The sequence below is a fragment of the Prionailurus bengalensis genome, chromosome E4, assembly GCF_016509475.1.
Source record: "Prionailurus bengalensis isolate Pbe53 chromosome E4, Fcat_Pben_1.1_paternal_pri, whole genome shotgun sequence".
Classification (NCBI taxonomy): Eukaryota; Metazoa; Chordata; class Mammalia; order Carnivora; family Felidae; genus Prionailurus; species Prionailurus bengalensis.
In genome coordinates, this window is record NC_057360.1 from 65,817,095 (window position 1) to 65,878,042 (window position 60,948).

Sequence of the window (60,948 nt, forward strand, 5' to 3'; positions counted from 1 at the left end):
TTTCCCAGAGGGGACCCCGCCCTTTCTCACCCCAGTAGAAGACCATATCCTGGCCTTCTAGACTGCTGTGTCTCACTCGGCAAGACAGGCCAGCTGCCTCTCTGGCTTCCACGTCCAAGGACGTCTGAAGATACCATGTCCCGTCAGCATGGGGCAAGACCTCGCCTCGTCGGGTGCCCTGGTGCTCCTGCGCACCCCGCATCCACGTCACCCACACTGGCTTTGGGTAGAAACCAGAGACGTGGCACACGAGGAGCAGATGGCCAGGCCCCGGACTTGGGCCAGTGGACAGCCAGGCCTCTGGCCTCACTGCAGAGACAGGACAGGTATTCTCAGACTGAGAAGGTAAATCTTCACATCGCTTTAGATACACACGTCTTTCCACCTCTAGAAACCTGTCAACATCACCCCTCTCCCTCTTGGCCCCTTTTCACTCTGAATTTGAGGAAATGTTGCAAATTTATGAGTGCAAAATAGAGAATGCTTGGAGGGAGGGAGCAGGACTGACCTTGCCGCTGGAGATCTGCCTTCCCTGCGTCTAGAAGACCCAAGAGGAAACGGGGGCAGATGTCAATAATATGTGCTCGTATTCTTAAGTTGACCACATGGTACTGATTGAATAGTTTGGAGACCTGCTGAGCCCTCCTTCCTCCTTTCGGATATGGCCACCATGACGTGTTCTGGAAGCTCATGAGATCTGATCCTTCATATGCAATCTTCATGAAGCCTACTGATGGCTCCCCAACATGTAGCCCACAGCCTTTTGCCACCTGTACGTGAAAGGGATCTTGGAACAGAGGCTGTGTGTTATAGGAAAGGGGGATAGAAAGAAATGAAATGAGGTGAATATAAGTGAAAGGCAAAGAAAGCAGAGGGAGATATTGAGTGTATTGGAAAGAATGGAGCAAAGTTTGGTTTAGGTGGAGGCTCAGAAAATGGGTGGTCACTGGAGGCAGAGGAAGAGGTGAATGACTGAGGAAGGCACAAATGTGGGAGAAGATACTGGAAGGGTGTGGCAGAGAACAGGGAAGGTCTCCAATGGAGAGCTGGGATAAAATCATCTAGGGTGAGGGGAGAGCAGTGGGTACAGGAAACACATAGATTCACTGAGCGATCCGGATTGGGTGAAAAGCACATTTCAAGGATGAGTCACAGAGTGAGGGAGAGGTGGGTACCTGGCTGGAGGCCAGGAAATGGGGTGGTCATGGGAGATACCAATAGAGACATGACAGCACAGCCCGTGGTCAATGAGAGGATGGGAAGTAGCAGAAGACATGAAGGTTTTCAAGAATCGGGGTCTAGGTTCTGCCCCCTAAACACATGTGGAATTCAGTTTTACGATGGGGAGAGACATGAAGTTCAGAAGCCAGGGGATGCTCCTTCCTAGAGGAATAAGGAACTCAAGGAGATGCACATGCCTGCCACCTCCATCCCATGTGCCCTGATGGATCCAAACTCACATTCAAGTTGCCATTGACGAACATGGTTCTGAAATATCAAGGGGAAAATCATGGAGAATGTCTGTAATGTCCTTTCCTCTTCCCTCAGCTCCTTCTCACTGAAGTTGCCCTTGGACCAAGGCCGCTTGTACATGAAAATGCCTTTCTTGCTGTGCCAGCCATGAGTCTGCAGCCCATCCAGCCAAGCAGAGCCCAGATTTTGTGTCCACGAATGGTTGTAAAAGGATGCTGTCATGATGCTTCGAAAAGTGATTGGCTCCTGGAAGTCTGTACGAGAAGAACAGATAGACTGAGGAAGAGGAGGGCATTGGGAAGGAGAGAGAATGCAGAAAAAGGTCTCAGGGAGGGGCATCAAACTCTGGAGGAAAGGGAGCTGTAGTTCCCTCTGGAGACATGTGCTGCCCCAGAGCCCAGAGCTTCATACCCATGGTCCAGAAGAGTACAAGGCCCTGGGGTCAAGGATGCTCAGGAAGGAACTAGGCTGACATCCCACACTCCCCAGGTATGTGCTGGGGAACCCACACCCTGCATGCCCATATGCACAGACACAAATGCACGTATGTACACACACAAATACTCAGAATTACGCACACACGCATACAAAAACACAGATGTACAGACACACACATGTGCACACATGCAAACACAGAGAGACGCACACAGGCACTATCCACACATAGTCACATATATTTACACATACAGAACACAAGCACATGCACACCAATGCACACATGTGTGTGCGCACACACACAGACACATGCACACACACGTGCCCCCACAGGGCAGGCCCAGAGCCCTCACCGTCGTCACTGTCACCACCTGGGACAAGAACCGTGAGCAAGACCAGTTGCAACAACAGCATCTTATGTGCAGATGTTCTTTCTTTCTCTCGGAAAGTGGGTCTTTGGCGTCTGTTTCACAAACCTCCCCACACGCAGCCTCTCTCTTCTGACTTCCTTCTCAACACACACACACCTTCCTTGAGTCTCCACCCTCAACCCTGGACACCTACTCAGACTTTCACTTCCCCTCCGGGTCTGACCCTCCTCTCAGCTTCCAGCTTTTCCCTGTCACCTGCCTCCATTCTGCTCCCTGAGGCCCTAATTCAAGTGCTGGGGAGCAAGTCTTGCATGGCATGGAAAAGGGACCCTGCCACTCGTGCCTTTTCTCGTCATCCAGACAGTAACCCATGAAAACACACAGTTCCCCAGCACCCAGCCCTGCAGTCTGCTGTCACCCTGTCTCTCCAGTCCTTGGGACACTGCCCAAGAACTTCCTTCGTGTCTCACCCCCAACCCAGCTGATTAGTGTTAGTGGTCTTCTGTTGGGTTGGGTTTTTTTTTTTAATTCCAGTATAGTTAACATACAGTGTTATATTCGTTTTAGGTGTACAATAGAGTGATTCAGCACCTCTACACCTTACTCAGTGCTCATCAATATAAGGGTAATCCTAATCTCCTTCACCTACTTCACCCACCTGCCACCCACATCCTCCTTGGAAACCAGCAGTGTGTTCTCTATAGTTCAGGGCCCAGTTCTTTTTGTTCTTATCTCTTTTTTTGTTGTTTGTTTCTCTTGTTTCTTAAATTCCACGTATAAGTGGAATCATATGCTATTTGTCTTTCTCTGACTGACTTCTTTCACTTACCATCATATTTTCTAGATCTATCCATGCGGTTGCAAATGGAAGGATTTCGCTCCTTGTTACAGCTAGTGATATTCCACTGTATGTGTATACCACATCATATTTGTCCACTCATCTATCCACAGACACTAGGGCTGCTTCCATATCTTGGCTATTGTAAGTAATACTGCAATAAACATAAGGGTGCGTGTATGTTTTCAAATCGCTGTTTTTGTATTATTTGGGTACGTATACAGTAGTAGAATTAATGGATCATTTGGTAATTCTGCTTTGAGTTTTTTGAGGAACCTCAATACTGTTTTCCTTAGTGGCTGTACCAATTTGCACTCCCACCAGCAGGGTGCAACTTCCTTTTTCTCCACATCTTCCCCAACACTTGTTTCTTCTGTGTTTAAATTTAGCCACTCTGAATCAGGAGACTATAGATGCTGGAGAGGATGTGGAGAAACGGGAACCCTCTTGCACTGTTGGTGGGAATGCAAATTGGTGCGGCCGCTGTGGAAAACAGCGTGGAGGTTCCTCAGAAAATTAAAAATAGACCTACCCTATGACCCAGCAATAGCACTGCTAGGAATTTACCCAAGGGATACAGGAGTACTGATGCACAGGGGCACTTGTACCCCAATGTTTATAGCAGCACTCTCAACAATAACCAAATTATGGAAAGAGCCTAAATGTCCATCAACTGATGAATGGATAAAGAAATTGTGGTTTATATACACAATGGAGTACTACGTGGCAATGAGAAAGAATGAAATATGGCCCTTTGTAGCAACGTGGATGGAACTGGAGAGTGTGAAGCTAAGTGAAATAAGCCATACAGAGAAAGACAGATACCATATGGTTTCACTCTTATGTGGATCCTGAGAAACTTAAGAGAAACCCATGGGGGAGGGGAAGGAAAAAAAAAGAGGTTAGAGTGGGAGAGAGCCAAAGCATAAGAGACTCTTAAAAACTGAGAACAAACTGAGGGTTGATGGGGGGGTGGGAGGGAGGGGAGGGTGGGTGATGGGTATTGAGGAGGGTACCTTTTGGGATGAGCACTGGGTGTTGTATGGAAACCAATATGACAATAAACTTCATATATTGAAAAAATAAAAATTTTAAGAAAGAAAGAAAGAAAGAAAGAAAGAAAGAAAGAAAGAAAGAAAGAAAGAAAGAAAGAAATTTAGCCACTCTGGTGTGAGGTGATTTCTTGTTGTGGTTTTGCTTTGCATTTCCCTGACGATTAGTGATGTTGAGCATCTTTTCAGGGGTCTGTTGGCCATTTGGATGTCCTCTTGGGAGAAATGTCTATTCATGTCTTCTGCCCATTTTTTAATTGGATGATTTGTCTTTTTGGTGTTTTGTTGTACAAATTCTTTACATATTTTGGATACTAATCCTTTATCAGATATGTTATTTGGTAATATCTTCTCCCATTCCATAGGCTGCCTTTTAGTTTTGTTAATTGTTTCCTTCACTGTGCAGAAGCTTTTTATCTTGATGCAGTCTCAACAGCTTATCTTTTCCTTTTGTTTCCCTTGCCTCAGGAGACATATCTAGAAAAACGTTGCTGTGGCTGATGTCAGAGACATTACTGGGCATGCTCTTTTCTACGATGTATATGATTTCAGGTCTCACATTTAGGTCCTTAAGCTAGTTTAAGTTCATTTTCATGTATGGTGTAAGAAAGTGGTCTAGTTTCTATCTTTTACATGTAGCTGTCCAGTTTTCCCAATACCGTTTGTTGAAGAGACTTTCTTTTTCCTATTGCAAATTCTTGCCTCCTTTGTCAAAGATTAATTGACCATAAGACCATTGATTTATTTCTGGGCTCTCTACTCTCTTCCATTCACCTATGTGTCTACTTTTGTGCCAATACCATACTGTTTTGATTACCATAGCTTTGTTGTATAACTTGAAATATGGAATTGTGATACTCCAGCTTTGTTTTTCTTTTTCCAGATTTCTTCGGCCATTTGGAGTCTTTTGTGGTTGCATACAAATTTTACATTGTTGGCTTTAGTTCTGTGAAAAATTCTATTGGGATTTAGAGAAGTATTGCACTAAATCTATAGATTGCTTTGAGTAGTACACACATGTTCACATATTTGTTCTTCCAGTCCATGTGCATGGAATGCCTTTCCATTTCTTTGTGTCTCATTCAAATGTTTTCATCAGTGTGTTATAGTTTTCAGAGCACAGGTCTTTCGCCTCTTTGGTCGAGTGTATGCCTAGATATGTTATTATTTTTGGTGCAACTATAAATGGATGGTTTTCTTAATTTCTCTTTCTGCTGCCTCATTATTAGTGTATATAAATGCAAGGGATTTTTCTAAATTGAATCTGTATACTGTGACCATACTGAATTCATTTATTTTCTCTGGTAGTTTTGGAGGGATCTTCAGGATTTTTATATATAGTATTGTGTCATCTGCAAATACTGAATGTTTTTCTTCTTCTTGGTAAATCTGGATGTACTTTTTCTTGTCTGATTTCTGTGGCTGAGACTTCCAGTACTGTGTTGAATAAAAATGGTGATAGAGGATATCCTTGCCTTCTTCCTGAAGTGAAGGGAAATGGTCTCAATTTTCCACTATTAAGTATGATGTTTGCTGTGGGTTTTTTATATATGACCTTTATTGTGTCGAGCTGTGTTATATCTAACTCTATTTTGTTGAGGGACTTTATCATCAATGGATTTGTACTGTGTCAAACAAATTTTCTGCACCTATTGAAATGATCATACAGTTTTTATCCTGTCTCTTGTTATGTCATATATAATACTGATTGATTTGTAAATATTGAATGATACTGAATCTTGGGAATAAATTCCACATGATCGTTACAAATGAAATTTTTAATGTATTGCTGGATTCAATCTGTTACTATGATGTTGTGGATTTTTGTATCTTTATTCATCTGAAGTATTGGACTGCAGTTCTCTCTTTTATAGTGTTTTTATCTGCTTTTGGTATCAGGATAATTCTGGCTTCATAAAATGATTTTTAAGCTCTGCTTTCCACCCAATATTGTGGAATAGTTTGAGAAGAATAGGTATTATTTCTTCTTTAAATATCTGGTAGAATTCTCCTGTGAAGGTTTCTGGTCCTGGACTTTTGTTTGTTAGGAATTTTTTCCTCACTGATTCAATTTCATTGCTGATAAATGGTCTGCTCCAAGTTTCTATTTCATCTGACTTCATGTATGGGAGATTATGTGTTGTTAGGAATCTATCCATTTCTTGTAGGCTGTCCAATTTGATGGTGTATAATTTTTCATAATAGTCTCTTAAAACCCTTTTTATTTCTGTTGTGTCAGTTGTTATTTTTCCTCTTTAATTTCTGATTTTGTTTGAGTTCACTCTATTACTCGCTCCTTTTTTATGTACCTGGCAAAATGTTTATCAATTGTGTTGTTCTATTGAAAGAACCACCTCCTAGTTTCATTGATCTGTTCTTCTGTGTCCTTTTAAAAATTTTTCTATATAATTTAAATTGTTCTAATCTTTATTCTTTCCTTTCTTCTGCTGCCTCAGGGTTTTATTTCTTCTTCTTTTTCGAGCTCCTTTAGTTGTAAGGTTAGGTTGTTTCTAGAGATTTTTCTTGCTACTTTAGGTAGGCCTGTATTGCTATAAACCTTCCTCTTAAAACAGCCTTTGCTATATCCCAGAAATGTTGGACTATTGTGTTTTCATTTTCATTTGTCTCCATGAAATTTTATTTCCTCTTTGATTTCTTGGGCTGATCCATTAATTGCTTAGTGCCATGTTATTTACACTTCATGTATTTTATGCTTTTTCCAGATTTTTTTTTCTTGTGGTTAATTTCTAATTTCATAGTGTTGCTGTCAGAACAAGATGCTTGGTATGATTTTCATCTTCTTGAATTTATTGAGACTTGTTTCATTGTGTAATATATGGTCTGTTCTGGACGATGTTTCATGTGCACTTGAAGAGAATATGTATTCTGCTGTTTTAGGATGGAATGTTCTGAATATATCATTTAGACCTATCAGATTTGATATATCATTCAAAGCCATTGTTCCTAGTTCATTTTCTCTTTGTGTTTGCTATTAACTGCTTTATGTATTTGGGTGCTTTCATGTAGGGGGCAGAAATATTCACAACTGCTGTATTTCTTGTTCCATTATTCGATTTATTAGTACATAGTGTTCATCTTTGTCTCTTGGTACAGTTTTTCCTTTAAACACTATTTTGGCTTCCATTTCACATTCATTTGCTGGATAAATGTTTCTCCATCCCTTCCTTTTCAATGTACATGTGTACTTAGGTCTGAAATGAGTCTTTTGTAGTCAGTATAGAGATATGACTTGTTTTTTCATCCATCTCATCACACTATGTCTTTTGATTACAGCATTTAATCTACTTATATTCAATGTATTTATTGTTAGGCATATGCTTACTCCCATTTTGTTACTTGTTTCATTGTTGTTTAGGTATTTTCTGGTCCTTTCTCCTCTTGGTCTCTTTTTTTTGTGATTAGTTGTGTTCTTTAGTACTATACTTGGATTGTTTTCTCTTTATTTTTTGAGTACCTACTATTAATTTTTGATTTGTAGTTATCATTTAGGTTATATATATCATCTTCTGTATATAGCAGTCAATATTAACTTATTGGTCACTTAACTTTGAAATCATTCTTTATTCTCTCTCCCCACATTTTAGGGATATGGTGTCATATTTTACTTCCTTTATTTTGTGAGTCCTTTGACTCATTTTTATGTATATCCTTATTTTTACTACTTTTGTGCTTCCTTTCCTTTTGATCTTTCCTTTCCTTACTACTCACAGTTCCTTTCAGTATTTCTTGTATTGTGGATTAGTGGTCATGAATTCCCATAACTTTTGTTTGTCTGGGAAACTCATTAATTCTCCTTCAATTCAATTGCTGGGTACAGCATTCTTGTTTAGAGGTCTTTTTCCTTCTGCACTTTGAAGATATCATGGAACTCCCTTCTGGTCTGCAAAGTTTCTGATGAAAAATCAGCTGATAGCTTTATGGATTTCCTTTGTATGCAACTGTCTTCTTTTCTCTTGCTGGTTTTAAAATTCTCCCTTATCATGATTCTTTGTCATTTTCATTACTATGTCCTTTGGTGTGGACATAGTAATTTTGTAAGGCTCTGTCTGTGCTGTCTGATTCTTGATTTCTGTTTCCTTCAACAGATTTGGGAATTCTCCAGCTATTCGTTCTTCAAATAAATGTTTTGACCCTTTGCTCTCTTTTCTCCTTCTGTGATCCTGATAATGCAAATGTTACTATGCTTGCCTGGGCCTCTGAGTTCCATAAATCTAGTTTCATTCTATATTATTTTTTCTCTCCCCTGCTCAGCTTGATTGCTTTCCATTTACCTTATCTTCCAGGTTGCTGATCCATTCTTCTGCTTCGTATGGTCTACTCTTCATTCCATCCATGTATTTTTAATTTCATCTCTTGAGTTTTTCCTCTCTGATTCTTTCTTTTTTTTTTATCTTCTCTCCCTTTATTGAGGGTCTCACTGATGCCCTCCATTATTTACTCAAATCAGACGGTTTCCTTATGGTTTCCTTACTTTAAATTCCCTATCAGGTGGGAGTTAAGATGGCAGAGTACTAGGGGAAACTTTGCCTCATTGCTCAAACATAGGTAGATGAATATCAAAACATTTTGAGTACACAAGAAATGATCTGGGTACTGAGAGAGCAAAACTGAACAACAATAGCTCAAAAACAGCCACAATGTGGCAGGTAGGAGCTTTGGGGGAGAAAAGAACTGTGGACACTGCAAAGGGGAGGGAGCCCTGATCACAGAAAGATCAAAGAGGAGACGGAGAGAGAGAGAGAGAGAGAGAGAGAGAGAGAGAGAGAGTTGGAGGGAGAGAAAGGGTGGATGCACACAAAGGGTATTTTACATTAAGAAATTTTCACCAAAACCACTGTGTGGAAAAAGAAGACAGACTGACTACCACATTATTTATAAGCAATGAAACACAAAGACTGAAGTTTTGGAGGTCAGAACAATCACCAGTGTCCTGTTTGGTGGGCTTAAATGTGCTCTGGTGGGGAATAAAGGTAGAGACCCAGAAGCTGGCAGCATGGTCTGAGGATCTCCTGGGTCACATGGGGAGAAACTGTTCCCCTGCTTGGAGTTCATTTGGGAGAGGTGGCATGGCCTGTAGGGGACAAAAGACCTGGAAGATGCCAATGTGCTGCTCTATTCACTGGCATAAAATAGAGATGGCAGCTTAGGGTAGCAAACCTTGGTGCCAGGTTCTGGCTGAGCATTACCATATACTCCAAAACCTTGCATTGTCAGGCAACTGATATCTGGGATGAACTGTCAAGCAGCAAAAAGGCAGCAAAACACTTTCCCAGAGGGTTAGAATGAATCTGAACCATGTGGATCTTTAATATTTGGAGTTTTGAAACAGCTCTTCATCTGAGATAAAACCTAGGAGTACTGAGCCACCTGGCAGGCAGACAGCTTGGATGCAGGCAGAGTGAAGGCAGGGATCTGGAAGAAGCTCGTGACCCAAGATGGGTGATTATTTGCTCTTCTGTGCGGGCTTGCCAAGGAGCGGCAGGCTTGAGCTTCCCTTTCTGGGGACGAGAGAGCACGTTAATGCCATTCCCACCCTCCCCCAGCATGATTGACCTCAGTGAGCAAAATAGCACCATCAAGTGGAGGTTGGAGCCTCTTACACCAAGCCCCCTCCACTGCACCCTGCAGGTACATCTCCACTAGGGCAAGTCCTCCAGAGAATCAGCAAAACCGGTCCAATCCCGGAAGACCAGCACAAACTTGTCTCACATACCAAATCTACTGATCATAGAATGCTGCAAAGAACCAACTGGAGGAGGAGCCAAGATGGCAGAACAGCATGGAAGTTTTTTTGCATCTCACATCCATGAAATACAGCCAGATCAACACTAAACCATCCTGCACACCTAGAAAACTGATTTGAGGATCAACGCAACAATCTGCACCCTGCACCACAGAACTCATCAGGTTCACGGCGCGGAGAGGTGAACTTGGGGAGAGAGAAGCCGTGGAGGGCAGGGAGCTATTTTTCCTTGAGGAGAGAAGACGGAGATGGAGGGAGAGTTCGGGAAAAGCGCCCCACCAAAAGCAGCTGGAGGGAAAGTGGAAAAGTGGAAACAGTCGCAGGGACTGAACTAAAAAGGGAGAAAGGAGAAAGGAGAGGGTTTAAATTCCATTAACACTCTATAAACAGGGAGATCTCAGAGTCTGAAACTCTTCAGCTCAATACCTGGCAGTGCTCTGGTGGGAAGGGCAAATCTCCAGGAGCAGAGTGGGGCCTGGAAGGTTCTTGGGCCACATGGGGAGAAGTGGTTCCACTGCTGAAAGGACATTTGTTAGAGGTTGTGTGGCCACCCAGTCCCAGCAGACCCCAGAGAACAACCACATTCACTGGTGCTGGAACAAGGTCATTAAGGGTGAAGCCTGGTGCCAGATGTGTGTTGTGCTTTTCCATAATCTCTGAAATGCTGCTGCTGTACGATCGCGTGAACTTTTTCTGGGGTGGGCTGGTGCCCAGCTGCAGTCTCTGGACATCAACAGCAGCACCGTCCCACAAATGTTCCTGGGCATGGCCGGCACCCAGCCATTGCTTGGTGAGACCCTCCTGCAGACGATCTGAATGGGTCAAAGCTGCAGTTCCTCAGAAGTGAGGGGTGGGGAAACAGCCACATCTGAGATAAAACTCAGGAGAGAAGTGCCACCTGGTAAACTAATGGCTTGGTCACAGACAGTGTAAAAGTGGGGAGTGGATGGAAACCAGAGACAAAGGACAGGAGCAAGATTGCTAGTAGGGGAGAGCACTGGGTAGCTTTGTGACTCCATTTTCACCCCTTCTGCGCATGCACATACACACCTACAAGCACCACAACAATCCATCCCAGTAAGCTAAGCAGTGCCATCTAGTGAAAAACACAGCTGATACACTAGGCCCCACCCAAGTGGGCCAATGTTGCTCTTCAGGAACACCAGAAACCTCTCTGCTTGCTTAGTGTATGGACTCTAAAGTGCTTCATAGTTTGACTTCTAGGGGAAACCGATGTAATTTCAATCATATTTCAGTCTGTTCACTGGTCCATTTATTCAATTTTCTTTCTTTTGTATTCTTTTTCATTACGTTTCTTTTTCTTGAATACAGAAAGAGAAAAATCTATTTTTATTTTCAATTTTTATTAAAAATATTTTTCTTTACTTTTTCTACTATATTCTTTACTTGTTTGTAAAATTTTTATATTCCATCTTACTTCCATCATTTCATGTTATTCTGTTTCATTGTATTCATTTTCTCAAATTTTCAAAGGTTTGCCTTTTTCCCCTTTTTTCTCTAATCTATCAAACTAGTTTCATTAACCAGACCAAAACACACCTAGAATCTAGCATCATTTATTTGATTTGTGTGTGTGTGTTGTTTTTATTTTTTTTATTTTAATTTTTTTTACCTTACCAATTCCTTTCCTCCCTTCAAAATGATGAAACAAAGGAATTCACTCCAAAAGAAAGAACAGGAAGAAGTGACAGCCAGGGACTTAATCAACACAGATACAAGCAAGATGTCTGAACCTGAATTTAGAATCACGATAATAAGAATACTAGCTGGGGCTAAAAATAAATTAGAATCCCTCACTGTGGAGATAAAAGAAGTAAAAACTAGTCAGAATGAAATTAAAATGCTATAACTGAGCTGCAATCTCAAATGGATGCCACAGATGCAAGGATGGATGAGGCAGAACAGAGAATCAGTGATATAGAGGACAAACTTGTGGAGAATAATGAAGACAAAAAAAGAGGGAGATTAAGACAAAGGAGCATGATTTAATAATTAAAGAAATCAGTGACTCATTAAAAGGAGCAAAAGAATCATAGGGGTCCCAGAAGATAAAGAGAGGGAAAAGGGGTTAGAAGGGTTATGTGAGCAAATAAGAGTGGAAAACTTTCCTAACCTGGGGAAAGACACAGACATCAAAATCCAGGAAGAACAGAGGACCCCCATTAGATTCAACAAAAACCAACCATCAACAAAGAACATCATAGTCAAATTCACAAAATACTCAAGCAAGGAAAGAATCATGAAAGCAGCAAGGGAAAAAGGTCCTTAAACTACAAGGTAAGACAGATCAGGTTTGCAGCAGACCTATCCACAGAAACTTGGCAGGCCAGAAAGGAGTGGCAGGATATATTCAATGTGCCAAATCAGAAAAATATGCAGCCAAGAAATCTTTATCCAGAAAGGCTGTCATTCAAAATAGAAGGAGAGATTAAAAGTTTCCCAAGCAAAAATTAAAGGAGTTTGTGACCACTAAACCAGCCCTACAAGATATTTTAAGGGGGACTCTCTGAGAGGAGAAAAGACAGGGGGAATAAAAGACCAAAAGCAACAAAGACTAGAAGGGACAGAAAACACCACCAGAAACTCGAACTCTACAAGAAGAAACATAATGGCAATAAACTCATATCTTTCAGTACTCGCTCTAAACGTCATTGGACTAAATGCTCCAATAAAAAAAACATAGAGTAACAGAATGGATAAGAAAACATGATCCATCTATATGCTGTTTACAAGAGACCCACTTTAGACCTAAAGACACCTTCAGATTGAAAGTAAGGGGATGGAGAACCATCTATCCTGCTAATGATTGTCAAAAGAAAGCCAGAGTAGCCATACTTATATCAATCTAGACTTCAAAATAAAGACTGTAACAAGAGATGAAGAAGGGCATTATATCATAATTAAGGGGACTATCCTCCAGGAAGACCTAACAATTGTAAACATTTATGTACCAAATGAGTTAGCCCCCAAATATAGAAATCAATTAATTATAAACATAAAGAAACTCATTGATAATAATACCATAAAAGTAGGGGACTTCAACACCCCACTTAAAGCAATGGACAGATCATCTAAACAGAAAATCAACAAGGAAACAATGGCTTTGAATGACACACTGGACCAGATGGACATAACAGATATATTCAGAACATTTCATCCTAAAGCAACAGAATATGCATTCTTCTCCAGTGCACATGGAACATTCTCCAGAGTAGATCACATACTGGGACACAAATCAGCCCTCAACAAGTACAAAGAGATCAAGATTATACCATGCATATTTTCAGACCACAACACTATGAAACTCAAAATCAACCATAAGAAAACATTTGGAAAGATAGCAAATACTTGGAGACTAAAGAACATTCTACTGAAGAATGAATAGGCTAACCAAGAAGTTAAAGAGGAAATTAAAAAGGACATAGAAGCCAATGCAAATGATAACACCACAGCCCAAAACCTCTAGGACACAGCAAAGGCTGCCATAAGAGGGAAGTATATAGCAATCCAGGCCTTCATAAAGAAGGAAGAAAGGTCTCAGATACACAATCTAACCTTACACCTTTAAGAGCTGGAAAAAGAACAGCAAATAAAACCCAAAACCAGCAGAAGACAGGAAATAATAAAGATTAGAGCAGAAATCAACACTATCAAAACCAAAAAACAAACAAAAAAACACAAAAAACAAAACAACACAACAAGAACAACAACAACAACAAAACAGTAGAAGAGATCAATGAAACCAGAAGCTGGTTCTTTGAAAGAATTAACAGAATTGATAAACCACTGACCAGTTTGATCAAAAAGAAAAAGGAAAGGACCCAAATAAATAAAATCAAGAATGAAAGAGGAGAGATCACAACCAACACAGCAGAAATTAAAACAGTAATAAGAGAATATTTTGAGGAACTATATGCCAATAAAATGGGCAATCTGGAAGAAATAGACAAATTCCTAGAAATATATAAACTACCAAAACTGAAATAGGAAGAAATAGAAAATTTGAACAGACCCATAACCAGTAAGGAAATCAAATTAGTAATCCAAAATCTGCCAAAAAACAAGAGTCCAGGGCCAGATGGCTTTCCAGGGGAATTCTACCAAACATTTAAGGAAGAGTTAACACCTATTCTCTTGAAGCTGTTCCAAAAAATAGAAATGTAAGGAAAACTTCCAAACTCTTTCTATGAAGCCAGCATTACCTTAATTCCAAAACCAGACAGAGACCCCATGAAAAAGGAGAAATATACACCAATTTCCCCGATGAACATGGATACAAAAATCCTCAGCAAGATATTAGCCAATGGGATCCAACAATACATTAAAAAAAATTATTCACCACGACCAAGTGGGATTTATACCTGGGATGCAGGGCTGGTTCAATATCCACAAAACAATCAATGTGGTTTATCACATCAGTAAAAAGAACAAGAACTACATAATCCTCTCAATAGATGCAGAGAAAGCATTGGACAAAATACAGCATCCTTTCTTGATAAAAACTCTTAAGAAAGTAGGGATAGAAGGATCATACCTCGAGATCATAAAAGCCATATAGGAACGACCCATATATCATCCTCAATGGAGAAAAACTGAGAGCTTTCCCCCTAAGGTCAGGAACAAGACAGGTATGTTCACTCTCGCCACTGTTATTCAACATAGCATTGGAAGTCTTAGCCTCAGCAATCAGACAACACAAGGAAATAAAAGGCATCAAAATCGGCCAGGAGAACGGGGCGCCTGGGTGGCGCAGTCGGTTAAGCGTCTGACTTCAACCAGGTCACAATCTCGCGGTCCGTGAGTTCGAGCCCCGCGTCGGGCTCTGGGCTGATGGCTCGGAGCCTGGAGCCTGTTTCCGATTCTGTGTCTCCCTCTCTCTCTGCCCCTCCCCCGTTCATGCTCTGTCTCTCTCTGTCCCAAAAATAAATAAAAAACGTTGAAAAAAATTAAAAAAAATCGGCCAGGAGGAAGTAAAACTTTCACTCTTCACAGATGACATAATACTATACTCTATATGGAAAACCCAAAAGATTCCACCAAAAAACTGCTAGAACTGATCCATGAATTTAGCAAAGTGGCAATATATCAAATCAATGCACAGAAATCGGTTGCATTCTTATACAGCAATAATGAAGCAACAGAAAGAGAAATCAAGGAATCGATCCCATTTACAATTGCACCAGAAACCATAAAATACGTAGGAATGAATCTAACCAAAGAGGTGACAAATCTATGCACTGAAAACTATAGACAGCTTATGAAAGAAATTGAAGAAGACACAATAAAAAATGGGAAAAGATTCCATGCTCCTGGATAGGAAGAAAAAATATTATAAAAATGTAAATACTATCCAAAACAATCTACATATTCAATGCAATACCTATCAAAATAACACCAGCACTCTTCGCAGAGCTAGAACAAACAATTCTAAAATTCACATGGAACAAGAAAAGACCCCTAATAGCCAAAGCAATCTTGTAAAAGAAAACCAAAGCAGGAGGCATCACAATCCCAGACTTCAGGCTGTATTATAAAGCTGTAATATCAAGACTTTATGGTACTGACACAAGAACAGACACTCAGATCAATGGAACAGAACCCAGTACCCAGAAATGGACCCACAAACGTATGGCCAATTAATCTTTGACAAAGCAGGAAGGAATATTCAATGGAATAAAGACAGTCTCCTCAGCAAGAGGCTGAAGTGCTGGGAAGACTGTAGAGTGACATGCAGAAAAATGAACCTGAACCACTTTCTTACTCCACACAAAAATATAAACTCAAGATGGATGAAACACCTAAATGTAAAATAGAAAGCCATCAAAATACTAGAGAAGAAAGCAGGCAAAAACCTCTCTGACCTCGGCTGCAGCAACTTCTTACTCAACACGTCTCTGGAGGCAAGGGAAACAAAAGCAAAAATGAACTTTTGGGAGCTCATCAAAATAAAAAGCTTCTGCACAGCAAAGGAAACAATCAGCAAAACTAAAAGGCAACCGATGAAATGGGAGAAGATATTTGCAAATGACATATCAGATAAAGGGTTAGGATCCAAAATCAAAGAACTTATCAAACTCAACACCCAAACCAAATAATCCATTGAAGAAATGGGCAATAGACATGAATAGACACTTCTCCAAAGAAGACATCCAGATGGCCAACCGACACATGAAAATATGCTCGATATCACTCATCATCAGGGAAATACAAATCAAAACCACAGTGAGTTACCACCTCACACCAGTCAGAATGGCTAACATTAACAACTCAGGCAACAACAGATTTTGGCAAGGATGCAGAGAAAGAGGATCTCTTTTGCATTGTTGGTGGGAATGCAAGCTGGTGCAGCCACTCTGGAAAACAGTATGGAGGTTCTGCAAAAAATTAAAAATACAACTGCCCTACAACCCAGCAATTACACTAGTAGGCATTTATCCAAGGGATACAGGTGGGCTGTTTCGAAGGGGCACATGCACCACAATGTTTACAGGAGTGCTATCAACAACAGCCAAAGTACGGAAAGAGGCCAAATGTTCATTGATGGATGAATGAGTAAAGAAGATGTGGTGTATATATACAATGGAGTATTACTCAGCAATCAAAAAGAATGAAATCTTGCCATTCACAACTACGTGGATGGAACTAGGGGATATTATGCTAAGTGAAATTAGTCAGAGGAAGACAAATACCATATGACTTCACTCATATGAGGACTTTAAGAGACAAAACAGATGAACTGAAGGGAAGGGAAACAAAAATAATATAAAAACAGGGAAGGGGACAAAACGTAAGAGACTCTTAAATACAGAGAATAAAAAGAGTGTTGATGGGGGGGGTTGTGGATGGGGGGATGGGCAAAATGGACAAGGAACATTAAGGAATTTACTCCTGAAATCATTATTGCACCATGTGCTAACTAACTTGGACGTAAATTAAAAAAATAAATCAAATAAAAAATTTTTTTAATTAAAAAAAGTAAAATGTATTAAAATGAAAAATTAAAAAAAACTAGAGTAACTGAAATCTAACCATGGACATCTCCACTAGCACTGCCATTGAAATAGTCAATTATCCACAGAGGCTGTCTGTGCTAATGGACCCACCTAGTGACATGGATTTGTAACCCCCAGACCCACCAGCTCACTGCTATTCATAATGAATGGCAGGGTGAGTGCTCTGATATGTGTCACCCATCGCATGTGTCCTGTGAGGCTGAACAAGTTGCTGCTCTGCATTTCCATGGTAAGTCCCACACTGTAAACATGTGTCCTTTTCAGTGTCTATTTGGTGCCACATTTTCTGCATTTACATGCACTTTCCTGGCGATTTCAGTGTTTCAAAAGGCCCTGAAGCCCAGAGCTGCAGGGCTGACTGGTGTTCCTAAGCACAAGAAGGTGAGATGAGCCTCACTGACAAAACTCCTGTGCAGGTAGGTCCTGCTCAGGCTCGCGATGCAGAGTCCTGTGCCTTTGAGTTCAGTGGTAATGAATCAACAATGCAGTAAATCCAGGAAAAGGAAATTCTTGATGTCTATGTGGAGCCACCTAAGAAAATGTTAAAGGAACATCTAGGATGTTATGATGATGCCACGGAAAAGAGGGGGAAAGAGCTCAATATGAGGATTCATGAGATGATGATGATGATTTCTAGCTGTTTCTAAAGGCATCATGGGTAGCACAGTTGTGAAGTTGAAAGCCAAAGACACTGGGGATCAAAGTAACCAGGTCTGGAAATGTCACAGTTCTGAGCTGGTATTTCAGGATAGGGAAATGCAACATACAATAAATTATTTGGATGTGTGTGTGTGTGTGTGTGTGTGTGTGTGTAAAATAAGGTGTCTTTAATCAAAAACACACAGGAAACAAGGCTGTGTATTCATCAGTGGGCAAGTGTTGCAGGCAGAAGCTCCCATGATACCAACCCCCTATTAACTCCAGGAGCAACGGCTCACTGTGGCTGATTCCATGTCCTCAGGGACTGGGACACAGCAGCCACCAATGTGAGGATGCTCTGTATGCCCTCTCCCTGCCGGACCCCCGTTCATTCCTGAGCACAACACTCTTACTGGCTTTTCTGGACCCACTCATTTCCCTCCAGGGACTTACTCGCACTGCTACCTCTCAGGCACCACATTTGTGCACCTGTGGATCCCCTGCTGGTTTTGCTAAAATGCAAATTGTGATGCAGTGAACCTCAGCTGAGGCCAAGCCCCTATATTGCCAACAAGCCCCAGGGTGACATCTCTGCTGCTGTCCTGAGGGCCTCAAACAGCCAGGACCTGCATGTGCCCTCCTCCTTTTATCCACAACAGGTCCACTCCAACAGGTGTCTGTGTTTAAAGAATAAGACTGTTCACAAACAAAACTGTGTTTTCCTCAGAGGCTCACAGATGTTCCCAAGGAACAATGAGAGTGTCAAGTCTCCAGGCAAAGTGAGAGAAGACTTTTAACAAGAAGAACATCAAACGTCTCAACTACTACAAAAACGACAGGAAGCAAAAAGAAAAAACTATGAAATTGGCATAAATTCAACACAGACTTTTATTGAGGACATATGCCCTGCAGGTGAGTTTCCTTGCCAAGGATACAAATATTAGAAAGACACGGGCTTTGCACTCAAGAGACCTAGGAATTGGAAGGGAAAAAGGATGTAAGTGTGGGGCAAAAAGGATGGGAAGTGAGGTGCAGATTATCCACAGTGCAGGTTAGAGTGGCGGAAATTCACACAAGGCAGAGACCACTTCCTCTTGTGGATGAGGGAAGACTCCCTGGAGGAAGTGACACAGATGCCTGTGACCCATGGAGGTACTCGGACTTCATCTTACTCTGAGATAAATTAGAGATTTAAGCCCCAGCGTCACGTCAGAACAAGAAATCCTGCTAAATTACACTTAACTCATCTTGACAACCCATCATCGAGCAGAGAGAAAAGACAAAAGTTGCACACAGAGACTTGCAAATCCATCACCACTGAGCTGGGTTTAAGTATGTCCTGACTCCTGGGCTGCCGGGATCTTGCTCTAAAGGGAGACCAGTGAACCGATGTCTCCAGTGTGTTTTCCTGGGAAGATCAAATTGGAAATTGCTCTGCAGCGGGTGTAGGTGAGGACAGCAGGGAGAGGGGCACGGGGAGGTAGAGGGCTGAGGACAGAGAGGAAGGTAAGGAGACACATGGGAAAGAGCAGGAAGGTGGTTCCAGACTTACCGACGCTTCCAGAGCCAGAACACAAGACCTGCCAGAAGCACCAGGGGCACGATCACCGCCAGGAAGACCAAGCCCACCGAGTGGTGCTGCTCTGTGGGTTTGGTGCAGACGGTGTCAATTCCCATCCATCTTGGGTTCAACTGCACCTTCCTGGTCCTTTTTGCTCCTGTCACCCTCTGCCTCACCAGCCACCCTTCCTCCTTCTCGTTTCCCATCCCTGCTCAGAGATGGACACCTCACCAAACACTCTGCTTCCTCCCACAACTGTAGGATCCTCACCTTCAGCTCTCCATTTCTTGCGTTATTAATTTTATGTCCTTTATGATCTGCGGTCCCTAGAATCCCAAATGTTTCATCTCACTCTCCTAGTCTGCTTCAGGACCACCCACCCCTTTTCCCAGCTGGACCCCTACCCTTTCTCACCCCAGTAGAGGACCACGTCCTGGCCTCCTAGACTGCTGTGTCTCACTCGGCAAGACAGGCCAGCTGCCTCTCTGGCTTCCACATCCAAGGACGTCTCAAGATACCATGTCCCGTCAGCATGGGGCAAGATGTCACCTCGCCGGGTTCCCTGGTGCTCCTCCTCACCCCGCATCCACATCACCCATACTGGCTTGGGTAGAAGCCAGAGACGTGGCACACGAGGAGCAGATGGCCAGGCCCCGGACTTGGGCCAGTGGACAGCCAGGCCTCTGGCCTCACTGCAGAGACAGGAAGGCATTCTCAGACTGAGAGGGTACGTCTTCACATCACATTAGAAATACACATCTTTCCACCTCTAGGAACCTGTTACCATCATCCCCTGACCCTCTTGGCCCCTACTCCACCAAATTTGAGAATATGGTGCAAATTTATGAGTGCACAGAGAGATAATGCTTGGAGAGAGGGAGCAGGACTGACCTTGTCACTGAAGGTCTGCCTTCCCTGCCTCAAGAAGACCCAAGAGGAAATGGGGGCAGATGTCACTAATATTTGCTTGTATTCGTAAGTTGACCACATGGTACTGATTGAATAGTTTGGAGACCTGCTGAGCTCTCCTTCCTCCCTTTGGAGATGGCCACCATGACGTGTTCTGGAAGTTCACGAGATCTGGTCCTTGATACGCAATCTGCATGAAGCCTGCTGATGCCTCTCCAAAGTGAGAATCGCAGCCTCTTGCCAGCTGTACCTGAAAGGGATCCGGGAAGAGAGAATGTGAGTTACAGGAAAGGGAGAGGGAAAGAGATGAAAGGAGATGAGTGGAAGCAAAGGACGGAGGAAGCAGAGGAGAAGTTGAGGGCATTGGACAGAATGGAACAAATTTGGTTTGAGTGGAGACTCAGACAGAGGGGAAGTGGTGGTCGCTGGAGGCAGAAGAAAGGTAAATTACTGAGAAAGGAACACATGCTGGAGGAGAAACAGGAAGGATGTGGGCAGAGAACAAGGAAGGGCTCCACAGGGGAGCTGTGATAAAATCATCAAGGGTGAGGGGAAGGCAGTGGGCAGAGGGAACACATAGACAGACAAATGTCTCTGATGGGTCTGAGTGGGGAGAAAAGCACATTTCAAGGATCAGTCACAGAGTGAGGAAGAGGAGAGTCTCTGGCTGGAGGCCAGGGAATGGGGAGGCCATGGGAGACTCTGGTGAGAGACAGGAGAACACAGCCTGATGTCAAGGAGAGGAGGGGAAATAGCAGAAGACGTGAAGCATTTCAAGTTCGGGGTCTGGCTTCTGCCTCCTGAACACACGGGTGTGATTCTGTTTTATGATGGGGAGTCAAGATATTCAGCAGCCAGGGGAGGCTCTTTCCTAGAAGAAGAAGGAATTCATGGCGACACACACAGGCCACCTCCATCCCACGTGTCCTGAGGGACCCGAGCTCACATTCAAGCTGCCATTGACTGGCATGCTCCTGAAATATCAGAGGAAATCTCATGGAGAATGTGTGAAATGACTTTTCTTGTTCCATTAGCTCCTCATTGCTGAAGTTGCCCCTGGACCATGGCCACAGAAAAATGAAAGCGCCCGTCTTGCTGTCCCAGCCACGAGTCTGCAGTTCATCCAGCCAAGCTGAGCCCTGATTCTGTGTCCACGAACGGTTGCAAAAGGATGTTGTCAGGATGGTTCGAAAAGAGATTGGCTCTTGGAAGTCTGTGCCAGAAGAACAGATAGACACTGGGAAGGAGAGAGGATGCCAAAGAAAGTTGCCAGGGAGGGGCCCAAATCTAGAGGACAGGGAGCCGTACTTCTCTCAGGAGACATGTGCTGCCCCAGAGTCCCAGGTTTCGTACCCAATTGTTCAGAAAAGTAGAGGGTCTTGGGGTCAGGGGTGCTCAGGAAGGAGCCAGGCTGATACCACTCACTCCCCAGATGCTAGGAACCCACACCCTGTGTGCCCACATGCACAGACACAAATGCACATATGTACACACACACAGAGTCGCATATGTATGCACAAGCATACACACATATGCAAAAAGATGTACAGACACATGCAGACACACCGAGACACAAACAGGCACCTATATGCACATACTCCTATGTACTTACACACCCATGCAGACACACAAGCACATGTACACGTGCAGACACACATGTGCACCCACAAAAACACACAGGACACATACGAACACACACAGGTATGCGTATGTGCGCAAGCACACTTTACACCCACTGAGCAGGACCACCGTCCTCACCATCGTCACTGTCACCACCTGAGACAAGAACTGTGAGCAACGCCATTTGCAGAAACAACATCTTATTTGCAGATGTGCTTTCTTTCTCTCGGAAAGTGGGTCTTTGGCGTCTGTTCTCACAAACCTCCCCACACGCAGCCCCTCTCTTCTGACTTCCTTCTCAACACACACGCCTTCCCTGAGTCTCCACCCTCGACCCTGGACACCTACTCAGACTCTCACTTCCCCTCCGGGTCTGACCCTCCTCTCGGCTTCCAGCCTCCATCCTGCTCCCTGAGGCCCTGATTCAGGCCCTGTTCAGGCTGGGGAACAAGTCTCATGTGGCATGGAAAAGGGACCCTACCTCTCGTGCCTTTTCTCCTCATCCAGACAGTAACCCATGAAGACACATGACTCCCCAGCACCCAACCCTGGACCCTGCTGTCACCCTGTCCCTCGTGCCCTTGGGTCACTCCCCATGGACTTCCTTGCCTGTCTTACCCCTTCTGCAACCCATTCACATCTCTGACTTCTCACTGTCTGTGTTCAAATACAAAATGAAGCAGCTTGATTTGAAGGTCACCTTCCCTTAACTGGGGGACAGGAGTCTAATCATGCAAATAATCTCACCTTCTTGCAGGATAGAGAGGGTCCGTGTGAGAGAGGACCTCACTTGTGATGAACAGAGAATTCCTCACTGACGGGGGAAGACTTACATTTCTGGGGGAGGTTGGAACTGCAGTTAGGTTAAGTTAAACAAGGTTTGGGAAATTGGTCTGACCCAAGGCACCATTTTGAGTCCATGGGTTTTTCTTAATACTTGTTCTATTTGCTTTTCCAGATGTCCCTCGATTGCCTGTGTAACAGTATCAACAACCACCAATTCACCAATGTTTTTAGGGGAGAATCAGTTGCCATTAGTGAGACCGCAGGACACTGAAACATCTATGAATACTGGTGTGAGGTGACATCTCATTGTGGTTTTGATTTTCATTTCCCTGGTGATCAGCGATGTTGAGCATATTTTCAAATGTCTGTTGGCCATCTGGATTCCTTCTTCAGAGAAACTTCTATTTATGTCTTCTGATTATTTGTCCTTTTGCTGTTGAGTTGTACAAGTTCATGATATATTTTGGATACTAATCCTTTATCAAACATGTTATTTGTTAATACTTTCTCCCATTCCATAGGCTGCCTTTTAGTTTTGTTGATTGCTTCCTTTGCTGTGCAGAAGCTTTTTATCTTGATGTAGTTTCCATAGCTTATTTTTCTTTTGGTTTCCCCCGCTTCCAGAGACATAATAGGTTAGAAATAAATTTCTGTGTATAATGTCAGAGACATTACTGCCTGGATTTTGCTAGGATGTGTATGATTTCAAGTCTTACAGTATGGTATAAGAAAGTGGTCTAGTTTCTATCTTTTACATGTGGCTGTCCCATTTTCCCAACACCATTTGTTAAAGAGACTTTCTTTTTCCCATTGCATATTCTTGTCTCCTTTGTCAAAGATTAATTGACCGCAAGATCGTCAGTTTATTTCTGGGCTTCTCTAGTCTCTTGCATTGGTCTCTGTGTCTACTTTTGTGCCAATGCCATACTGTTTTGATTACAGCTTTGTAGGATAACTTGAAATGTGGAATCGTGATTCCCCCAGCTTTGTTTTTTTCCCCCAAGATTGCTTTGGCCATTCAGAATCTTTGGTGCTTGCATACAAATTTAGGATTGCTTGTTTCAGTTTTGTGAAAAATGCTGTTGGTATTTTGAGAAGCATTGCATTAAATCTGTAGGTTGCTTTGCATAGTATAGCCATGTTCCCAATATTTGTTTTTCCATTCCATGAACCTGGAACATCTTTCCCTTTCTTTGTGTTACCTTCAATTGTTTCATCAATGTGTTATAGTTTTCAGAGTACAGGTCTTTCGCCTCTTTGACTAAGTGTATTTCTAGATATGTTATTATTTTTGGTGCAACTGTAAATGGGATGGTTTGCTTAATTTCTCTTTCTGCTGCTTCATTATCTTTGTATAGAAATGCAAGGGACTTCCCCATATTGATTTTGTATCCCATGACCTTAGTGAATTCATGTATTGGTTCTGGTTGTTATGGGGAGGAGTTTTTAGGGTTTCTACATGTATAGTATTGTGTCATCTGCAAATCGTGAATATTTTTCTTCTTCTGGGCCAATTTGGATGCCTTTTAGTCTTTCTCTTGTATGATTGCTGTGGCTGACACTTCCACTATTATGTTGAATAAAAGTGGTGACAGTGGAGAGTGGACATCCTTACCTTCCTCCTGACTTTAGGGGAAATGCTCTCAATTTTTCACCATTAAGTATGATGTTAGCTGTGGGTCTGTTACATACGATCGTTATTATGTTGAGCTATGTTACATCTACATCTATGTTGTTGAAGGATTTTATCATCAATAGATGTTGTACTGCGTCAGATGCTTTTTCTGCATTTTCTGAAATGGTCATATAGTTTTTATCCTTTCTCTTGGTGTTATGTATTGTGTTGATTCATTAGTGAATGCTGAATGACACTTGTACAGCAAGAATAAATTCCACGTGATCATGAGGAATGAATTTTTAATATATTGTTGGATTTGGTTTGCTAATATTTTGTGATGGATTTTGGATCTTTGTTCATCAGAAGTGTTGGCCTGTAGTTCTCTCTTTTTGTAGTGTCTTTAACTGCTTTTGGTATCAGGGTAATGCTGGCTTCATGAAATGAATTTGGAAGCTTTCCGTCCTCTCCTATTTTGTGGAATAGTTGAGAAGAATAGATATTATTTCTTTAAATATTTGGTAGAATTTTCTTGTGAAGCTGTTAGTCCTGGACTTTTGTTTGTTCAGAATTTTCTCCCTGCTGATTCAATTTCATTGCTGGTAATTGGTCTGCTCAAATTTTCTATTTATTCCCACTTCATTTGGGGGGATTATGTGTTTCTAGGAATCTACCCATTACTTATAGGTTGTCCAGTTGGAGGCCTATAATTTTTCATAAAATTCTCTTAAAATCCCTTGTATTTCAGTGGTGTCAGTTATTGTTTCCCCTCTTCATTTCTGATTTTGTTTGAGTTTGCTCTATTGCTTGCTCTTTTTTTAATGAATCTCGCTACGTGTTTATCAATTTTTGATCTTTTAAAGGACCACCTCCTGGTTTCATTGAACTGTCTTCTGTGGTTTTTTTTTTTTTCCATATCATTATTTCTGTTCTAATCTTTATCTGTTTCCTTTCTTCCACTGCTTTTTGTTTTTATTTGTCCTTTTCCTATCTCCTTTAGTTGTATGGTTAGGTTGTTTGTTTAATAATTATCTTGCTTCTGGGGTGCCCGAGGCTCAGTCGGTTGAGCTTCCAACTTCAGCTCAGGTCATGATCTCGTGATCTGTGAGTTCAAGCCCTGTGTCCAGCTCTGTGCTAACAACTCGGAGCCTGGAGCCTGCTTCGGATTCTGCGTCTCCCTCTCTCTCTGCCCCTCCCCGCTCATGCTCTGTCTCTTTCTGTCAAAAATAAATAAAACATTTAAAAAAAATTTTTTAAATAATTATCTTGCTTCTTTAGAGAGCCATGTATTTCTATAAACGTCCCTCTTAGAACTGCCTTTGCTGCATTTCAAACTTTTGGGCCATTGTGTTTTCATTTTCCTTTGTCTCCATGTATTTTCTTTATTTCCTCTTTGATTTCCTGTTTGACCCATTCATTCTTTAGTGGCATGTTATTTAACCTCCATGTATTTTATGTTTTTTCCAGATTTTTTTTCTTGAGTTTCATGTGTAGTTTCATATTGCTTATGTCAGAAAAAGATGCTTGGTATGATTTTGATCTTTTTTAAATTATTGAGACTTGTTTTGTTGCCTAATATATATTCTGGATAATCTTCCAGGTGCACTTAAAGAGTTGTGTATTCTGCTGTTTTAGGATGGAATGTTCTGAATGCATCATTTAGATCTATCAGATCCAAGGTGTCATTCGAAGCCATTGCTTCTTTGTTGAATTTCTGCTTGGATGGTCTGTCCATCAATGTCATTGGGGTGTTAAAGTCTCCTACTATTATTGTATTACTATGGACTACTTCCTTTATTTTTGTTACTAGCTGATTTATGTATTTGGGTGCCTCCATGTAGGGTGCAGAAATATTTACAATTGTTATATTTCTTGTTGGATTATTCCCTTTAGTGGTATATAGTGTCTCTCTTTGTCTCTTGGTACAGTTTTTATTTTAAAAACTATTCTGCGTGATACAAGTATTGCTACCCTGGCTTTCATTTCACATCCATTTGCTAGATAAATTCTTCTCCATGCCTTCACTTTGAATCTGCATGTGTCTTTAGGTCTGAAATGAGTCTCTTGTAGGCAACATAGAGACGGACTTTTTTTTTTTATCTATCTCATCACACTATGTCTTTGGATTAGGACGTTTAATCCACTTACATTCAATATATCTACTGATTGGTATGTATTTATTGCCATTTTCTGTACTCCTTTTGTGGTTGTTTTGGTATTCTTTGTTTCTTTCTCCTCTTGCTCTTTTCCTCATGATCAGTTGGGCTCTTTAATGATATGCTTGGATCATTTCCTCTTTATTTTTTGATAGCTATTCCTAATTTTTGATTTATAGTTTTCATTCAGTTTCTACATAATATCTTCTGTATATAGCAGTCAATGTGAACTTATTGGTCACTTCACTTTGAGCCCATTCTTTATTCCTCTCCCTCTCGCAGCCCCCCACTTTTTAGGTATATGGTGTCATAATTTATGTTTTTTTTATTTTGTAAATTCTGTGACTGATTTTTATGGATACCCTTATTTTTACTGCTTTTGTGCTTACTTCACTTTTGGTCTTTCCTTTCTACTCACTGTCCCTTTTAATATTTCTTGTACTGATGCTTTGTGGTCATTAATTCCTTTAACTTTTGTTTGTCTGGAAAAATCTTCATCTCTATTTGTATTCTGAATGATAGCCTTGGTGGGTAGAGTGCTCTTGCTTGCAGCTCTCATTCCTTCAGCAGTTTGAATACATCATCACACTTCTTCTGGACTGCAAAGTTTCTGCTGAAAAATTAGCTGATAGCTTATGTGTTTCCGTTGTATCCAACTGTCTTCTTTTCTCTTGCTGGTTTTAAAATTCTCTTTTATCATGATGCTTTGTCATGTTCATTACTATGTGTCTTGATGTGGACCTCCTTGGGTTGATTTTGTGGAGGCTCTCTATGCCTTCTGATTCTTGATTTCTGTCTCCTTCATCAGATTTGGGAAGATTTACGCTATTATTTCTTCAAATGCCCTCCCCCTTTTCTTTCTCTTCTCCTTCTGTGATTTCGATAATTCCGATGTTACTATGCTTAATGGTATCTCTGAGTTCCATAAGTCTGTTTTCATTTTGTTTTTATTTTCTCTCTCCTGTTAAGCTTGATTGCTTTTCATTACCCTGTCCTCCAGGTTGCTGATCCATTCCTCTGCTTCCTATAGTCTACCCTTCATTCCATGCGTGTATTTTTAACTTCATGTATTGTGCTCTCTTTCTCTGATTCTTTTTTATGTTTTCTCTCTCTTTGTTGAGGGTCTCATTGAGGTCCTCCTCTATTTTCTCAAGTCAAGAGAGTATCTTTCTGACAATTACTCTAGATTCTCTGTCAAGGAGGAGTTAAGACAACAGACTAATAGGGGAACCCTGAGCTTGCCTCATCCCTGAACACAGTTAGATGAATATCAAATCATCTGAACACCCAAGGAATTGATTTGAGAACGGAGAGAGCAACAATGCAGAAGTGGAGGTAGAAAAGTGACCACATCATAAAAGGCAAAAGCTGCAAAGAGTTGATTTGGGGGGCAAAACATCTGTGGGTGTTGCAAAGGGAGGGAGCCCTGATCATGGAGAGAGGAGAGAGCGGAGAGAGTGTGTGAGGGACAGAGAGAGAGAAAGTTGAAAGTCCCTGCAGGGGATTTCACAGTAAGAACCCTTCCCCAAAACCATTAACTGGGAAAAGAAGGGGGCTTGACCATCACGAGTTTTTATAAGAGCAGAGTGTAGAGTCTAAAGTTTTGAAGGCCCACACCATCTCCAGTGTCTTGCCTGGTGGGTTCCGTGGTGCTCCAGTGAGGAAGGAGGGTAGAGACCAGAAATGGTCAGCATAGTCTGAGTATGTCCTGGAGAAAAACAGCTCCCAAGCATTTGGGAGAAGTGGCACAGCCTTTCTGGGGACAGAAACCTGGTAGGCACCAATGTGCTGCCCTATTCACTGGCATAAGAACATAGACACCAGCGAAGGGTAGCAAACCTTAATGCCAGATTTTGGCTGAGTTTGATCATAAATTCTGAAATGCTACAGAGTCATGCAACCGATATCTGGGGCAAACTGTCAAACAGCAAAAGCACAACAGACTCCCCCACAAGATTAGCACAAGTCCACGCTAATGTCTAAACTTTGGAGTTTTGTAACCCAGCTGTGTGTCTTAGAGAAAACACAGGATGGGACACCTGGGTGGGTCAGTCGGCTAAGAATCTGAGTTTGGCTCAGGTCATGATCTCATGGTTCGTGCGTTCAAGCCTGGCATCAGACTCTCTGCTGTCAGCATGGTGCTTGCTACAGATCCTCTGTCCCCTTCTCTCTGTGACCCTCTTCTGCTCTCAATCTTTCTCTCTCTCTCTCTCTCTCTCTCTATCAAAAAGAAACATTTATGAGGAGGAGGAGGAGGAGGAAAAGGAGGAGGAAGAGGAAGAAGAAGAAGAAGGAGGAGGAGGAAGAAGAAGAAGGAGGAGGAGGAGGAAGAAGAAGAAGAAGGAGGAGGAGGAGGAAAAGGAGGAGGAGGAAGAAGAAGAAGGAGGAGGAGGAAGAGGAGGAGGGTGGAGGAGGAGAAGAAGAAGAATTGTGCTGTGACAGACAGACAGCTCTGACACAGTCAGGGTGAAGGCAGACATCTAGAAGAAGCCAGGGGCATAAGAGTGGTGATTATTTGCTCTTCTGTGAGGGCTTCCCAAAGAGTGGCAGGCACCAGGTTTTCACTCTGGGGATGAGAGTGGGGCGATGCCATTCACCCCCCTTCAACACTGTTTAGTCTCAGTAAGCAAAACAGTGCCACCCAGGGGAGGCTGGAGCCTCTGATACCAAGCCCCACCCTCCTGGACCCAGCAGATGCATTCTCCACTAGGACAAGTCCCCCTGAGAATCAACACAGATTGCCCCTTTCCCAGAAGACAAGCATAAATATCTCTCACATACCAAGTCTACTGATCATAGAGTGCTCCAAAGCACTCTGTGAATCCAGCTTCCTTTGTATTTTTTTTTACTTTTTTATTTTATTAATTTATTTTTCTCTTATTTTTTGATCAAACTTCTTTTAAAAAGAAGACCAAAACACACATAGAATATAGCTTCCCTTTTTAGTTTTATTAATTATCATCATTATTTGGATCTAGCTACTTTAGCAAGCAGACCAAAACACATATAGGATTTAGCTTCCTTCTATTTTTTTTTATTTTTGGAATTTTTCTTAATGTACCCATTACTCACAGGAACAGAAATAATATAGACCTCATTAACAAAAAAACAAAAAACAAAAAAGCAGTGACCCAAACTAAATGACAAGATGGAGTAATTCACCCCAAAAAGGAACAAGAAGAAGAAACAGCCAAGTATTGAATCAATACAGATACAAGTGAGTCGTTGGAACCAGAATTGAAAACAATAATCATAAAAATTCTATTTGGTCTTAAGGAAAGTATAGAAGACATCAGAGAGTCTCTTACTGTAGAGATAAAAGAACTAAAACCTTTTAGGAAGAAATTTTAAAATGCTATAACTGAGATGCAAAGCTAAGTGGATGCAATGACAATGAGGATAGATGATGCAGAGAAACAAATAAGCAAAATAGAAGATAAAATTATGGAAAATGATGAAACTGAGAGAAAGTGGGAAATAAAGGTATTGGATCATAAATGTATACTTGGAGATCTCAGGAACGTCTTAAAGCATAATAACATTCATATCATAGGAGTCCCAGAAGATGAGAAGAAAAATGAGCAGAAGGTTTATTTGAACAAAGTATAGCTGAAAACTTCCTTAATCTGGGAAAGGAAACAGATATCAAAATTCAAGAAGTGCAGAGAACTCCTATTAAATTCAACCAACCTGCCCATCACCAAGACATAGTCAGACTCACAGAAAACACAGACAAGGAAAGAATCCTGAAAGCAACAAGGGGGGGGGGGGGAAATTCCTTAATCTATAAGGAAAACAGAGCAGGTTTGCAACAGCTCTGTACATAGTGTGGCAGGCCAGAAGGGAGTGGCAAGATAAATTCAATGTGCTAATTCAGACAAATGTGCAGCCAAGAATACTTTATCCAGCAAGGCTGTCATTCAGAATAGAAGGAGATATAAAGTGTTTCCCAGACAGACAAAGACTCAAAGATTCATGATCACTAAATCAGCCTTGCAAGAAATATTAAAGGGGACTCTTAGAGTGGGGAAAGGACCAAGCAACAAAGACTAGAAAGGAACAGAGAATACCACCAGAAACGCCAATTTTACAGGCAACACAACGGCACCAAATTCATCTCTATCAATAATCACGATGAATAAAGAGAATAATGTTCCAATCAAAAGACATAGGTTATCAGAATGCTTAAAAACAAGACCCATTTATATGCTGCCTACAAGAGACTCATTTAATACCTAAAGACATCTGCAGATTGCAAGTGAGGGAACGGAGAATGATCTGTCATGAAAATGGATGTCAAAAGAAAGCCAGAGAAGCCATACTTATACAAGACAAACTAGATTGTAAACCCAAGACTGGAACAAGAGATGAGGAAGTGCATTGTATCATATATAAGGGGGTCTATCCATCAAGAAGATCTAATTTAACTACTTATGCCCCCACTGTGAGAGCACCCAAATATATAAAACAATTAATGACAAACATAAAGAAACTCACTGAAAATAATACCATAATAGTAGGAGATATTAACACTCCACTTACAACAATGGACAGATCATATCTAAGTAGAAAATCAACAAGGAAACAATGACTTTGAATGACACGCTGGACCATATGGACTTAACAGATAATTCAGAACATTCCATCCTACAACAGCAGAACACACATTCTTTTCAAGGGCAAAGAGTACATTCTCCAAAAGAGATCACATGCTGAGTCACAAATCAGCCTTCAACAGGTATAAAATATTGAAACCATAGCATGCATATATTTAGATCCCAACACTATGACACTTGAAGTCAACCACGAGAAAAATTTTGTTAAGATCACAAATACATGGAGAATAAACAACATTCCACTAAATTTCCCAGGAAATTAAAGATGAAATAAGAAAAATACACGGGAGCAAATCAAATTGAAAAGACGACAGTCCAAAACCTCAGGGATTCAGTAGTGGCGGTCCTAGAGGGTAGTATATTGCAATACAGGCTTATGTCAAAAGTAATAAAATACTCAAATACACAGCTCAATCTCACACCTAAAGGATCTAGAAAAGGAATAGCAAATAAAGCTTAAAGCCAGCAGAGAGGGGGAAATAAAATATATTAGAGCAGAACCGAACAATACAGAAACAAAGAAAAACACGGGTAGAACAGATCAAAAAAACTATGAGCTGGCCCTATAAAGAATTAATAAAATTGATAAACTCTAGCCAAACTTAGCAAAAAGAAAATAGAAAGGACCCAAATAAATAAAATCACGAATGCAAGAGGAGAGATCACAACCAACATCACAGAAATACAAACAATTATGAGACTACTATGAAAAATGATATGCCAACAAGCTGGACAAACTGGAAGGAATGGAAAGTTCCTAGAAACAAAACAGGAAGAAATAGAAAATTTGAACAGACCCATATCCAACAACAACAAAAAATTTAACCACTAATAAAAAATCTTTCACCAGACCAAGGGACAGATCCAGATGGCTTCCCAGGGGATTTCTACCAGACAATTAAAGAGTTAATACCTATTACCACAAAATGTTCCAAAAATTAGAAATGGAAAGAAAACTTCCAAACTCATTCTAGCAAACCAGCATTACCTTGATTCCAAAATCACACAAAGACTCCACTGAAAAAAGAGAATTGTAGGTCAATATCCCTGATGAACATGGATTCAAAAATTCTCAACACGATAATAGCACATCAAATACAATAACACATTAAAAGAATTATTAACCACAATCAAGTGGGATTTATTCCTGGGTTGCAAGGCTGGTTCAATATTCGCAAATCAACCAGTGTGATACAACACCTTAATGGAAAAAAGGATAAGAACCATACGATCATCTCAATAGATGCAGAAAAAGCATCTGACAAAATACAACATCCATTCATGGTAACAACCTTCAAAACAGTAGTGATAGAGGGAACATACCACATATCATAAAGGCTACATATGAAAGACCCATAGCTCATATCATCCACAATGGGAAAAACTAAGAGCTTTTCCCCTACAGTCAGGTACAAGACAGGGATATCCACCCTCACCATTATTATTTAACCTACTAGTGGAAGTCTTGGCCTCAGCAATCAGATAACACAAAGAAATAAATGGTATCCATATAGGCAAGGAAGAAGTCAAATATTCACCATTTGCAGACAACATGATACTCTATGTAGAAAACCAAAGACTCCACCAAAAGTTTGCTAGCACTGAATTCAGCAAAGTTGCAGGATATAAAGTCAATGTACAGAAACATGATGCATTTCTATATTCCAATAACAAAGCACAGAAATAGAAATCAAGGAATTGATCCCACTTACAATTGCACCAAAACCCATAAGATACCTAAGAATAAACCTAACAAAAGAGAAAAACAATCTGTTCTCTAAAAACAATAGAACACTTATAAAAGATATTGAACGGGGCACAAATAAACAGGAAAATATTTCATACCCATGCATTGGAATAACAAACACTTTTAAAATATCTATACCACCCAAAGCAATCTACATATTTCATGCAATCCCTATCAAAATACCACCAGCATTCTTGACAGAGCTAGAACAATCAATCTTAACATGTGTGTGGAACCATAAAAGACCCTGAATAGCCAAAATGCTTTTGAAAAAGAAAAGCAAACTGGAGGCATCATGACACTGAACTTCACACTATATGACAAAGCTATAGTCATCAACACAGGAAGCTACTGGCACGAAAACAGACACATACATGAATGGAACAGATTAGAAAACCCACAACTATACAGTCAACTAAAGTTCAACAGAGCAAGAAGGAATATCCAATGGAAAAACGTCTCTTCAACAAACATTGTTGGGAAAACTGGACAGCAGCATGCCGAACAATGATACTGAGCAACTTTCTTACACCATACATAAAAATAAATTCGAAATGGATGAAACACACAAATGTAGGACAGGAAACCATCAAATCCTAGAGGAGAACACAGGCAGCAACCTCCTCTTTGACATTGGTCATAGCAACTTCTTACTAGACAGGTTGCTGGAAGCAAGGGAAAGAAAAGCTAAAATAAATTATTGGGACTTCACCAAAATAAAAAGTTTCTGTACACTCAAGGAAACTATCAACTAAAACTGAGAGCAGCCTAAGGAATGGGAGAGGATATTTGCAAATGACATATCTTATAAAGGGTTAGCATCCAAAATCTATAAAGAACTTATAAAACTGAACACCCATGAAACAAATAATTCAGTTAAGAAATGGAAAGAAGGCATGAATAGTCATTTTTCCAAAGAAGACATCCAGATATCTGACAGATATATGAAAAGGTGCTCAAAGTCACTCATCATCAGGGAAATACAAATCAAAATACCTCACAGCTATCAGAATGACCAAAATTAATAAAACACAGGAAACAACAGATGTTGGCAAGGATGCAGAGAAAGGGGAGCCCTCTGACACTGTTGATGGGAATGCAAACTGGCACAGTCACTATGGAAAACAGTGTGGAGGTTTCTCAAAAAGTTAACAATAGAACTACACCATGATCCAGCAATTGTACAACTACGTATTTGCCTAAAGGATACAAAAATACAGATTCAAAGGGGGTATTTATAGCATCATTATCAACAATAGCCAAATTATGGAAAGAGCCCAAAAATGATGAATGGATAAAGAAGATGTGGTGTGTATGTGTGTGTGTGTGTGTGTGTGATGGAATATTAGTAATAAAAAAAATGAAATCTTGCCATTGACAATGACATGGATGGAGGTACAGTGTATTATGCTAAGTGAATAAGTCAGTCATACAAAGACAGATACCATCTGATTTCACTTGTGGACAAAACAGACATACATATGGGAAGGAAGAAAAAAGAAAAAACAGGGAAACAAACCATAAGACACTCTTTACGAAAAAGAACAAACTGAGGATTGATGGAGGAAGATGGGTGGGAGATGGACTAGATGGGTAATAGGCATTAAATAGGGCATTTGTGATGAGCGCTGGTTGTTGTGTGTAAGCGATGAATCACTGAATTCCACACTGACTCACCAAGTGTTGCTCCTGCTGACCCCTATCCATGTCACCCACAATGGCTTTGGGTAGAAGTTGGAGATGTGGCACACCAGAAGCAGATGGCCAGGACCAGGACTGTGGCTAAAGGGCAGCCAGGCCTCTGGCCCCACTGGAGAGACAGGACAGGTGTTCGCAGACTGAGAGGGAAGATGTTCACATCAGTTAAGATACACATCTTTTCACCTCTTGAAACGTGGCACCATCATCTTTCCTTCTTGGCCTCTTCTCTTCTGAAGTTGAGAAAATGTTGCAAATTTATGAGCAGGGAGAGAAAATGCTAGGAGGGAAGGAGCAGGACCGACCTTATTGCTGGAGATATGCCTTCTCTGTGTCAAGAAGACCCAAGAGGAGACAGGGGCAGATGTCATTGATGTGTGCTTGTATTCTTAAGTGTAGCACATGGAACTGATTGAATACTTTGCAGACCTCCTGAGCCCTCCTTCCTCCCTTTGGAGATGGCCACCATGACGTGTTCTGGAAGCTCATGAGATCTGATCCTTGAAACACAATCCACATGAAGCCTAGTGATGCTTCTTCAAAGTGCAACTCACAGCCTCCTGACAGCTATACCTTAAGGGGATCTGGGGAAGAGAGGTTGTGAGTTACAGGAAAGGGGAGGGAAAGAGATGAAATGAGATGAGTGGAAGCCAAGGATTGCTGAAGCAGAGGGAGAAGTTGAGGGTATTGGTCGGAATGGAGCCAAGTTTGGTTTGAATGGAGGATCATACAGAGGGGAAGAAGTCAATAATTGAGGAAGGAACAACTGTTGGAGGAGAGATAGGAGAGGTGTGGACAGAGAACAGGGAAGGGTTCCACAGGAGAGCTGGGATAAAACCACCCAAAGTTAAGGGAGGTCCGTGGGTACAGGGAACACATAGACAGAGGCCACTGAAGGGATTAAATGGGGAAAAATGCAAATTTCAAGGATCATTTACAGAGGGAAGGACTAAAAGGTATCTGAATGGAGGCCATGGAAAGGGGTGGTTACAGGGGACACAAGTTGGAGACATGAGAGCACAGCCTAAGTTCAATGAGAGGAAGGGAAGTAGCAGAAAACATGAAGCTTTTCAAGATCAAACTCTGGCTTCTGCTCCCTACCCAGGCTGGTGTGATTCAGGTTTATGATGGGGAGACATGAGAGTCAAAAGCCAGTGGAGGTTTTTTCCTGGAGGAAGAAGAAACTGAAGGAAACACACACACCTGCCACTTTCATCCACCTGCCCTGAGGGATCACAACACATATTCAAGCTGCCACTAACTGACACGGTCCTAAAATATCAGAGGAAATCTAATTTAACATGTATGAAATTTCCTTTCATGTTCCATCGGCTTCTTGTTACTGAAGTTGCCATTGGACCAGGGCCGCAGGAAAATGACAGTGCCAGTCTTGCTGTCCCAGCCATGAGTCTGCAGCTCTTCCAGCCAAGCAGAGCCCAGAATTTTGTGTTCGGGAATGGTTAGAAAAAGATGTTGTCAACATGGTTCAAAAAGAGATGGGCTCGGGGAAGCCTGTGCCAGAAGAACAGATAGACCAAGAAAGGAGGGCATTTGAGGAGAGAGAATGCAGAAGAAAGATGCCGGGGAGGGGCACTGAAATCTGGAGGACAGGGAGCCATAGTTCCCTCTGGAGACATGTGCTACCCCAGAGCCCCGAACTTGCCACCCATTATTCAAAAGACACAGGGCCCTGTGGTCAGGGATTCTCAGGAAGGAAGGAAGCTGACATCCCGCACTCCCCAGGTATGTGCTGGGGAACTGCACCACGAGCGTCCATACACACGGGTACAAGTGCACAAATGTGCACACACACTGAGAATCACACGCAAATGCATACACCTAGACATACATATAAACATGGAAATGCAGACTCACAGAGATGCATACACAGGCACCTACACACACATACTCATATATACTTACACACACATGCAGACACATCACACACACATACACTCTCTGAGCAGGGCCACCGTCCTCACCATCATCACAGTCACCACCTGGGACAAGAATCTTAAGCAACACCAGTTGCAACAACAGCATCTTATGTGCAGATGTTCTTTCTTTCTCTCAGAAAGTGGGTCTTTGGCGTCTGTTCTCACAAACCTCCCCACACACAGCCCCTCTCTTCTGACTTCCTTCTCAACACACACGCATGCCCTGAGTTTCCGCGACAATGCAAATGGACTCCGCCCTCAACCCTGGACACCTACTCAGACTCTCACTTCCCCTCCGGGTCTGACCCTCCGCTCCAGCTTCCAGCTTCTCCCTGTCACCTGCCTCCGTCCTGCTCCCTGAGGCCCCAGTTCAGGTGCTGCAGAACAAGTCTTCTGTGGCATGGAAAAGGGACCCTACCTCTCGTGCCTTTTCTCCTCATCCAGACAGTAACCCATGAAGACACACAGTTCCCTAGCACCCAGCCCTGGAGTCTGCTGTCACCCTGTCCCTCATGCCCTTGGAACACCCCCATGGACTTCCTTCCCTGTCTCACCCCCACCCCAGCCCATTCACATCTCTGACATGTCACTGCTTGTGTTAAAAAACAAAACCAACCAGGAATGTGAAGATCGAATTGGTGGTATTGAGTGAGTCATTACTCAGGCAGCATCTCATCTGGAAGAAAGAAGGAAGCTCCCAGAAGTTGTACAAATGTTCTCTTATTAGCAAAAGAAGAGAGAGCAATGGCTGAGAGAATGTCGCCTTCCCTTAATTGTGAAAATGAACTATACATTTTGGTGTGCTGACTTTTAACGTGCAGACTCTAGGCTAAAACAAATCTGCTGGAAACAATATTTACTCAAGTGGTGACCCTTGCTGGTGTTTGCCCTCTCACAATCTGGACTCAGTGTTTCTACCCGGATCTCAACATCCAACGGGGCCTGGCAAGTGGTAGGTGCCCAACGATTATCTCTGAATGATTGAATAATTCACTTCAGGCATCAAATCATTCTTAAGACTATGGACTTCTTCGACATAAAGATCTTTGAAGAATCAAAAAGTAGTGGCTGTAATCTGACCTGATGAAATGAGAATCTTGCACATTTTCTTTTGGATGCAAGCCTATGCTAATAACCATGAAGTTCACACAGAGGGTCCTACGGCAAATGTACAATAAGAAATCATGGGAATTTATAGTATGCGGAGTTCATAGAGTGTTCTGGAATCATGTATCCAGATTCCCTTCCTACTGTTCCTGCTAGAATGTTCCATGCTTGTGTTATCATGAGTTGGTCGTGCTGGACACACTGACCTTCTACCTCCTTGGTGTTCTTAAGTGTTTAAAGGCTCTTAAGTATTTGTTTGTGCTTTATATCCTCCAGACAATGTGTTTGGGCTATTGGTCTTGTTATTTTTGGTTGGCTGGTAAGCAGAAATAACCTCAGGCTAATGAGAGATAGATAATATTTTTTGGAATGTTCAGATTGGAATACAGAAAGAAGAGCTCACTCCCACACTTAAGATTTTGAAAGGCTGGATAATCAAAATGGCTCCTCCTGAGTTCATCAGAGCAGAAGGATCAGAGCAACTTGTTAACGTAAATACCAGAGAAATACAGACTCATCAGAAAAATAGGGCATGCAAACCCTTGCTTACCTGGGACACATGCCAGAGGTTCTGTAGGCCAGAAGGAATAATTCAGCTACACTTGCTAACAATTGACTGAAAGCAAGCAGAGTCCTGGGAGGTCCTGAGAGTCACAGACTCAGGAAATTCACTATATCTCCAGGATTTTGCCCATCAACCTCCCAGGGGTTCCAGATGGAATGGAGACCAGGATACGGACCAGAGAAGTGCTTTCTGGTGGTACAAGCCTGAGGTCTGACAGCAGCTCCCTCTTGAAAAAGGCTGGAAGGCTACTATTCTCCACACAAAACGAGCCTTCACTGGGTGTGGGAAGGGCAGGGAGCCCCACTACCTCAGGGCACAGTGAGCCACTCTGCAGCTGGGGGAGGGGCAGTGGGGGAAGGGACAGGAACACACCTTGTCCCAGACTAAGAGGCTCCATCTTCTGAGCAAAGGGGGAACTCTCAGAAGGCCCAGTCCCCAAAGTGAAACACAAAGCACCTGGCTGAGGATGGGACTGGACCAGAGCAGAGGTAGCGTCCCCCTCTCTGTCCCAAGCAGACCGGCCAGCAGGGAACCAAGGGCAGCTCCTGCTGGTAGGGGGACAAGACGATGAAGATACATACCCTTGAGCCACATCCTATTTGAAAAAGAAAATCTCAGACCCAAAAGAATGTCATAAACCGAGTTCCCACCCTGGGACTTCATACCCAATTGAACAAATTTCACAACCCCAGAAATGTAGTCTTACCCAGGCAGGCAGGAAAGTTTTCTTTCCATAGAGCAATGGGTGTGTCTCCTGGGTCCTCTCCAGCCCCCGATGATAAGACACGCACATTGTTCTTCCCACAAGAAAGCAGGTCTGACTCCTGGAAGGCTTCTCATTTGCTGCTCATTCCCCGGGCCCACCCTCCCCCTATAAAAATTTTCATTTGTACAACGTCTCTGAGTGTCCACCTCTGTGCCAGATGAGGTGATATGCGATTCATGGATCATTTAATAAAGCAATTATTGGTCAAATTTATACGGTTAAATTTTCTTATTTTAACAGTTCTGAAGTTTGCCTCTGGATGATTAAATATAGACATCAAAAAATAAATAAAATAAAAGCTTGGAGGACAATATTATTCATTATGTCTTAAATATCTGGGCACAAGCTGCTTCTCATATGTTTTGAAATGAGTCTCAGAGAATATGTTTGCCATACAAACAGGAAAAGCCGAGGAAGTCATGAAGAAAGAAGGAAGGAAGGAAGGAAGGAACAGAGGGAGGGAGGAAGAGAAGGAGGGTGGGAGGGAAGAAGGAAGGGAGGGAGGGAGGACAGGAGGAAGGAAGGAGGGAGGGAGGAAGGAAGGAAGGGAGGAAGGGAGGAAGGTGAAAGAGCAGGCCTATGCTGGCCAACTCCATCTTGTTCTGTGTCCTCCACCTTGAGTGACTACGTCTCCGACATGGCCTCTTTTCGGGGAAAATTGCAGAAACCTCAGACCACACCTCCTCCCCTTGAGTAACCTCCTGGTCACCTGTTCAAACTTCCCAATCAAAACATGCCCAGCAACCTGCGTAATGGGACTCCGACCCTTCCCCAGCGAATCGGCTGAGGCCACGACCCTTCCCCAGCCAATTGGCTAAGGCCACAACCATTACCTCACCAACTGCCCCTAGACCCCTATAAAACCTTTGTGCTTTTGAAACTCGCTGGTTCTCGCCGGCATCTCACCACTGCGTTGGTGCAGGTAGGGGATTGAGCTCGAGCTAGCTCGAAGAAAGGCTCTGTGCTTTTACATCAGACTCAGCTCCATGGTGGTCTTTGGGGATCACGAATTCTGGGCATAACATTTGGGGGCTCGTCCGGGATCCCCAAGACCCCTGAGGGACCCCCGACCTGGAGAGCCTGACTGGCCACGGTTAGTGTATGTTCATTCCATCTTTTCTGTGTGAGCTCATTTCTGAAATTCTGGTAGTGTCCAGCGTGGTCTAAGTGGACGCACTGGAGGACCACAGGCTGGGAGTTTCGAAAGATGTTCTGATCCTTCCTTCTGGAGGGACGGGGATTCCCCTCAAAGGTCTGAGATGAGGCGGGTCGCTCCCACCAGTCGGCATGAGACCATCGTCTAGCTTTCAGTTTTGCTTCCATGGAGTTGGAAGACTGTCTCTAGGGGCCCTCTGTTTGTTTCTGTGTTTCTCTGTTTTGTTCTTTGGACTTACTGGACGGACGTTATGGGACAGACTCAGACTACTCCTCTAAGTATTATGATTGATCACTTTAAGGATGTGAGGGGAAGAGGTAACAACCTCAGTGTGGAAGTCCAAAAGGGTCAGTGGCAGGTTTTTTGTTCTAGTGAGTGGCCAGCTTTCAATGTTGGATGGCGACCAGAAGTAACCTTCGATACCTTCCTACCATCCACCGAGTCAGGGATATCATCTCTCCGCCTAAGATGGGCCATCCTGATCAGCTCCCTTACATTATCACCTGGCAGGACCTTGTAAAAGACCCACCCTCTTGGCTTAAGCCCTTCCTAGCCCCACGTCCTCTGGAGCCAAAACCCATTCTTGCTTTGCAGGGGACAGAGAAGAAGGAGAACAAGAAAAGTCTTACCCAGACTTTAATATTCCTCTACCCTGTCCTGCGGCAGGGAGGATTGAAGACGAATTAATTTTTCCTCCACTGTATAACCCCCCTAGGATGCTGGAAGAACACCATCCTCCCCCTCCAGGGGAGGCAGACGCTGTTCCGAGAGCGGGAGGAGGAAATGCTCCAGTGGGAAGCCCTCCCTTTACCAGACAAAGAGCTCAGAGGGATCAATCCACCTCCGCCACCGACTCCACTATTCTGCCCCTGTGAGCCACCAGACCCCCAGATGCAGAGGGGAATCAGCTCCATCACTATTGGCCTTTCGCCACTAGTGACCTCTACAATTGGAAAGCTAGAATCCAAAGTTTTCTGAGAAACTGGCAGGGCTTATTGATTTATTAGACTCTGTTCTTTTTACTCAGCAGCCAACGTGGGATGATTGCCAGCAGCTTTTGCAGGTCCTGTTCACGACTGAGGAAAAGAGAAAGAATCCTCAGTGAGACCCGAAAACTAGTTCTGGGTGCAGACGGGAATCCCACCACCAACCAGGCTCAGATAGATGCCTCCTTCCCCTTAACTTGGCCCCAGTGGGATTTCAACACAGCAGAAGGCAAGGATCAAAAAACACCCCATGTCTCAGAAGGCCCAGAAGGGGATCCAGCCACATATCCGGAGACTACGAAGGCTAGGGGTACTAGTTCCTTGCCAGTCTGCCTGGAACACTCCCCTACTGCTGGTCAAAAAGCCTCACACAAATGACTACTGACTGGTACAAGACCTTCAGGAAGTAAATAAGAGGGTCACGGACATACACCCAACTGTTCCCAACCCATATACTCTCTTGAGCTCCTTGGCGCCCTCCAGGGTCTGGTATACTGTACTAGATTTAAAGGACACTTTCTTCAGTCTGCCGCTGGCACCCCAGAGCCAACCCTTGTTCACCTTCGAGTGGCATGAACCGGAGGAGGGCTGCAGTGGGCAACCTACCTGGACACAGTCGCCTCAGGGATTCAAAAATTCACCCACCATCTTCGACGAGGCACTACATGAGGACCCGGCTGAGTACAGAAGGGAGTACCCTGGCCTCACCCTCCTACAGTACATAGATGACATCCTGATTGCTGCCGACACGGCCAAAGACTGTGAGCGAGGGACCCAGGACCTGCTGGCTACCCTGGGGGCCTTAGGGTACTGGGCATCGCGCAGAAGGCTCAGATATGCAGGGAGAGGGTAAGTTACCTGGGATATATCCTGGAGGGCGGACAGTGGCGGTTATCAGATGCCAGAAAAGAAACCGTCCTAAAGATCCCTACTCCCACCTCCCGAAGAGAAGCAAGAGAATTCCTAGGATCCGCCGGCTACCGCTGCCTCTGGGTTCCGGGTTTTGCTGAGATTGCCAAGCCCCTATATGAAGCTACCAAAGAGGGGAAAACATTTAAATGGGCTGAAAAAGAAGAAACTGCCTTTCATCGGTTAAAAAAGCTCTCCTAAGTGCCCCAGCCCTGGGCCTGCCAGACATTACGAAGCCCTTCCACCTCTTTGTAGACGAACATAAGGGAATAGCAAAAGGGGTTCTAACTCAAGCCTTAGGCCCCTGGAACCGCCCAGTGGTTTACCTGTCCAAGAAGCTAGACCCAGTGGCTGCCGGCTGGCCGCCATGCCTAAGAATTATTGCGGCGACAGCACTCCTAGTCAAGGACGCACACAAACTGACCCTAGGACAGGAGATCTGGATCACGACCCCACACGCCATTGAAGGGGTCCTGAAACAGCCTCCAGATAGATGGATGAGCAACACACGTGTGACTCATTACCAGAGCCTCCTACTCAACCCTCCATGGGTGCGGTTCCACCCCAGTGCAGCCCTCAATCCTGCAACCCTGCTGCTGGATCCTGACCTAGTTGCTCCACTACATGACTGTGCGGGAATCCTGGAACAAGTACATGGATTCTGGACGGACCTGACCGACCAGCCCCTCCCTGATGCCCAGGCTACTTGGTTCACTGATGGTAGCAGCTTTGTACAAGCCAGACACAGGTATGCGGGTGCAGCGGTGGTCACCGAAACGGACACCGTATGGGTGGAGGCTCTATCCTCTTGAACGTCAGCCCAGCGAGCAGAGCTCATAGCCCTCACCAAGGCGCTGATGCTGGGAGCTGGAAAATGGCTTAACATCTACACAGACACCGTTATGCATTTGCCACAGCTCATATTCATGGGGCAATCTATCAGGAGAGGGAGTTACTGACAGCAGAAGGACGGACTATAAAAAATAAACAGGAGATACTTGACCTGCTTACGGCCTTATGGCTTCCTGCCAAGCTAGCCATTATCCACTGCCAAGGGCACTAGAAAACTGATAACCCGGTAGCTAGAGGTAATCAAAAGGCTGACCAGGCAGCCAAGGCAGTAGCCCTTACTTTAGTCCCCACCATGACCATACAACTACCAGACCCGGGAGACCCAGTTTTACCAGACCAGCCCAAGTACTCCCAGGAGGAGTTACAGCAGATCAAGAAACTCCCCATGGCCCAGGAGATAAAGGGATGATGGTATACACCTAACAAGGAGCTCGTGCTGCCAGACCAGCTCGGAGTCTCAGTATTAGAGCACATGCATCGGTCTACTCACATGGGGGCCCGAAAATTAAAAGACTTAATCCGACATGCCGGAATCAAGATTCACCAACAGGACACCAAAATAGAGCAAGTTATATCTGCCTGAAAGACCTGCCAACTCACCAACGTGAGAGCCACATCAAATAAAAAAGGAACCAGGCTCAGAGGCACCAGACCAGGAGCCCAATGGGAAGTCGACTTCACTGAAGTCAAACCAGGAAAGTATGGTTATAAATATCTTTTAGTATTTACAGACACCTTCTCTGGCTGCTTGGAGGCATACCCAACCAAGCATGAAACAGCTCAGACGGTGGCTAAGAAGCTACTAGAAGACATCTTACCCAGGTATGGTTTTCCTGCCATGGTAGGATCAGACTATGGACCAGCTTTTACCTCGCAGGTAACATAGGCAGTAGCCAAGGTGGTGGGGACAAACTGGAAATTACATTGTGCTTATAGGCCCCAGAGCTCAGGACAGGTAGAAAGAATGAATAGAACCCTAAAAGAGACCCTTACCAAATTAACCATGGAGACTGGCGGGGACCGGGTGACCCTCCTACCGTACACCCTTTACCGGGTTAGAAACACTCCTTACACTCTGGGTTTTACTCCCTATGAGATCATGTTTGGCAGGCCACCCCCTATTATTCCCAACCTTCTTGCTGAGTTTAAAGATCAAGAACTTTTTCTTTCCTTGAGAGGGCTCCAGAGGGCGCATGAGGACATTTGGCTGTGCCTCCGTGCCATCTACGAGGCTGGTCCAACCCCGACAGCTCTTCAGTACAGGCCAGGAGACTGGGTCTACGTCAAGAGGCACCACCGAGAGACCCTCGAGTCGCCCTGGAGGGACCCTACATCATGGTGCTGACAACCCCCACTGCTCTCAAAGTAGACGGCATTGCAACCTGGGTCCATCACACCCACGTTCGGCCAGCGGACCCCTCCTCGATCCAGAAGGACTTCGTCATGCGATGGGCTGTCAATTGGGACCAACACAACCCGCTCAAGCTCAAGCTACAGCACATTCGACCCACCTAATTTGGTAACTCTGTTAGCTCTGTTTGGCACTGATCATGCTGCCGAGAGTCCCCATGCCCCCCAAAACATCATCTGGCAGATCATAGACACCAGCTCCGGGACAATACTTAATCAGACTTCCCAGAGCCACCCCAGGGACACTTGGTTCCCAGAACTTTGTGTAGATCTCCAAATTCTGTTCCCCTTGTCACCATAAGCCCCCGATTCCATGCGCAGAACCTTTATTACTATGTCTGCCCCGGCCACTCTCGCTCGAGCACATGCGGGGACGTGGCTGACTATTTTTGCGCCCCCTGGTCATGTGTCTCGATGGGGCACATCTGGTGGACCCCACCACGCACCAGAGATCTCATCGTGGTAAAGCGGCCCAGTGGCCCCCAACCACCATATGTCTGGGGGCGCGGTAATCCCATAGTTATATCCTTTACAAGCCAAGGTGAAAAAACAACAGGATGGGAGAGTGGAAAAACATGGGGACTCAGGATATAAGACCGGGTTAGGTCGGGAGCCAAAGACAAGGGAGCATTATTTACCCTCTGAATGCAAGCGACTCCCCTTACCCAGCAGTCCACCACGAGGGTAGGACCCAACCAAGTACTAGTTCCCCAACCTGCCCCCACCCGGATGGCCACTCCCAGAAACACCCAGGCCCCAGCCACACGGCCCTCCACATCCCCTGTCCCTACTAGAGAGTCACCTGCATCTCCTGCCCTGGGTCACAACTTACTATCTGATGCAGACCTCCTGTGGAGCACGGTTGTCGGAGCATACCAGGTACTAAACACTTCTAGACCCGACCTGACCAAGGCCTGTTGGCTCTGTCTAGATGTCTGACCCCCATATTATGAAGGTATTGCCATTAGAGGCAATTATACAACAGCCTCCAACTCTAGCTCCTGCAGATGGCAGCAGGCTACTGCAAGACTAACCCTCCAGGCGGTAACGGGGCAGGGCACTTGTATAGGCCACATACCCCCCAAGCAATCACATCTCTGTAATGAAATCCAAACAGTCCCCAGGGAGACAGTGTATCTACTCCCCCCCGAAAATGCATGGTGGGCCTGTTCCAGTGGCCTTACTCCCTGTGTCCACTCCCAGGTCCTTAACTCCTCAAAAGAAAGCTTCTGCCTACTCGTGCAGTTGATCCCCAAGTTAGTGTACCATTTGGGGGGGAGACATACTTAACAGGTTAGGCTCTGCTAACCCCCGAAGTAAAAGAGAGCCTATTACAACCTTAACTCTGGCTGTGCTCTTCGGATTGGGATTAGCGGGGGTGGGGACCAGAATATCCTCACTCATCATCCAGGACAAAAACTATGGAACCTAAGGGCAGCCATTGACTTAGACATAGAAAGAATTGAAAAATCAATTTCTCATTTACAGGAATCCCTTACTTCCTTATCAGAAGTAGTATTCCAAAACAGAAGGGGATTAAATTTATTATTCCTGAGGCAAGGAGGACTATGTGCAGCCCTAGGGGAAGAATGTTGCTTCTATGTTGATCACTTGGGGGGTCGTAAAAGAATCTATGGCCCTCATAAGGGAAGGGCTGCAAAAACGGAAGTTAGAGAGAGAACAATCTCAGTCCTCATACGAGTCTTTGTTCAACTGGTCTCCCTGGTTAACTACCCTCATCTCGGCCCTTGCCAGACCCCTCACCATCCTGCTCATACTAGCAACCCTTGGACCCTGTATAATCAACAGATTGGTCTGGTTTGTCAGGGACCGCGTGGGGTCCATCCAACTAATGGTCCTCTGTGCTAAGTGCGAGCCCCTAAAAACAGAAGAGGACAAGATAGAAATGCAGCTGGTCCCATGATTGGGTCGGCAAGCTACATGATAAGGGGGAATGAAAGAGCGGACCTATGCCGGCCGACTCCATCTTGTTCTGTGTCCTCCACCTTGAGTGACTATGTCCCTGACATGGCCCCCTTTCCGGGAAAATCGCAGAAACCTCAGACCAGGCCTCCTTCCCTTGAGTAACCTCTCACTCACCTGTTCAAATTTCCCGATCAAAACCCACCCAGCAACCTGCATATCGGAACTCCGACCCTTCCCCAGACAATTGGCTGAGGCCACAACCCTTCTCCAGCCAATCAGCTAAGGCCACAACCATTATCTCACCAACTGCCCCTAGACCCCTAAAAAACCTTTGTGCTTTTGAAAATCACTGGCTGTCTCCAGCATCTCACCACTGCGTCGGTGCAGGTAGGGGATTGAGCTCGAGCTAGCTCGAATAAAGGCTCTTTGCTTATGCATCGGACTCGACTCTCTGGTGGTCTTTGGGGATCGTGAATTCTGGGCATAATGGAAGGAAGGAAGGAAGGAAGGAAGGAAGGAAGGAAGGAAGAGAGGAAGGGAGGAAGTAAAGAAGGGAAAAAGGGAGAGAGGAAGGGAGGGAGGAAGGGAGGGAGGAGGGTAGGAAGGAAAAAATGAACATATTGTGTGTAAAGGAAATCCATGGAAAATTCCTGCACATTGAGGATTTAATTGCCATTGTCACAACATTTCCTGCTTCATGGAGGCTGGTGCAGCTTGTCTGTCATCTGTAGGAAAACCATGGAGTGAATTTTTACCAGTCACTTACTCAGCAGCAGAACCAGCAATGGATTCCTGACCAGTGGTTTGTTAGAAACCCATGAGAACACCCAGGATGGGGCCTCATCCAGATGTCAGGATTACCAAGCAAGACAGGGTAAGAGTGTGACAGATGTGGACACATGAAGAAAAAGGCAAGCAGGCAAGAAAAGGAATATTTTCAAGAACTCAGGGAGAGGAAGAGAGAAGTGAGGAAAAACATTGCAAGAAAAAGAGACATTAGCTCAACCTCCCCATGGACCACATCCACATCCATCAGAGAGGAGTGTCCAGTCACAAAAGACAGAAATCCACCCTGTAGAGCTGAAGATATACTGGGAATATATCAGCTGATGGAACTGAGGAGCCCAGGGTTGTTGGGGCTCCAGTCCCTTCTGTGGGTCTGTGTGTCTGCCGTCAGTCTCCTGATGTTTTGGTTTCATTGTGGCTGCTCTTTCTGGCTTCAATGAAGTATGATCACAAATGAAAATTGGGGGGGGGGGCCTGGGAGGCTCAGTTTGTTAAGTGCCTGATCTCAGCTCAGGTCATGAACTCACCATCCATGAGTTTGAGCCTTGTGTCCGACTCTGTACTGACACCTCAGAGCCTGTAGTCTATCTCGGATTCTATCTCCCTCTCTCTCTGGTCCTCCCCACTCAAACTCTGTCTCTCTCTCTCTCTCTCTGTCTCTCTCTGTCTCTCTCTCTCTCGCTCTCAAAAATAAATGAAAAATATTAAAAAACGTTTTAAATGAAAATTGTACCTTTGTACAGCATGCGGCTTCCTGACCAGCCAGGGAGGAAACCTGGGAGGCACGATGGGCCACGTGGACCCCCGCCGGCACTAACAGGAGCAGCAGAGACTATGATGTAACATGAACAAAGGTCCTCCTGATGAACGTCTCCCAACAACTTCTCAGAGACGACGGCCTGAAGAACTTCGGGAGCCCAGGGCACACGGGGCCTGTCGGGAGCTGGATACGAATGCCTCCGTGCTTAGCTGCAGAGCCTCCAGTGTGCCATGCAGCATTTGTCAGGAAAATGAAGAATTGGTCAAGAAAGCTTGCATTCAAGCAAACCATGAAAATCGATATTTTATGTAGCATTCCTCCCACATTTGAATACTTTTCATTGGTGAGCAATAAACTCTGTTCTCTCTAAAGAGCATAAAATGAAGTGCACGCTTGATGTGTGGTGTGTGTGTCCGTGGTGACACGAGGCCCACAAGCACAGTAGGCAACACAGCCACCAGCTCCCATCTGGATGCTCTCCTTTCTCTTTCTTTTCTTCTCATTCTTGCCATGAGAACGCTTCGGATCCACTCTCTTGGAAAAGGTCACGTGGGCAACTTCTCCCCCTTCTTGCATGAAGGTGTCATCCTCAGCCTTGCTTCCCTGATGCTGAAAAATGGGTTGTAGTTGTTTCAGGCTTCATACCCCAACCTTATTATCCAGGACAAGAGACACCATCTCTTTCCCTGCCATTGGCCACAAGAGTCATAATGCCTGTGACCTGAGCCACCTGGAGCAGGTGTCTAGCCCTGAACCATCACTCTGACCAAGGACAAGTAGCTTCTGTCTTGGCCTGAACTTGATGTAACCTGCCCATCCGTCATCCTGTCACATTGTCAAGGATACTTTCTCCTGAGAGACTCAAGGTGATCGGAGCCCAGGGCTACACCTGGGGGTGGAGTCAACCAACCAAACACCGCATGGTGGCCATGCGAGGGTGACAAGGTGGACTGACCCTAGAGAACCAGTAACAAGGCTAATTTAGGAGAGAAGTTTGGGGAAGTCCCATAATTTGCTCTCCCTTTCCCAATAATTTTCACCTTTGCCACCTCTCCCATCCTCAACGTTATTTTCTGTGAATGTCCTCATGTGCAAATGTCTCAACTACTACAAACAAGTCACGAGGTAAAAGAAAAAGAAAAACCTATGATATTGACAAAACTGCAACACAGATTTTATTGAGGACATATTCCATCCAGGGGAGATTCCTTGCCAAGGTTACAAATATTAAAAAGACATGGACCTCATCTCTAAAGTCCTAAGAATTAGAAGGGAAAGGACCCTAACTGTTGGTAACAAGGGCTGGGAGTCAGGAATAGATTTGCAAGTGCAGGAAAACGTGGGGCTAATTCCCGCCAAGCAAAAACTTCTTTGACTTGTGAAGAAGGGACGCCTCACTGCAAGAAGTGACGCTTGATGCCAGTGGCTCATGGAGGTTTGTGGGACAACAAATTCTGCTAAATTACACTTAACTCGTCTTGACAACTGATCACAGAGCAGAAAGAAAGACAAAAGCTGCACACAGAGATTTGCAAGTCCACCATCTGAGCTGGGTTTAGGGACGTCCTGGTCCGGGGCTGCTGGGATCTCTCTCCAAAGGGAGGCCAGTGCACTGAGGTCTGCAGTGTGATTTCCTGGGAGGAACAGATTGGAAATGCTCTGCAGCAGGTGGAGGTGAGGACTCCAGGGGAAAGGGCATGGTGAGGAGGAGGGCTGAGGACAGACAGAAAGGTGGGGACACAGTTGGGAAAGAGCAGAAACACGGTTCCAGACTTACCAGTGCTTCCAGAGCCAGAACGCAAGGCCTGCCAGAAGCACCAGGGGCACGACCACCGCCAGGAAGACCAAGCCCATGGGGTGGTGCTGCTCTGTGGTTTGGGTGCACAGAGGGTGTCAATTCCCATCCACCCCGGGTTGACCTGCACCTTCCTGGTCCCTTTTGCTCCCGTCACCCTCTGCCTCACCAACCACCCTTCCTCTTTCTCTTTTCCCATCCCTGTTCAGTGATGGACTTCACCCAACCCTTTACTTCTGCCCACATCCATAGGACCCTCACCCTCAGCTCTCCATTTCATGGGTTCTTACATTTCTGTCCTTTATGGTCTGGAGTCCCTAGAATCCCAAATGTTTCATCTCACCCTCCTGCTCTGCTTCAGGACCACCCACCCCTTTTCCCAGCTGGACCCCTACCCTTTCTCACCCCAGTAGAGGACCATGTCCTGGCCTCCTAGACTGCTGTGTCTCACTCTGCAAGACAGGCCAGCTGCCTCTCTGGCTTCCACGTCCAAGGACGTCTGAAGATACCATGTCCCATCAGCATGGGGCAAGATGTCACCTCGCCGGGTTCCCTGGTGCTCCTCTTCACCCCGCATCCACGTCACCCATACTGACTTTGGGTAGAAGCCAGAGACGTGGCACACGAGGAGCAGACGACCAGGACTGGGACTGGGGCCAGTGGACAGCCAGGCTTCTGGCCTCACTGCAGAGACAGGACAGCAATTCTCAGACTGAGAAGGTAGATTTTCACATCGCTTTAGATACACACATCTTTCCACCTCTAGAAACCTATCACCATCATCACCTCTCTCCCTTGCCCCCTTCTCCCCTGAATTTGAGGAAATGGTGCAAATTTCTGAATGCAGAGTGAGAATTCTTGGAAAGAGGAAGCAGGACTGACCTTGTCGCTGAAGATCTTCCTTTCCTGCATCAAGAAGACCCAAGAGGAAACGGGGGCAGACCTCATTAATACATGCTTGTAGCTGTAAGTTGTCCACATGTTCCTGATTGAATAGTTTGGAGACCTGCTGAGCCCTCCTTCCTCCCTTTGGAGATGGCCACCATGACATGTTCTGGAAGCTCACGAGATCTGATCCTTCATATGCAATCTGCATGAAGCCTACTGATGGCTCCCCAACATGTAGCCCACAGCCTACTGCCACCTGTACCTGAAAGGGATCTGGGAAGAGAGACTGTGTGTTACAAGAAAGGGAGAGAGAAATAAATGAAATGACATGAGTAGAAACAACGATGGGTGAGTCAGAGGGAGAAGTTGAGCATATTGGAGGGAATGGAACAAAGTTTGGTTTGAGTGGAAGTTCAGACAGATGGGAAGTGGTGGTCACTGGAGACAGAGGTAGAGGTAAATTACTGGAGATGGAACAAATGTTTTAGGGGAAACAGGAAGGATGTGGGCAGAGAACAGGGAATAGCTCCGTGGGAGAGCTGGGATAAAATCATCTAGGGTGAAGGGAGAGCACTGGGTATAGGGAACACATAGACAAAGTTTGCTGACAGGATTGAATGGGGAGAAAAGCACATTTCAAGGATCTGTCACACAGTGAAGGAGAGGGATGTTCCTGGCTAGAGGCCAGGGAATGGGGTAATCACAGGAGAAACTAGTGGAGAAACGCGAGCACAGCCTGAGGTCAATGAGACGAGGGGAAGTAGCAGAGAACATGCAGCTTTTCAAGATCAGGTCCTAGTTTCTGCCCCCTGAACACACGGTTTGATTCCATTTTATGATGGGAATACATGAGGTTCAGAAGCCAGTGGAGGCTCTTTCCTGGAGGAAAAAGAAACTCAAGAGACACACACACCGGCCCCCTCCATCCCACCTGCCCTGAGGGAACTGAACTCACATTCAAGCTGCCATTCACTGACATGGTCCTGAAAGATCAGAGGAAGTCTGATGGAGAACGTATAAAATGACTTTTCTTCTTCCAGTAGCTCCTCATTGCTGAAGTTGCTCCTGGACCAGGGCCGCAGAAAACTGAAAGCACCCGTCTTGCTGTCCCAGCCATGAGTCTGCAGTTCATCCAGCCAAGATGAGCCCTGATTCTGCGTCCAGGAATGGTTGTAAAAGGATGTTGTCAAGATGGTTCGAAAAGAGACAGGCTTCTGGAAATCTGTGCCACAGGAACAGATAGACTGAGGAAGAGAATGCCATTGGGAAGAACAGAGAATGCAGAATTGAGGCGCCAGGGAGGCCACCAAAATCTGGAGGACAGGGAGCCATAGTTCTCTCTGGAGACATGTGCTGCCCAGGAGTCCCGAGCTTCATACCCTTCATTTAGAAGGGCAGAGGGACCTGGCGTCAGAGACGCTCAGGAAGGAACCAGGCTGACATCCCTTACTCCCCAGGTGTGTGGTGGGGAACCTACACCACAAGTGCACACACAGGTATGTGTACAAGCCCACTGACACACCCCACACTCAGATTTATACATGTATGCACACACATAGATAAATATGCAAACATACATACATACATACATGCGGACACAGAGACTCACATACAGGGACCTATATGCACACACTTACACACACATGCAGACACACAAGCACACACATGCACACATGTGTACACACTTGCACAGGATGCACAGACTTGCACACGTGTGCACATATGACACACATGCGCACACGCACGCACACACACACACACACACACGCGCGCTCCCACCTGGAGTCCTCACCGTCGTCAGTGTCACCACCTGGGACAAGAACCGTGAGCAACACCAGTTGCAACAACAGCATCTTATGTGCAGATGTTCTTTCTTTCTCTCAGAAAGTGGGTCTTTGGCGTCTGTTCTCACAAACCTCCCCACACGCAGCCCCTCTCTTCTGACTTCCTTCTCAACACACACGCCTGCCTTGAGTCTCCTCGACAATGCAGATGGGCTCCGCCCTCAACCCTGGACACCTACTCAGACTCTCACTTCCCCTCCGGGTCTGACCCTGCTCTCCGCTTCCAGCTTCTCCCTGTCACCAGCCTCCATTGTGCTCCCTGTGGCCCTAATTCAAGTGCTGGGGAGCATGTCTTGCATGGCATGGAAAAGGGACCCTACCTCTCGTGCCTTTTCTCCTCATCCAGACAGTAACCCATGAAGACACACAGTTCCCCAGCACCCAGCCCTGGAGTCTGCTGTCACCCTGTCCCTCGTGCCCTTGGAACACCCCCATGGACTTCCTTCCCTTTCTCACCCCCACCCCAGCCCATCCACATCTGACGTGTTACTGCTTGTGTTAAAAAACAAAACCAACCAGGGTAATGTGAAGATCGAATTGGTGGTATTGAGTGAGTCATTACTCAGGCAGCATTTCATCTGGAAGAAAGAGGGAAGCTCCCAGAGGTTGTACAAATGGGAGGTTTTTGTCAGAAGGAATTTAGCAAAAGAAGAGAGAGGAATGGTTGAGGGAATGTCGCCGTCCCTTAATTGTGAAGATGAACTATACTTTTTGGTTGCTGACTTTTAACGTGCAGACTCTAGACTAAAACAAATCTGCTGGAAACAATATTTACTCAAGTGGTGACCCTTGCTGGTGTTTGCCCTCTCACAATCTGGACTCAGTGTTTCTACCCGGATCTCAACATCCAACGGGGCCTGGCAAGTGGTAGGTGCCCAACGATTATCTCTGAATGATTGAATAATTCACTTCAGGCATCAAATCATTCTTAAGATTATGGACTTCTTCGACATAAAGATCTTTGAAGAATCAAAAAGTAGTGACTGTAATCTGACCTGATGAAATGAGAATCTTGCACATTTTCTTTTGGATGTAAACATATGCTAATAACCATGAAGTTCACACAGAGGGTCCTACGGCAAATGTACAATAAGAAATCATGGGAATTTATAGTATGCGGAGTTCATAGAGTGTTCTGGAATCATGTATCCAGATTCCCTTCCTAATGTTCCTGCTAGAATGTTCCATGCTTGTCTTATCATGAGTTGGCCATGCTGGACACGCTCACCTTCTACCTCCTTGGTGTTCTTAAGTGTTTAAAGGCTCTTAAGTATTTGTTTGTGCTTTATATCCTCCAGACAATGTGTTTGGGCTATTGGTCTTGTTATTTTTGGTTGACCGGTAAGCAGAAATAACCTCAGGCTAATGAGAGACAGATAATATTGTTTGGAATGTTCAGATTGGAATACAGAAAGAAGAGCTCACTCCCACACTTAAGATTTTGAAAGGCTGGATAATCAAAATGGCTCCTCCTGAGTTCATCAGAGCAGAAGGATCAGAGCAACTTGTTAACATAAATACCAGAGAAATACAGACTCATCAGAAAAATAGGGCATGCAAACCCTTGCTTACCTGGGACAGATGCCAGAGGTTCTGTAAGCCGGAAGGAATAATTCAGCTACACTTGCTAACAATTGACTGAAAGCAAGCAGAGTCCTGGGAGGTCCTGAGAGTCACAGACTCAGGAAATTCACTATACTTCCAGGATTTTTCCCACCAACCTCCCAGGGGTTCCAGATGGAATGGAGACCAGGATACGGACCAGAGAGCTGCTTTCTGGTGGTACAAGCCTGAGGTCTGACAGCAGCTCCCTCTTGAAAAAGGATGGAAGGCTACTATTCTCCACACAAAACGAGCCTTCACTGGGTGTGGGAAGGGCAGGGAGCCCCACTACCTCAGGGCACAGTGAGCCACTCTGCAGCTGGGGGAGGGGCAGTGGGGGAAGGGACAGGAACACACCTTGTCCCAGACTAAGAGGCTCCATCTTCTGAGGCAAAGGGGGAACTCTCAGAAGGCCCAGTCCCCAAACTGAAACACAAAGCACCTGGCTGAGGATGGGACTGGACCAGAGCAGAGGTAGCGTCCCCCTCTCTGTCCCAAGCAGACCGGCCAGCAGGGAACCAAGGGCAGCTCCTGCTGGTGGGGAAACAAGACGATGAAGATACATGCCCTTGAGCCACATCCTATTTGAAAAAGAAAATCTCAGACCCAAAAGAATGTCATAAACCGAGTTCCCACCCTGGGACTTCATACCCAGTTGAACAAATTTCACAACCCTGGAAATGTAGTCTTACCCAGGCAGGCAGGAAAGTTTTCTTTCCATAGAGCAATGGGTGTGTCTCCTGGGTCCTCTCCAGCCCCCGATGATAAGACACGCACACTGTTCTTCCCCCAAGAAAGCAGGTCTGACTCCTGGAAGGCTTGTCATTTGCTACTAATTCCCTGGCCCCACCCTCCCTGTATAAAAGCCTTCATTTGTACAACCTCTCTGAGTGCCCACCTCTGTGCCAGATGGGGTGATGTGCGATTCATGGATCATTTAATAAAGCAATTACTGGTCAAAATATAAGGTGAAATTTTCTTATTTTAACAGTTCTGAAGTTTGCCTCTGGATAATTAAATATAGACATCAAAAGATAAATAAGCTAAAAGCTTGGAGGACAATATTATTTTATACCTTAAATATATGGGCACAAGCTGCTTCTCATATGTTTTGAAACCAGTCTCAGAGAATATGTTTACCATACAAATGGGAAAAGCCAAGGAAGGAAGGAAGGAAGGAAGGAAGGAAGGAAGGAAGAAGGAACAGAGGGAGGGAGGAAGGCAAGGAGGGTGGGAGGGATGAAGGAAGGAAAGGAGGGAGGGAGGAAGAGACAGAAGGAGGAACGAGGCAGGAAGGAAGGGAGGGAGGAAGGAAGGGAGGATCAGAGGGAGGGAGAAAAGGAAAGAGGGAGGAAGGGAGGAAGAAGGGAAGGAAGGAAAAAATGAACATATTGTGTGTAAAGGAAATCCATGGAAAATTCCTGCATTGAGGATTTAACTGCCATTGTCACAACATTTCCTGCTTCATGGAGGCTGGTGCAGCTTGTCTGTCATCTGTAGGAAAAACCATGGAGTGAATTTTTACCAGTCACTTACTCAGCAGCAGAACCAGCAATGGATTCCTGACCAGTGGTTTGTTAGAAACCCATGAGAACACCCAGGATGGGGCTTCATCCAGATGGCAGGATTACCAAGCAAGACAGGGTAAGAGTGTGACAGATGTGGACACATGAAGAAAAAGGCAAGCAGGCAAGAAAAGGAATATTTACAAGAACTCAGGGAGAGGAAGAGAGAAGTGAGGAAAAACATTGCAAGAAAAAGAGACATTAGCCTAACATCCCCATGGACCACATCCACATCCATCAGAGAGGAGTGTCCAGTCACAAAAGAGAAACCCACCTAGTGCAGCTGAAGACATACTGGGAATATATCAGCTGACGAAACTGAGAAGCCCAGAGTCGTTGGGGCTCCAGTCCCTTCTGTGGGTCTGTGTGTCTGCCGTCAGTCTCCTGATGTTTTGGTTTCATTGTGGCTGCTCTTTCTGGCTTCAATGAAGTATGATCACAAATGAAAATGGGGAGGGGGGGCCTGGGAGGTTCAGTTTGTTGAGTGCCTGATCTCAGCTCAGGTCATGATCTCACCGTCCATGAGTTTGAGCCTTGTGTCCGACTCTGTACTGACACCTCAGAGCCTGTAGTCTATCTCGGATTCTATCTCCCTCTCTCTCTGGTCCTCCCCACTCAAACTCTGTCTCTCTGTCTCTCTCTCTCTCTCTCTCTCTCTCTCTCTCTGTCTCTCTCTGTCTCTCTCTCTCTCGCTCTCAAAAATAAATGAAAAATATTAAAAAACGTTTTAACTGAAAATTGTACCTTTGTACAGCATGCGGCTACCTGACCAGCCAGGGAGGAAAGCTGGGAGGCACGATGGGCCACGTGGACCCCCCGCTGGCACTAACAGGAGCAGCAGAGACTACCATGTAACATGAACAGAGGTCCTCCTGATGAACGTCTCCCAACAACTTCTCAGAGACGACGGCCTGAAGAACTTCGGGAGCCCAGTGCACGCGGGGCGTGTCGGGAGCTGGATACGAATGCCTCCGTGCTTAGCTGCAGAGCCTCCGGTGTGCCATGCAGCATTTGTCAGGAAAATGAAGAATTGGTCAAGAAAGCTTGCATTCAAGCAAACCATGAAAATCGATATTTTATGTAGCATTCCTCCCACATTTGAATACTTTTCATTGTTGAGCAATAAACTCTGTTCTCTCTAAAGAGCATAAAATGAAGTGCACGCTTGATGTGTGGTGTGTGTGTCCGTGGTGACACGAGGCCCACAAGCACAGTAGGCAACAGAGCCACCAGCTCCCATCTGGATGCTCTCCTTTCTCTTTCTTTTCTTCTCATTCTTGCCATGAGAACGCTTCGGATCCACTCTCTTGGAAAAGGTCACGTGGGCAACTTCTCCCCCTTCTTGCATGAAGGTGTCATCCTCAGCCTTGCTTCCCTGATGCTGAAAAATGGGTTGTAGTTGTTTCAGGCTTCATACCCCAACCTTATTATCCAGGACAAGAGACACCATCTCTTTCCCTGCCATTGGCCACAAGAGTCATAATGCCTGTGACCTGAGCCACCTGGAGCAGGTGTCTAGCCCTGAACCATCACTCTGACCAAGGACAAGTAGCTTCTGTCTTGGCCTGAACTTGATGTAACCTGCCCATCCGTCATCCTGTCACATTGTCAAGGATACTTTCTCCTGAGAGACTCAAGGTGATCGGAGCCCAGGGCTACACCTGGGGGTGGAGTCAACCAACCAAACACCGCATGGTGGCCATGCGAGGGTGACAAGGTGGACTGGACCCTAGAGAACCAGTCAACAAGTCTAATTTAGGAGAGAAGTTTGGGGAAGTCCCATAATTTGCTCTCCCTTTCCCAATAATTTTCACCTTTGCCACCTCTCCCATCCTCAACGTTATTTTCCGTGAATGTCCACATGTGCAAATGTCTCAACTACTACAAACATGTCACGAGGTAAAAGAAAAAGAAAAACCTATGATATTGACAAAACTGCAACACAGATTTTATTGAGGACATATTCCATCCAGGGGAGATTCCTTGCCAAGGTTACAAATATTAAAAAGACATGGACCTCATCTCTAAAGTCCTAAGAATTAGAAGGGAAAGGACCCTAACTGTTGGTAACAAGGGCTGGGAGTCAGGAATAGATTTGCAAGTGCAGGAAAACGTGGAGCTAATTCCCGCCAAGCAAAAACTTCTTTGACTTGTGAAGAAAGGACGGCTCACTGCAGGAAGTGATGCCTGATGCCAGTGGCTCATGGAGGTTTGTGGGACAACAAATTCTGCTAAATTACACTTAACTCGTCTTGACAACTGATCACTGAGCAGAAAGAAAAGACAAAAGCTGCACACAGAGACTTGCAAGTCCATCATCTGAGCTGGGTTTAGGGACGTCCTGGTCCTGGGCTGCTGGGACCTCTCTCCAAAGGGAGGCCAGTGCACTGAGGTCTGCAGTGTGATTTCCTGGGAGGAACAGATTGGAAATGCTCTGCAGCAGGTGGAGGTGAGGACTGCAGGGGGATGGTGAGGAGGAGGGCTGAGGACAGACAGAAAGGTGGGGACACAGTTGGCAAAGAGCAGAAACACGGCTCCAGACTTACCAGCGCTTCCAGATCCAGAACACAAGACCTGTCAGAAGCACCATGGGCACGACCACCGCCAGGAAGACCAAGCCCATGGGGCGGTGCTGCTCTGTGGGTTCGGTGCACAGAGGGTGTCAATTCCCATCCACCCCGGGTTGACCTGCACCTTCCTGGTCCCTTTTGCTTCCGTCACCCTCTGTCTCACCAACCACCCTTCCTCTTTCTCTTTTCCCATCCCTGTTCAGTGATGGACTTCACCCAACCCTTTACTTCCACCCACATCCATAGGACCCTCACCCCAGCTCTCCATTACTTGGGTTCTTACATTTTTTTTCCTTTATGGTCTGGAGTCCCTAGAATCCCAAATGTTTCATCTCACCCTCCTGCTCTGCTTCAGGACCACCCACCCCTTTTCCCAGCTGGACCCCTACCCTTTCTCACCCCAGTAGAGGACCATGTCTTGGCCTCCTAGACTGCTGTGTCTCACTCGGCAAGACAGGCCAGCTGCCTCTCTGGCTTCCACGTCCAAGGACGTCTGAAGATACCATGTCCCATCAGCATGGGGCAAGACCTCGCCTCGCCGGGTTCCCTGGTGCTCCTCCTCACCCCGCATCCACGTCACCCATACTGACTTTGGGTAGAAGCCAGAGACGTGGCACACGAGGAGCAGACGACCAGGACTGGGACTGGGGCCAGTGGACAGCCAGGCTTCTGGCCTCACTGCAGAGACAGGACAGCAATTCTCAGACTGAGAAGGTAGATTTTCACATCGCTTTAGATACACACATCTTTCCACCTCTAGAAACCTATCACCATCATCACCTCTCTCCCTTGCCCCCTTCTCCCCTGAATTTGAGGAAATGGTGCAAATTTCTGAATGCAGAGTGAGAATTCTTGGAAAGAGGAAGCAGGACTGACCTTGTCGCTGAAGATCTTCCTTTCCTGCCTCAAGAAGACCCAAGAGAAAACGGGGGCAGACCTCATTAATACTTGCTTGTATTCGTAAGTTGACCACATGGTACTGATTGAATAGTTTGGAGACCTGCTGAGCCCTCCTTCCTCCCTTTGGAGATGGCCACCATGACGTGTTCTGGAAGCTCACGAGATCTGATCCTTCATATGCAATCTGCATGAAGCCTACTGATGGCTCCCCAACATGTAGCCCACAGCCTTTTGCCACCTGTACCTGAAAGGGATCTGAAAAGGGTGGCTCTGGGTTACAAGAAGGGGGAGGGAAAGAGATGAAATGAAGGGAGTAGAAGCCAACGATGGGTGAATCAGAGGGAGAAGTTGAGCATATTGGAGGGAATGGAACAAAGTTTGGTTTGAGTGGAAGTTCAGACAGATGGGAATGGTGGTCACTGGAGACAGAGGTAGAGGTAAATTACTGGAGATGGAACAAATGTTTTAGGGGAAACAGGAAGGATGTGGGCAGAGAACAGGGAATAGCTCCGTGGGAGAGCTGGGATAAAATCATCTAGAGTGAAGGGAGAGCACTGGGTATAGGGAACACATAGACAAAGTTTGCTGACAGGATTGAATGGGGAGAAAAGCACATTTCAAGGATCTGTCACACAGTGAAGGAGAGGGATGTGCCTGGCTAGAGGCCAGGGAATGGGGTAATCACAGGAGAAACTAGTGGAGAAACGCGAGCACAGCCTGAGGTCAATGAGACGAGGGGAAGTAGCAGAGAACATGCAGCTTTTCAAGATCAGGTCCTAGTTTCTGCCCCCTGAACACACGGTTTGATTCCATTTTATGATGGGAATACATGAGGTTCAGAAGCCAGTGGGGGCTCTTTCCTGGAGGAAAAAGAAACTCAAGAGACACACACCGGCCCCCTCCATCCCACCTGCCCTGAGGGAACTGAACTCACATTCAAGCTGCCATTCACTGACATGGTCCTGAAAGATCAGAGGAAATCTGATGGAGAATGTATAAAATGACTTTTCTTTTTCCATTAGCTCCTCATTGCTGAAGTTGCTCCTGGACCAGGGCCGCAGAAAACTGAAAGCACCCGTCTTGCTGTCCCAGCCATGGGTCTGCAGTTCATCCAGCCAAGATGAGCACAGATTTTGTGTCCAGGAACGGTTGTAAAAGGATGTTGTCAAGATGGTTCGAAAAGAGACTGGCTTCTGGAAATCTGTGCCACAGGAACAGATAGACTGAGGAAGAGAATGGCATTGGGAAGGACGGAGAATGCAGAATTGAGGTGCCAGGGAGGCCACCAAAATCTGGAGGACAGGGAGCCATAGTTCTCTCTGGAGACATGTGCTGCCCAGGAGTCCCAAGCTTCATATCCTTCATTTAGAAGGGCAGAGGGACCTGGGGTCAGAGACGCTCAGGAAGGAACCAGGCTGACATCCCTGACTCCCCAGGTGTGTGGCGGGGAACCTACACCACAGGTGCACACACAGGTATGTGCACAAACCCACTGACACTCCCACACACTCAGATTTATACATGTATGCACACACATAAATATGCAAACATACATACATACATACATACATGCGGACACAGAGACTCACATACAGGGACCTATATGCACACACTTACACACACATACAGACACACAAGGACACACATGCACACATGTGTACACACTTGCACAGGACGCACAGACTTGCACACGTGTGCACATATGACACACATGCACACACACACACACACACACACACGCTCCCACCAGGAGTCCTCACCATCGTCAGTGTCACCACCTGGGACAAGAACCATGAGCAACACCAGTCGCAACAACAGCATCTTATGTGCAGATGTTCTTTCTTTCTCTCAGAAAGTGGGTCTTTGGCGTCTGTTCTCACAAACCTCCCCACACGCAGCCCCTCTCTTCTGACTTCCTTCTCAACACACATGCCTGCCTTGAGTCTCCCCGACAATGCAGATGGGCTCCGCCCTCAACCCTGGACACCTACTCAGACTCTCACTTCCCCTCCGGGTCTGACCCTCCTCTCCGCTTCCAGCTTCTCCCTGTCACCAGCCTCCATGCTGCTCCCTGAGGCCCTAATTCAAGTGCTGGGGAGCATGTCTTGCATGGCATGGAAAAGGGACCCTACCTCTCGTGCCTTTTCTCCTCATCCAGACAGTAACCCATGAAGACACATGGCTCCCCAGCACCCAGCCCTGGAGTCTGCTGTCACCCTGTCCCTCGTGCCCTTGGGTCACTCCCTATGGTCTTCCTTCCTTGTGTCACCCCCACCCCAGCCCATTCACATCTCTGACTTCTCACTGCCT

General features: G+C 44.9%; 3 protein-coding genes and 2 pseudogenes across 4 annotated transcripts in view; all 5 read right to left on the reverse strand.

Annotated features, from left to right (window-relative positions):
• Positions 1 to 2,429, reverse strand: part of LOC122476396 (T-cell surface glycoprotein CD1a-like) — an 11,937-nt gene extending 9,508 nt beyond the window's left edge. The window contains exons 1-4 of one of the 2 annotated variants that reach the window (XM_043569016.1): positions 2,262 to 2,429; positions 1,461 to 1,727; positions 509 to 787; positions 31 to 309 (exon numbers count right to left, since the gene is read on the reverse strand). In XM_043569016.1, coding sequence (XP_043424951.1) covers positions 31 to 309; positions 509 to 787; positions 1,461 to 1,727; positions 2,262 to 2,322 — 886 coding nt within the window. In that variant the 5' untranslated portion in view covers positions 2,323 to 2,429. The remainder of the gene's footprint in view (positions 1 to 30; positions 310 to 508; positions 788 to 1,460; positions 1,728 to 2,261) is intronic. The other variant, XM_043569015.1, reaches the window with a different exon arrangement.
• Positions 2,430 to 18,470: 16,041 nt separating this feature from the next.
• LOC122476404 lies at positions 18,471 to 22,850 on the reverse strand (annotated as a pseudogene).
• An 11,133-nt stretch (positions 22,851 to 33,983) lies between these two features.
• LOC122476402 lies at positions 33,984 to 36,463 on the reverse strand (annotated as a pseudogene).
• A 12,710-nt stretch (positions 36,464 to 49,173) lies between these two features.
• Positions 49,174 to 52,169, reverse strand: LOC122476400 (T-cell surface glycoprotein CD1a-like). Its single transcript, XM_043569022.1, has 5 exons — positions 51,950 to 52,169; positions 51,113 to 51,379; positions 50,152 to 50,430; positions 49,675 to 49,953; positions 49,174 to 49,342 (listed from the first exon to the last, which is right to left on the reverse strand). Exons 1-5 carry the CDS (start codon positions 52,008 to 52,010, stop codon positions 49,248 to 49,250), a joined length of 981 nt encoding a protein of 326 aa, XP_043424957.1. The 5' UTR covers positions 52,011 to 52,169; the 3' UTR covers positions 49,174 to 49,247.
• A 4,925-nt stretch (positions 52,170 to 57,094) lies between these two features.
• On the reverse strand, positions 57,095 to 60,704 carry LOC122476398 (T-cell surface glycoprotein CD1a-like). The gene is made up of 6 exons (XM_043569020.1): positions 60,399 to 60,704; positions 59,573 to 59,839; positions 58,615 to 58,893; positions 58,138 to 58,416; positions 57,715 to 57,805; positions 57,095 to 57,577 (listed from the first exon to the last, which is right to left on the reverse strand). The coding sequence occupies exons 1-6, from the start codon at positions 60,457 to 60,459 to the stop codon at positions 57,499 to 57,501; spliced, it is 1,056 nt and encodes a 351-aa protein (XP_043424955.1). The 5' UTR covers positions 60,460 to 60,704; the 3' UTR covers positions 57,095 to 57,498.
• Between the last annotated feature and the right edge of the window lie 244 nt (positions 60,705 to 60,948).

Bases quoted from the DNA above. Each gene is read 5' to 3' on its own strand.
- LOC122476400 (XM_043569022.1), bottom strand. From the start codon at position 52,010: ATGCTGTTGTTGCAACTGGTGTTGCTCACGGTTCTTGTCCCAGGTGGT. The intron at 51,380-51,949 runs GTGAGGACTCCA...CCTGTGGCACAG, and splicing joins AGGTGGTGACACTGACGACG to ATTTCCAGAAGCCTGTCTCT. The intron at 50,431-51,112 runs GTGAGTTCAGTT...CTCTCTTCCCAG, and splicing joins CAGTGAATGGCAGCTTGAAT to ATCCCTTTCAGGTACAGGTG.
- LOC122476398 (XM_043569020.1), bottom strand. From the start codon at position 60,459: ATGCTGTTGTTGCGACTGGTGTTGCTCATGGTTCTTGTCCCAGGTGGT. The intron at 57,806-58,137 runs GTGAGAAAGGGT...CCGAACCCACAG, and splicing joins AGACATGGTCCTCTACTGGG to AGCAGCACCGCCCCATGGGC. The intron at 57,578-57,714 runs GTAAGTCTGGAG...TGTTCCTCCCAG, and splicing joins TTCTGGATCTGGAAGCGCTG to GAAATCACACTGCAGACCTC.